We start from the raw sequence: 60,948 nt of genomic DNA on the forward strand, positions 1-60,948 counted from the left end.
TTAAATTGTTCTGCTCAATTAAGGGAATGTTAGGGAATGATGTCATGTGGCAGTTTTGCTGAGAGGGTTGAACTCACATCCAAATTTTGCGTAAATGAATAAATCTGGGGTATGCGTTCTCGAATCGATGAGAACATACCATGTCGAGAACAAAGTCGCTCAGGGTTTCCAAACCCAGCGGTTGGTCTTTGGTCTGACTCTAGAAAAAGGACGTAGAGCAACAGTGCTCATTTTTGCTCGTTTTTACGTTTCTGGAGAGCACGACTGAGACGGGCTATAATTGAATCGCTTTCCGAAGAATATTAGAAAGCAGTGGAGTTGGTTGCTAAGTAACCTCAGTACCCACATTCCTGTGTCCTTGCCTAGTGGACTTTCATGTGTGAAAAAGAAGGGAGCCTCTTTGACCAGTCCTAACACAGTTAGAGGAGCTCTGCCATCTGGAAAACTACTCTGATCCTGCCAGCCAACGTGTATTACTCTTTCAACATAGCTTTTTACATTTTATATTCTTTACATACATACATTCAAACACATGAACTCCCCTTGTATGCCTATTGATACACACACACTCACACACACACGTGTGTGTGTGTGTGCACTGTATATATATATCATATCAAATATATATATGATATATATATTATTGCCAACTCTGATACTTTACTTTCTTAACATACCTTTGGAAGACCTGTTCTAAGGTGGAGGTATGAAATGTGTATTGTAAAAATGTAATAGTTATTCCTCCTGGGTATTTGGGCCCACAGCAACGCCTGGTTCTTAGGTCACCTCACCGCATGCAGCATTGCCCTGAGACCCCTGTAAAAATAGTTGGAACACAAAGTCACTTTTACATAAGAGCTCCAAAAACAGAGACAACAGACAGTAAATGCTCTTTGCTTTTTGTCAGAACACATGGTACTTCCAGAAAACACCCTAAAATAACACAAAAACCAGATCCAGTTACAACATGCAAAAACTACAGGCCTTCCCATGGGTTCAGTTTTTTTAAAGAATTGCTGTACGTGGACTTTTGGAATTTTACAGATTTTTTAATGGAACAAATTACGTATTTTTTAATTAAATCTTTGTGTATAAAGTCTGTGAGAGACTGGTTCTGATTTCTTCCACCTGAACTTCATCAGATGGTATTTCTGTGGATGTTATTCACTTCAGGGGAATATAGTTTTGGAAGTGAAGAATCTTATTGTATGTTTAATAAATATATCCATCTTCTCTCTGAGTATCATGAAATGAAAAGGTTTCGGTGAGGTCGAAAATTGCTGACTCAACCAGACTTGTGAGCTCTTAGATGACCCCAATGATATCCTAGCAGTGTAAATGGGGTCTTTTACCACAGCTGTCCTGGTGTTGAGAGATCCTAATTAAAATTCCCAGGTGCCAGCAGTGATAAGAATGAATGAGGAGTCAGCGATGCAGTCAGTTTTAAAAAAATCACTGCAACGCACACATACTCTCTAGCTGTCACGGAACACCTGGGAACTTTGATGTCGTGGTTCCCACAGGCCCCTGGCCATCTAAGATCCTCTTTATCGCCTGCCCTTTTGGCTGTGCATTCGGTGTGATGTCACGCAGGAGGCTGTCTGAAGGTGACAGTTCAAACACGGGGAGCAGACGAGGTGCTGTGAGTAAGAGGAAGATCACAGTCTGGCCCCCACCACAGAAAGAAAACATGGCGCCCATCGGGACAACGTCAAGTTCCCCCGCTGTCAAGGTCCTCTTTGTCCGACACCGTTAATTGGCACTTTGCTCCGGAGACCTCAGCTTTTGACATGCGTTTGTCAGCCAACAAGGATTAATTTAGAAAAATCCCATATTAACGTCAGAAATAGTACTAAAGTATTATACTATGTTAATAAATAAAAATGGAATATTAAGGACAACCTATTGGTTGGAATAAGCAGCTGTGACACAGACATAAGCAGGAATTTACATAGGCAGTCTGGTGAGCAAGGGAATTCAGTGGACCAACGTGAAGGATGGCCTTGGCGCCAGGCCCACTGAGGTGCGGACCTGAATGAGGAGCCAACATAGCTTTTCTAGAGTGTGATTTCCAGTGGCTGGCCAATGGCCCCTTGTACTCCCACATCAGCTTGGCAGAGGCGCTTTCGCACTTACATGACCAAATGCCTGAGTGGTACCTTTGATCGAGGTTGCGACTCCGACCACAGACGGAACCTGGGCATCCGCACGCTAATCGTTAATCAACCTAATGAGAGGAGAAGCAGGACACTCTTGCAGGCTGGAGGAAACTGGAGCTGAGCTGGAGATCAGTAAACTTCAGCACTGTTACAGCAGGCTGCTCTAAAACAGTTCTTCAGGTTTTATCAGATTTATTGTTATTACATGTATAAATTTAGTCCTTTGCTCAAGGGTACCACAGCAATAGGTGAGATTTAAACCATACATAAACTTTGAGCTCCAAAGGCTCGACCTCTGACCGCTACACTACCCCTGTATTATTATTATTATTATTATTATTATTATTATTATTATTATTATTATGCTGACACCTCTGAGATACTTTACCCATTTTTGCAACTGGGTAATTTCAGGCAACAGCATTACCTTCCTCCAAAGCATACCATGGGTCTCTGAAACTATTTTTAGTTTTGTCTTCTACTGATAAAATAAATGCCCACACAACAATATTCCTGTTTTATGTGTCATCTGCACTCATCACTTATATAACGGCATCCTTTAAAATGCAAAACTGCTACAGCGACTTGAGAAATTATATATGCTTTTTCATAAAGCTGTTTTTTTTTTTTCTGTAAAATGGTGTTTTGCCTGTTTTGTGGTCATTTTATTTCTTCTGATGTTTTGGGAAGGAAATGCTTACATCATGTCTCAAATCTGAAATGGTTTTGTCCCTCAGTGGTGTCACTCTGGCTAACCAGTGTCTTAACATATAAAGTATCCTGGAAACAGTGAGTAGGGTAAACAAAGTCTTAATCTGGGAATCAAATAAAGTTTGTCTTGCGTCAAACAACCACTTGCACCGCTAAAGGTATAAGGTCTGTGTGCTTTGCAGAGTGAAAGGCATAGCGCTCTTCTGAATGTTAATTTTTTGTGTCATAAACATATGAGAGTCAAATGATCAAAATGCTCTAAAAATGATGGAAGTGCGAAAGGTGTTAGGTGCTGTTTTTGGACTGGGAAACAATTATTTTTCCTCCATAAGAAATAACTGTGATTGGCGGAAAGAATAATGTAAGGGTCAGGTGTGTTTTGAACCAAGCTCCTCAGCACTTCTCAGCTACCTGAGTTTAAGACAGACGAGGGTTTAACTCAGATGAGATCTGCCACAACTGAGTCCCAGTGCCGACCCTGATAAGGCAGTCTGGTCTCCAAGACAGCAGCTGAGGAGAACGAAATTATCCATCCCGATCTCCTTATCATCTCCACAGGATTCCTGCAGGGACTCGCTTCGGCCCAGTGGAGTTGCAGTAAAGACTGGAAGTTAAAACACTCTGCTCCACTTTGCTCCCATTTGGTCGTATTGTGATTAATGACCCCCCATTGCACAAAGGTGCCATTAAGTCTCCAAATTTCAATGGCTACCATCTTGCTACGGTTTATTTTCATGTCACCAGCACCGTCTCTACTCAGCTGAGCTCTGCTTAATTGCTAACATACCACTTAATGGTTAAAAAAATGGGACGAGCACCAGTGCCACTCACAACAATCACTGAGGTTTTTATATGCATGGTATGGTTTTGTGTTACTGCTTTGTGAATATTTCCTTGATATTTTAAGCTCACTCTCTGCATGACAAATGTGTGCAAAATGCAAGAGTGAATGTTACCATAATAAAATAAAAACAAATTTAGAACAATATAAAACACAAGGATGATTGAACGGGGGTTGGGGGGGGGTGACGAGACATCGCCTCCATACAGGGTAGTGGAAAGTGCGGGTTTGTGGGCGACACCTCCTCCAACCTCTCCCTTCTCCACACTCCCTCTCCAGTACATGATTTCCATGCCAAAGTCAGGTCCCAGTCCCGAATGCGGACCTGCTCATTGTGACTCAACGCTTTCAGGGAAGCGTCCCTTTAGGCACTCATGCCTTTGGAATTCTCTCTATATGTTTTGAGGAAACCATGACAACACCTCAAGCACCCCTCCTGCTCTCACCACCCCTTGACATTACGTATCTCAGTTGTGGAATCTCTGAAAAAAAGGCGTTCTGGTTTCCCCAGCTTTCTCCCAGCAGGCCGGCCACATTCCCCACTTTGCATCCGGTCTAAAGCACGATGATTTTGTTTTCATGTTTTGATGGGGTGTTGGTTCTTCTGGATTCACCATCAATTAAGCGCAATCACTTGCAACACAGAGACTCGGGACGAACATTCTTATTGTGCTCTTTGGCTTCTGAACACACATTCTTCTCTTGTCACATTATTGTCTCTGTTTGAAACTCCCGCTGGCCTTCAAATTAGTGTGGTGTGCGAATGAGTGCCTATTAGTCTCGAGGGCTCTGTTACGGTCTGAAGCCTTAAAACAGTGGCCAGATGCATCATGCGTCAAGACTCATCAGAAGAACGACAGCATATGAAGGCTGAAAGAAATACGCTTAAGGCATTAGCAAGTGAAAGAATGCCGGCGCTTCATTCTGTATGAAGCCATGAAGTTTAATTAAGATTAATTGCGGTATCCCTATTACATGACCAGATGCTGGAACACAAAGCGCTTTGCGGTGCGGCCTCATCATTCAGAGTTGCCTTTTCACCGTTGGCCTTAAAGGGAAAGAGCACTCTGCTGGTGTCGCCCACTTGGCTTCCCTCCATCCACGCGCCTGCTGCCTTGTCTTTGCAGCTGGGAACGCTCACAGGCACATGTGTCCGGTCAGAGGGTGGAGACCAGTAGGTGGTGGCTTAGACTCCTGCCGATTCACTTCCTGTTTGTGTCAGTTCACAGTTCTCAGCTCTACCAGTCTGACCTCTGACCCTTGATTCCACCACATTCGGAAACTGATGCAGAAGGTCCAGTAGCACTGAGGAGTCACCGAAGATCTACCATTCAGCTGGTAAATATGTGTGTGTGTGTTTTTCACCCACAGGGCATTGTTTTAGGAATAGACTTACTTGAAATCATTTGTTTCTTTGGCTCTTTCAAAAGAGATGCTCACCACCCTTTCCTCATTTAATTTCCATAGGAAGACAATGCCCTGACAGTAAGATCTGTCAAAGTGATTGACATTAATTCTCATATTCATCTGACATTTTTCTCCAAAGCAACTTACAATGTTTAGCTATTTACAGTTATTTATCCATTTATTCAACTGGGTAGTTTTACTGGAGCAATTGGAGAGTAAGTACTTTGCTCAAGGGTACTACAGCTGGAAGAGGGAATCAAACCTACAACCTTTAGGTCCAAAGGCAGCAGCTCTAACCACTACATGACCAGCTAATTTTGCAATAAAGCTAATGCAGCTAGAAGAGGATCTTGAATCTGCAAAGTACTGGTGCGGAGACTGACCACACCAGCATTTCTGGTTCAGGGATTCCCTTGGTTCATTGTGTGGCTGAGCCCATGCTCCATCCGTAGCACAACCTCCTCCATTCTTCAAACTATGACAGTCCCCCCCAGAGCTCTGTAGGGATTGAGACGGTGAACACCAGACCGTGAACTGCAGACAAACCAAAAAAGCTAATCTAGATGAGCATTTTATTAGACTTTATTAAAGTCATCAAGCTATTGTTTTTCAGTCTTGACCTTAAAAGCAAATAGGATCCTTTTTATATTAAAGTCAGAAATAATCGCAACAAATATGGTAAAACAGTGTCGTCCAATTTACAGAGAGCAAGCACGTTCACCCAAAAGTAGCTGTTTAGTCTTCAAGGGTCCAATTGTTATGATTTAATAATTAAAGTCTGGTAATGAAGAGTGCTTGGCTTCACTCAGCCAGTTTGATGGGGAAAGTTAATTACAAGGCAGAGGATGAAGGAAAATGAATTCACCTAAGAGAAAATAAGCACACTGCATGAGTGCTGCAAACTGCAGCTCGAGGTCTTGTATGATTGTTGTTGTTGGTTAATCATCTGATGGTTTGTGTAGTTTAGAGGCCTTTCATCTCGCCCAGGGGATCGCAGAGCTCCCAAGACCACAGAAATGAAGATGGAGCAGTGGGGGTCGAGAGGGTTGGGGTTGCTGAAAAGACATTCCCCACTGTGGGTGAATACAGACCCCAAATACCTACCGGATGCTGGATTAAAAAGAGTTGTTTTTGGGGTGGTGTCAACATTGGTCGTTCAAACTCTTTCAAATGTGCTACATATTCATGATAGCAGTTTAGGCAAATCCGAGCCAAGCTAAATGGAGGAAAGGAGGAAATGCATCCAGGCGCTGGCTGCAACCAAGGACTCGTTCAGTCCCCTTCTGTTTCTTTTTGACATGACTGTCTAAGTGTAAGATTTCGGGGGAAAATTGTGCTGACTGTGAAATATCAGCCAAGGCAGGAGGAGAATGTCATGCACCAAGGGATCAAATTGAGAGGGGTTACAGGCGGCCCACGCCTAACTCCTCCCGGGCATGATGTCATGGTGTGTGTGTGTGTGTGTGTGTGTGTGTGTGTGTGTGTGTGTGTGTGTGTGTTTATGTGTGATGGGGGAGGGGGGGGGTCACTGAGTTTCCAGACAGAAGAATGTGTGTGAGCCCCACACTGCAACGTAAGAGCAGACATTGCTCATTTGCACATAACATCATTGTTTTCTTGAGCTTTTGTTCAAGCCTTTGTTCCATTCACCGGTCCTGCCTCCTTATTTATATTCTGCATTAAAATCTCAAAAAGCACACAAACAAATAAAGAGACACTGTAAAGACTTGCCAAATCACACCAAGAATTTAATCTACATTGGAGTTAAGATTAGATGACCATGCCCTTTGGGACCCACGGACAACAATTAGGAAACCTTGGTGTAAACTTGGAAGCAAAAAAAAATGCCAAAAAAGGCTTGAGACAATATATCGCAGGATATTGACAGCCATTTTTGTTTCAGTCGTAACATGAAGTATGAAAAGATGTTCATCTGGGTGTGAGGGAGTTCCATGTGCTAATACTATCCCCACTACGGCATCCCCCACCACACAAAGATGTGAGCAAAGGCATTTATTTACGAATCATGTAATGCCCATCAGGACACGTGTTAGGACTTGATCTCGTAAAGTCGTGGAAACACGGGTTCCCTTAGAATTTGAAATTTTATTTTACAGAAAACCATTTAGCCCATAGTTGAGAGGACTGATGTGGGGAATTGATGCTGAGATCCAATGTCCTACAGCCGATGGACGCAAGTCACACAACCTAATTAAAGTAACAATTTATTTCTTGTTGTTTGTGGTTTGTTATGACAGGTGTGATGTCCTGTCCCGTTCAGGAGACTCTACAGTATGTGCTCTTTGAGTTCCTTTTATTTGTCTTCCTATTGGTCTTACTCACTCAATGGGAAAATATGATCCTGCTGGCAGTGAGCTCCTGCAGAAAGGAGCGATTCAGTGATTCACAAGGGAACGTTGTGTCGTCTTCAGGCAGTGGCTGGTAGCCACATTGGGACCAATGCTCATTTACAGGAATCTTACAGCCGGGACCGGCACCCCCTCCTCCAGTCCTGCCATGACTCAGCTGCTCTCATCCCTCTCACCCCAGTTTGAGGTTTTACCAGCTCCACGCTCCCCATTATTAACTTGCCAACCCAAAATGTCTCATTTGTTTTGCCACTGAAAACCAAAAATTCTTCCCCCTTTTTCCAAATGACATTGAGAAATTCATTGAAGTGAATTCTCTGAAAGGACGGAAGGGAGCTCTTGCTGCAAAACCACAGCATGCCAAAAGAGAACATGACTCAAGAAGATGGTGCAGTTATTTTTGTTGATTTGAAGTGCATAACAAATTAATACTTGTCTGGAATACTTTTAGTTCAAAGCTGCCATGCTTCAAAAACAAATAATACACAAATATATAGAGTCACTTCTCAGTGAATGACCACAATTAGATCCAGCAACCAGGTCACTGAGGGTATCAGTCACTTGGTTAACTATCCTGAACAGTGTAGCCTTGATTCAACAACTTTACATCTACTGACTGTACATTTAATTGTATTCTTATCAGTTTATTTTGGAGAAAAGTTATAGGGCCAAGACATGTACTGGAGAAAATGACTCCTCATGCCATCTGTCCAGTTCTTTATACCCTGATGAATACTCGTAATCCTTCAGATGCTTGTTTCCATTCTACGAGCTCTGACTGCGGCAGGGTTTTCCTGTCTGGCCCAGGGATGATGAGCTGGTTTTCAATTCATGTGACGTGTTTGCTGCAGTTTTACACTTGAGTTTTGATCTCGTAAGGGAATGGAAACAAGGTATGTATGAAACAGGGCGTTTCAACCTCACCAGGGCCCTGAGGACAGAAATACACACATGGCAAACAAGCACATACACACAGGCATGTAGCTGCGGGGCTGGTTCAATGGAGGATGGGGTTGCAGAGACCACATGAGTCAACGGCATCAAGCCCAGAGAACAGGTCCTGACTCAACAGTTATCTGGGTGGCAGATGCCTGATATCAGCAATGGTGGGATGGGGGGTGGGGAGATGTATAGTGTCTGAGTTTTAAATCTAAACTCCTACCCTACCCACAAACTACCCAAAAATAAATCATGGAAGGCTATAAAATAAATATATTCTCTGAATACTTAGTATGTCCATTCTGTCTGTAAACAGTGGCAGTGTCAAATAGTAAAAAACTGGGGTTTCTTTAAATATGTTTGTGTCCTATAAAACTCTTCTAAAAGCTACAGTATGGGGTTTTAGGTTTTAATAATATGATGTCTTCAGCATGTCTCACAAAGTTGTCCAGGGTAAACCAGGGATGTATAAACTTTTCTCCTCCAGGACGATCATTCCTATAGCAACCCAACTAGGCATACTGATGCACCAGGTCTCCCATAAAACCCATGAAAATGAACTTACCGTGCAATCAGGATTGCCAGAGATGTTTTCGCTTTCAGCTTCTTAGCGGAACGGCTTTCCCTTTCAGGCTGAGATTATAGGTCTTTGCTGAAAAGCTGTGGTTACTGGTTTCTTTCTTTCAGTATGGGAGAACACATGGTGTATTTTGTCATTTGGAACATAATTAATTTATTGACATATTTTTGTAATATAATTTAATAAAATTTGCAGCTTGAGTGTCAATTAAAAGTAGGCTTCAAAATTCTTTAAGTGGCTTCTATTTTATGTCAGATAAAGCAAATTTTCTAAAGGGATGTTAAAATTGTTCAAGAATAAATGTTTAGGTTATTGTGACCTGCTTTCTTTTGTCACCATTGTATGACACTGAATTTTTTGTCACAGTCAAGTCTCTATATGTTAATCAAGGTGTTAGAATTGCTTGCTTCAATCGGCTTGACCACGTACACATATTTGCAGCATTCTACATAAATGTGCAGGGAGTAAACTGTACCTGTGCTGTTCAGTCCTCACAGAACCAGTTTATACTATTGCAATGACAGGTATGAAGAAGGATAAATGTGACAGGTTACAGACAAAGTTAGGATCTTAATTTAATACAATAATTGAAACTGTTGAAAGGTGTTATGCCTTTACGTTTTTATTCCAACTTTTTCAGGAGAGCCACGATGTCTCAAGAGCTCATGAAAACAATCCTACAACCTGAGGCTGCCCAGCAAACAAGGAACAGCCAGAGGACGTCCCCTGGAGGGGTCTATCATGTCCCATTTTTGGGAATGTCCAGAGGACATCCATAGGACAACATTGTTCACTTGAAAAATAAAGAAATCCTACAAAGAAAGTCGTTATGACAGTTTACAGAAATAGCGCTTAGATATGATTGTTTGATTTCTATGAATTGAACCCTGAGTGACAATCAGGCCCATCTGCACACACGAACTGCAGTGAGGCTCTGTGTGTGTGTGTGTGTGTGTGTGTGTGTAGCAGCAACAAGTACACTGTGTTCTGTGGTGTGTCTCTCCAAAGCCTTTGGCAAAGGTCTGCGGCCCTGCTCCATGTTCATGAGCATGGATAATACGGTCACGATCACATGGTGACATTCATAGACTAATGTAAAGTTCATGGTATTGGTCATTATTTGGGTTGTGGCTTTACAAAAATATTAAGACAATGAAGGATAGTAATTGAAGATAAAAACAAAGTGTTGAACTCAAGGATTAAAAGGATAACAAATTCAATGTTGTTGTCAACACAAAGTGTGGGTGCAAATAAAACAGATAACAAAAAAATGTGTCTGTAGTGTAATGAAGCAAAGCGAGTGCATTTTTCCGCTTTTTTAAGTGTAATTTTTCTTCAGGAAAAATTACAACACATGCGTGATGCCGGTTAAAGACAAGTCTGTTAATATTATACAGACATTTTTGTCGAACAGTTCGTCAGCAGCGGGAAATAAAGATATTGTCACTGACTACCCATGAACCTCGCGAAAAACTTTTAATTCACTAACGGAAAAACTCCTAACTTGCACTACTGAAAGCGAAGGCTCGCGCGCGACTCCGGGAGGAAAGCGCGTGCACTGGGGCACCACGCCCCCTTCCCTCCCGCGGGGAGCGCGCGCACGGATAAAAAGTCTGGCTCGGGGGTCGCCGCTCTCACTCAATCCGACCGCGCCGGCAGGGTGTGCGGTTTGCCCCGGGGATCTAAAGGCGCGCGCGCGCAGAGAATACACGTCGCGAACACTTTTGCCCGTCTGTTCCGAGGTGGAGATGCCCCGTGGGGTGTGGTCAGCGCTCCTCTTAGCGCTTTGCGTGGGCAGCTGGGTCCACTGCATGCCCAGGACCAAGAGCCGGCGGCAGGCGCTCGAGAGGGTGAAGACAGCCCTGGAGGACGGCTCGTCCGCGTCCCAAGGTGAGTGGCGCGAGCATCGGAGTGTCCCCTGGGGGCAGGGGGTCCCGAACAATAATACGCAAGGCGTGAATTTAAACTTAAGAGTTAGATGTTCTCCATGCATGCACGGTTACGGTACAGATCAGGGATGTGCCATGTGGTGAGATATGTTAGGTGTACAGGCTGCTGTGTTATTGATTGCTCTGTGATTTATTTTAATTAACTCACTGGTCACTGCCCCCCCCCCCCCTCCCCCACACACACACACACACACACACACACACACACACACACAGATGGCTGTGTCGATAAAGATCGGTATTTCCGCGTGAACGAGCAATGGGAGCGCGCCCACCTGAGCGGCACCCTGCTGTGCACGTGCCACGGAGCCGCTGGGATCAAATGCAAATCCAAGCCTGAAGGTGAGGTTGATTTTGATTTTTGTATTAAAGTACCAACAGTACCGTGTTGCATCTCCATCTGTACCCAGTTTACTTCTCCAGTTTCCCCATGCCCTGACATGCCTTTGACATCGGTTGTCTGTTAACTTTTTTCCTTGTGATCTCCAGCCCTGTTACAGTTATTTTGTGTTATTTCTAGCTGAGACTATTTTCCAGTGTGACTTAGTGTTCATCAAGTGACTTCAGAATAATTTATCTATTTATATACTATAGCAGGGTATTCTCACAGTATCATTTGTCTCTGTCAAGAGTTCTGAAGAAGGAGGGGAATTCAAACCCAAAACTTTCAGACTGTGTGAAATGGCCTGATCCGCTGAGCCACCTACTAACCCCCCCATCCACATTTCCCTGCATTTAAGCACCCACATGCTTGCATTTCCCTTAAATCACACCCTGACACGAGTTCCAATCGATTTCAGCCGAAGAAACCTGCTACGACAAGGTGATCGCGCGCTCATACCGGGTGGGCGAGACGTACGAGCGGCCCAAGGATGGGATGATCTGGGATTGCACATGTATCGGCTCCGGCCGGGGCAAGATCAGCTGTACCATCGCCAGTGAGTGGACCCTGTTCCTTCCCACCATCCCTTAGCTTGGGTTCTGTCTCAGAGCTTTTCCAGTGGCAGTGAGAGATCGGTTGTCGCGCTGTCTCCCCAGACCGCTGTCATGAGGGCGGAAACTCCTACAAGATCGGGGACACATGGAGGCGACCCCACGACACCGGGGGCTACATGCTGGAGTGCGTCTGCTTAGGCAACGGCAAGGGGGAGTGGACCTGCAAACCGCTGGGTAAGGATGTAGCCACAGAGCAAAAAATGTTTTGATACCTGGCCCAAGTATGCAAACATGCACTGCTAATTGAACAGTGGAACTAGTTTATACACTAGTTTATGACTAGTTAATACTAAGTATGATGGGACTCTTCACTACAGCAACAGGTACTGAAACTTTAACTTTCACAGCAGCATGGGCAGATCCAGTATTAGTTGGGTTTTATTTGCAGGTGAAATGTTAACATCCTCCAACTGTGGAAGGAGAGTCTGTGTCTGAATTTAACTGTGTGATCCTGTCCCTGCTTGTAGCTGAGCGTTGCTATGACAACGCAGCAGGCGTGTCCTACGTGGTGGGTGAGACCTGGGAGAAGCCGTACCAGGGATGGATGATGGTGGACTGTACCTGCTTGGGCGAGGGCAGCGGACGCATCACCTGCACGTCAAGAAGTAAGGCTTTTCCTCCAGAGTGCCTTCCGCACCTGTGAAACGGATGTTGGCGTCTCCCCCCTCCCCCCAGCACAAATGTCTCATGCCTGCGGCCACTGCACATCTGGATCCTGTTCCTTCACATTTATTAATAACCTTCAAAGCTGAGAGCTGCTAGGATGAGGAAGGGCAGTGCTGCCTTCATGAGGGAAATACGGACTTGGCAACCCTCAGCTGCCCAAATTCCTGAATACCCCATATCTTGAAATAGAAGGAAAATGGGCGTCAAGCAGACACAAGATGGATATGCAATATTATCTGTAGTTAAATATATTTATATATATATATATTCATATTTGATGTGGTTTTTGGGCATTAGAACCATGGATAATGGTTATCCTCTGCAGCTTATATTTTTCATTATGCATAAGTATTTTAAATTTTGCCTTGATGACATCATGGCTCTGGCAGGATGCATAGGCATGAAACGTGGCTGGAGAGTCCGGATTAGCCGGTACCCATGCGTTTGACTCCTGTCTGGCCGAAGGGTTGCGTTTTACTGTTTTCGTGTGCCACCAAGTCGTCGGGTGTCTCACCACCCCATTTACAATTGAGTGATGTCATGTTCCTGATCCTGCCCCGCCACCCGCAGACCGCTGCAATGACCAGGACACACGCTCCTCCTACCGCATTGGGGACACATGGACCAAGACGGATGCCCGCGGCCACAGGCTGCAGTGTCTATGCACAGGGAACGGGCGTGGCGAGTGGAAGTGTGAGCGGCATGCATCCCTCCACACCAGCGTCCTGGGTGAGAAACACCTCCCCCTTCACTGTTTGCCTACTCTGTGTGAGACCCAGTGTGTGCAGTAACTGCCATCAAACTGGAACATCCTGAATTCCACTCCGGGTGCGATATTTTTCTGGGCTGTTTCTGTGCTGTTGCAGTCCTCCCTCGCTTCACTTTTGCATTCCCATTCCTCTGCTCTCAAACACAGGCACTGGCTCTCGGCTGACCAACGTTCAGGAGGCAGTATACAGACCCGTGCCCCACCCAGAGCCCCCTGCAGAGGGAACCTGTGTGACCGAATCTGGCATGACCTACTTCCTGGGCATGCGCTGGATCAGGACCCAGGGTAGCAAGGAAATGCTGTGCACCTGCCTGGGCAACGGGATCAGCTGCGAAGAGTGGGGTAAGTCGTCTGTTCGGTGTCCGACTTGTAGGTGGATAGCAACGTACATATGGCACCTCAGTGCACGGACACACCGTGGTCCGTTACCATGGCATCCAAGAGATCCAAATGGAGAAAGACTTGTTCATCGGATTCCGACTGCAAGCAGATGATGGTCATGATGACTGGTGTTCCCTATATCAGTGCAGTTCTGTCTCAGAAGCAGAATGGGATGTTTATTTTCTCTGTTGCAAATAGTACTTTGAGTGTGTTTCTCCATTTGCACAGAGGGCCACTCCCAGGTGTATGGAGGCAACTCGGGGGGCAAGCCCTGCGTGTTCCCCTTCGTGTTCATGGGGAAGACCTACTACTCTTGCACCTCCGATGGGCGTGCAGATGGGCAGCTGTGGTGCAGCACCTCCTCTGACTATGAGACCAACCACGAGTACTCCTTCTGTACAGAGAAGAATGGTGAGCAGAGCCGGGTCGTGGTTTCGGGTGGATTTACCCTAGTGGGGCCTAGTGTAGATGTGATTCAGTCAACCCTGCACTTTGATTTTGAATATGTTGAAAATTATTAGTGCAACACTGAAGATGTTTTTCTTCTTTTCAGTACTGGTGACCACAAGAGGAGGCAACTCCAATGGGGCTCTGTGCCACTTCCCCTTCTTGTACAGTGGACGCAACTACACAGACTGCACATCAGATGGGCGCCACGACAGCATGAAGTGGTGCGGCACTACCTACAACTATGACAGAGAACAGCGATTCGGCTTCTGCCCCATGGCTGGTGAGTGTCGGCACACCCGCTTTCATATGAGCCCCCCCAGCCGAGTCCACACCCATGCTCTCTATGCTTCTGTGATTTAAAACGAATCCTGTGAACCTCCATTTGACTCTTTGGGCTTAACTTCACAAATCCATTGCAGGGGAAACAAAACGAAATGTAAAAATGAAAGCTCAAACAAATTTAAATCTTTAAAACAATACTGCTGCAGCAAGGTAAACCAGGCAACAAAATGGCAAAAGACTTGTTGATCTGGCAGGATTCCCCCTTCAGCCTTGTACAAGAGATTGGGATCATTTGCCATGACAAGTGCAATGTTGGCATTGAGAGCTCAGCCAGGTGCTAACCTGGCACAGGAAAACATTCTCTTTGGTTATGTTACCTTGAGCAAATCATCCAGTTGTGGTATTTTTTTAGGCCTGTGTGGGTATAAAAGCCTCTGTTTTGTAATTGTGCAGATGGTTAGGAGCGGTTTAAGGGTGGAGAAAGAAAGATGCCCAAGTACGGTGTTAATTGCTGAAGACATCTGGATTTCTGCCCTAGGGGAGGGTAAAGAGTACATACCTTGTTTAGGGGAATGAGGTCAGTGGGGGTGAATGCATGTTTGTTGTTTTTTAAACCAGTAAACAAATGCTGTTTTGGCTAAATGGAAAGCTACAAAGAAATTGTAAAACTGTTAAATACCTCAGGCAGCCGGGGGACTTAATGTTCAGCCGTTAAAGCAATTAGGCAGACAGGCAAAGCACCATGGGAAGCTGCTCCGTAATGTGGCTTAAGGAGGCTGTAATGACTTGAGGCCCACGGCTGTCCTGGCTTGGCTTAACTCGCAGGGTTGCCCCTTGGCTGCAGTCCAGCAACTGGCTGGGCTCCAGGGCAGTCGTCTCGCCATTAAGATTCAGAAGCTACTCGACTGCAGCTTTTCCAGTATCCACCCCTCACTTCACACAATGCTGGAGCCCCATCTGTTCGATGTGTTTGGTGTAGGCGTGCAGTTCCAAACCCTGTGTGTCTCTCTGCAGCTCACGAAGAAGTGTGCACCACCAGTGAGGGTATAATGTACCGTGTGGGTGACCAGTGGGACAAACGACATGATGTGCTGGGCCATATGATGCGCTGCACGTGTGTGGGCAATGGCCGTGGAGAGTGGAGCTGTATCGCCTATTCCCAGCTGAAAGGTAAGATGGTAGAATTTGCTCTTGGCCAAAAGCTGGTTCACATGGGTAGGTTCTGTTGTGATACCATATTCTATACTTTCCCCCTGTTTGACTATACAGATGAGTGCATTGTGGATGGCCTTACCTACGAAGTGAACCAGACCTTTACCAAAAGGCACGACGAGGGCTACATGATGAACTGTACCTGCTTCGGAGAGGGCCGTGGACGCTGGAAATGCGACGCCATTGGTCCGTTTTAGTCCCTTTACATTTAGTCATTTAGCTAATGGTTTGTCCAAAGCACCTTACGATAATGTACATATTTAAAATTAAAGGTACTAAAGCAGGAGATCCAATACAAACCTTGGTTCTTCAGATCCAGGCAGCAGCTCTAACCACTGCATCAGCTGCCCTTCTGTCTGCTTTTGAATGAGATCATTTCAAGCTGTGTAGACATATTTAGTATTCTGTGTCATCTGGTTAAACAGCTGTCTATTCAGTCACAACCATCACTGCTGTACTTTAATTATCAGTTAAGCTATCATAAGCTTGTCAACCACATAGTAGGGAAATGTGTTGTAGGTCATTTAGTCTGAAATGTGTAGTGAGCCCACCTGCTGGTCCTGTCCATTCCACCTTAGATCAGTGTCAGGAGCCAGAGACTAGAGTCTTCTACCAAATCGGAGAGTCCTGGGACAAAATCATCCACGGAACACCCTACCGGTGCTATTGCTATGGCAATGGCATCGGCGAGCTGAACTGTGAACCCCAGCAGCCCTACTCAGGTGAGTGGTCCTGTTGCCAGCAGAGTCTGGAGGTAAAGTGGAACTGGTCCCAGTACAGAGCCTTGTTGCATACCATGTAGCATGACTATGCTTGTGTGCAAGGAAAGTAGTGTTTTAGAAGCATTACCTCCTCAAGCCTGCTGTCTTCAGCACATTACAAGGTGAGAGAAGTTGGTGTTAGTTCTCTACTTAACAGCTATGAGTGTGCTGTCCCACCGAGGTATTACCTGTGTGTGAATATGTCCTTTTGGTCCTCTCGCCTACTTGGTTTCCATATTCTCCACCTCTGATCTGATTAACTGATTGCAAATAAGTCAGGGCTTTTGCCCCTCTTCTTTTCTCTCTCCCACCATGTGTGGAACTTTCATTTATCTCACCTGCCAAACCTCAAAGCACATCGCACCTTTTGCCTTCTGTCTCGACACTTCCTACCACAGTTTTTTTTTTTTTGCTTTAGTAGAATCTAGCTTCTTTTCTCAAAGGTGTGGAAATTCTGCCATCATCGCCCCTTCTTGCGAAGGGGGGGTGTAGCTTTTGGCCTGCAGACACACGTCCTACTGAGTGTGAAATGGCCACCCAGTGTGTGCCCGTAATATGCTGAAGTTGAAATCGGTACCTTGCACTATGCTGTTTGGAGAACATTTGGTCTAATTCTGAAGCAGGTTCCTGCAGCTGTGGGATAAGGGGAAACATTTGAAGTGAAGAGTACCAATGTACAATTTGCCTCACTGTACTAAATGATGTCCAGCTGTTGGGTAAATGGCAGGGAATGTGACTGGTGGATGGGGGTGCAAGCTCGGGATGGCCAAGAGCCAAACCTGACTAAGTGGGATGTAAATGCTGCGTACAGTCTCCTGGCAAGGGTTGCTCCTGCCAGTAATGGAGAAAAATTGAGACCAGATTGTGTGGAGGCCCCGGAGCAGAACTGAGGGCTTCGCTAGTACTCTAACAACACCCACAATGCACACAAGGTTCGACTGGGGTTCCCGCTTTCTGACCGGTGCTGTTCACAGTAGTGCTGTATAATCTCAAAATTTGGGGGGGGTGGTTATGACAGTCTAACATCAATATCTTTAGTGTGAGATGACAAGTCAATCTGTTAGAGTACCTTTGCTACAGTAATGTGTTGACATTGAAAGCAGCAGTGCTTAGTTCACCTTTTTAGGCCTGGGTTCATCACTAAACTAGCTTTTTCACTTCATAAATGTACTTCCATCCTTAAACATTGTACATACCTTGTAGGCTCTTCTTGCCTTCCTGCGGCTAAAGATCTCCTTGTGATAAACAGCTCTGTACTACTTTTGTGGAACGTGTACAGAAACTGTAGCACAAATCAGCACATTTAGATAAAAACTTGAGGAAAACCGTAATCTAGTGAGGGCTGCACTCCAGCCGATGCCTGAATACTTCCTGTGTTGACGACCAGTGAGATAGATGCCTTGTCCTGCCTCCTGTGCATATGAAATGAGAACAATTAACCAACCACTTTAGAAAACTGAGAAAGATGCCTTTTTTGGTGGTGTGTTGGAATCAAGTCCATTTGGATATAGCGGTCAGGGTTTTATTTACCTCCCAGAACTGTTTAGAGAATACAGACTTAGGTCATGCTTAGTCACCATGTCTCTTGGGGTGCTGTGCCTATGACATAATCTAAAATGGATTGTGTGTGTGGCTTTTTTTTTTTTTTTTTTTTTAAATTTAACACTGCTAGTCATATTAATGGTAAAGAAAAATATTTAATTCTAGAGAAGAGTGATTTTTTCAATAGTGACTTCTATAACTTCCCTTTACACTTCTTTTATACTGCTACTGAAGTAATTTGCTGTCTTTTTCAAGGATGAAATTGCAGAGGAAAATTTTCCCTCGTGTTGTTGCCAGTTTTAGGTTTAGTTTCAGTTTTAGCCAGTTTCCTGAGTTCTATAAAGCAGACCATTGAGACTAGTGGTTCCACTGTCCTGCCCCAGGTGGCCACCGGCCCGTCCAGGTCATCATCACAGAGTCTGCAAACCAGCCCAATTCCCACCCCATCCAATGGAACGCCCCACCGTCAGCCCATGTCACCCAGTACATCCTTAAGTGGAGACAAGTAAGTGTGTTTATATTCTGTCCTCTTTTGCTCGAAAGCTGGGCACCCAGCCTTTACTTAACGCGTTTTGCTCTTACACCAGATTGATATTTGTGCATATTTCAACAATTCTCTAGTTTGAACAATATTGAAATGAAGACCTTCATTGTTGTATTGGGCCAGCTGTAGTAATTTACCTGCACATTCCCTCCCCATGGCCATTCTCAGATGGGTAAACGATTTTCCTTCTGTTGTGGAGCCAACATAATATTCCAGAAGGTGAACACAGCCATGGGTAAGGAGTGGTGGAAATGCCCAGTGCCAAGACACAACTGAGAGTAAAACTGGGTGCAGGTTCCTAGGGAGGACTCGTACATCCAGGAAAACTTGTTGCAGGTGTACGATCTTCATACTCTGGAACTGATGGATTAAAAAAAATGCTAACGACAAATGCAATGACCAGCAGTGCAAGTTTGTTCACTAGGAAGGGAAGGGTTCTTTTTAAATGTGTGGGCAGCTGGAAGCATACTGGTTAGAACTGCTCCTTTGGACCCAAAGGTTGCAGGTTTGAATCCCACCTCCAGCTGTATTACTCCTGAGCAAGGTACTTATCCTAGAAATGACTCCAGTAAAATTAGCCAGCTGTATAAATGGGTAAATAAGAGTAAGTAGCTTAACACTGTAAGTCGCTTTGAAGAAAAGCTTCAGCTAATTGAATAAATGTCGTCTTTCCTTTTGCAGAAGGACACCCGTGCTCCCTGGAAGCAGGTTACCATTCCAGGCCACCTCAACTCTTACACAATCGCTGGGTTGAAGCCAGGTATCACATATGAGGGTCAACTAATCAGCATCCTGCGATATGGACGGCGTGAGCTCACCCGCTTTGACTTCACCACAACTTATGGTTCCCGTGAGTGTTCAACCCCTCTGTTTTTTTTTTTTAGATCTCTGGGAGTTGGAAGGAATGTAGCAAAGACCATCAGGATTTCAGGTTTTAATATGTCAACCTTTGTCCTTCAGTGGCAACCACTGAGGGTGAAACCACGCCTCCACCCCCCGTGGTGGATATCTCGGAGTCTGTGACAGAGATCACCTCCAGCAGCTTTGTTGTGTCCTGGGTGTCTGCTTCGGACACGGTGTCAGGATTCCGCGTGGAATATGAGCTGAATGAGGAGGGAGCAACACCCATCGTCTTGGGTCAGTGCTGTGTGGAAAAAACCGTTCATTTACCCCCACACCCGCTATTTGTGTTAACTGTTCATTAAAACACAATTTGCATCCTTCTCATATAGACCTACCTCGCACGGCCACATCTGTTAATATTGACAAGCTGTTGCCTGGTCGCAAATACATCTTGAATGTGTATGAAGTACCAGTTGAGGGGGAGCCCACCCTCATCCTGACCACCTCTCAGACTACCGGTGAGTTTCCCTTCAGCACACCTGAGACACTCTAAGAGATGGGGCATTAAAGCTGTGTAATACTCAGTGATTACATAAGTGAATGATCAAATTGGTATGTCACCATGACCTTAAGTGTACTGATTTAAAAAAAAAAAAAAAAAAAATCGCATTTTATTGATGGAACCCTGCTGTTTCCCTTGCAGGAAGTTATTTGTGCATGTGAATATTTCAGTTGGGATTGCGATAATTTATAATTGTAACCTCTTAATAGTTTGAACAGAAACATTGGTTAAGCCATAGGATTATATTGTGGGTTTTTATTGTGAGTGTTCTCTTGTGTTCATGTTCATCTCTTCTTCCTCAGCTCCTGATGCTCCATCTGAACACGAGGTTGGCGAAGTGGAAGAGACTTCCATCATGATCAGCTGGACCAAACCCGAGGCACCAATCACAGGTCCGTACAGTCTGTACTTAATTTAAGGACCTTTGCAGGTCTCCACGGAAATTGCACGTGTTGATCTGCTGTGTCTGTGGGTGTGTTTAGGGTACCGTGTAGTCTATACACCATCTATGGAGGGTGGCAGCACTGAGCTCAACCTGCCGGACACTGCCACCTCAGTGACCCTGAGCGACCTGCGGCCCGGCCTGCTGTACAATGTCAGCATCTATGCCGTGGAGGAGAACTTGGAGAGCGAGCCAGTGTTCGTTCAGGTCACCACTGCTGGCGAGCCGCTGCCAGGTATGTCACAATGCACCTGACAAGCTCTGCCCTGAGCAAGTCTGTTATGAGAACTAATAAGCTTGTGCTTCTACACCTAACACCTTTTAAAAAATAGTTGTTTAAAATTTTGAATTTTAAGCCATAGATTACATTGAATCCTTGATGTGGTTTCTCCTGGGAAGCTTTTTTTAAACCACTAGACTTGCATAACTTGAAATGGCAGTCAAGTTCAGTCTTGTTCCACTTCATTCCCATGCTGTATGAGTTTATTAGGCTGGAAGCCCTTGAGCTCAGTAGTGCGACGGCCCTGTTTCCTGTTCAGCTCGAGTGGAATGTTCACTCGTGTGCGTGTGCGTGTGCGTGTGCGTGTGCGTGTGCGCATACACATGGTTCTTCACATCTCAAAGGCCACTGCTGAGCTCTTACGAAATGTTCTTTGTATACTTAGTAGTACACTCAGTATTTCAGTTCTCCAAAGCATCACAATCCATTGAAAGAACCTGGTATTTCCAGTGGTCCTTGAGTCTTTATTCTCCCTTAAAGCTGAAAAGGTAAACTAAAAGATGATCTGGTATGCATATTAAGTTGTCTTATTGCTTTCTGTCCACAGAGGAAGTCCCACCTCCAACAGACCTTCAGTTCTACGAAGTGTCCGACATGAAGATCATAATCATGTGGACGGCCCCAAATAGCGAGGTGCATGGGTACCGTGTGTCCGTCTCCCCCCTGGGTCCCCGCGGTGACAATGACGAGGATTTTGATCTGCCTGTTACACGGAATGCATACGCAGAAGTCACACCCCTCAAACCCGGGACTCTGTACCGCTTCTACGTGTACACAATCAACAGAGGGGTGGAGAGCGAGCCACTGGTTGGCGAACAGGCCACTAGTAAGTAAAGGCCCATGGAGGTGCTCCATTTAACTACCCTATTTTGCTGAACAACTATTATCAAGTTATGCTCATTCTAGTGGTTTGCTGCTCAGAGTATGGTTGTAAAACACTGCCATTGTGTGTTCCTCAGAGCCTGATGCTCCCACCAACCTTCAGTTCAGCAACATCACCGAGCAGAGTGTCCTGATCATATGGGGAGCACCCAGGGCTCTCATCTCAGGCTATCGCCTCTTTGTGAGCACTGAGGGCTCGAACCCCAAGCAGCAGAGGATCCCTGCTCGCCGCTCCCAGTACACTCTGCTGAACCTGCGACCCGACACCCAGTACACAGTCACACTGCACTCAGAGAAGGATAACGTGCTCAGCGAGGGCGTGAGCACCACCTTCATCACCGGTGAGTCTCTAACCCTGCAGTCAGAGAGGTGAGATTTGGCAGTGGGTGCCAATCAAGATTGTCAAAAGATTTTGAAAATTTACAGCAGGTGGTGTCATGGTTTAAGCCATTACCTTGTAGTTAAAAGTCCTGGGTTTAAGTTTGTCCTGCTGTAACACCCTTGGTCTGAGGTACTTGCCCTGAATTGGTGCAGTAAAAATGACCCAGCTATATAAATGGGGCAATTGGTGTAAGTGGCTTAGTGTACTAAAGTAATACCAAGTTAACAGCTAAATAATGAGTCACAATATTTTCGTGGGTTGGGGTTCTGTTAAAATGAATCATGAAACTAAGGGATATGTTTGCCCCTAGCTCAACCACTCGGAAATGCACCACGCTTTACCACTGACGTCTCAAGCACCTCCATCGTGATCTCTTGGACCCCTGTGCCCAAAATTGCATACAAGGTGAATTGACTGCAGCTGTTTTCCAGGCTCTTGGTGTTTATGAAATGCCTCACATAGGTGTGGGGCTGCGCATGTTCCTGCTACATGTGGGAGTCTGAGCACGTTTGTAACCTGTGACCCTCATCCACCCCCCCCAGCTGACTGTTAGGCCAAGCCAAGGTGGGGAGGCCCCCAGGGATGTGATCTCAGACAGCGGCACAGCCTACATCACAGGGCTGACTCCTGGGGTAGAGTACACCTACAGCATCCAGCCGGTCATCAACGGCCAGGAGCAGGGCACACCCATCACTCGCCGTGTGGTCATGCGTAAGGAACACCCTATTTGGGGAGGGGGGAGTCCACTTTTAACCATAAGGTTTTGGCATATTTAGGAGTGTCTTGATGCATTAATGTGACTGTAGATATACGAATACCAATAACTTATTACATCTTACTAATGGACACCCGAGTTGAGGTGAAAATTCTTGTCGCGTTCTCATCCACCCCCCGATGTTCTCTGCAGCCCTGTCTCCCCCCACCGACCTCAGTGTGACAACCAGCCCCGCCACTGGCAAGCTTACTGTACAGTGGGTCGATTCTGAGACGCCTGGTAAATATTGACCATCATCCCATGCTCTCCTTCGCCCTCGGCTAGACGCAGTATCTGCTGCACGTCTGAGTCTCAGTATCAGCAGCACAGCCCACATTGCCCTTTTCACACAAGACTGCATGTTTTAAAATGTATGAATAAAAAATATTTAAAATTGATTCAGAAAAGATCATAACGTATGCTGGTTTAAAGAGTGGCATCAGACAGACTACTTTGAGAATCACATCTCTCTCATCTGGTGAAGTGCGCTTTTGTTTTCTCTGAGCTGTAGATTCCTTCAGAGTGTCCACTAATGAATAGATGAAATCTAGTACAATTAGAAGTCTAGCATGTTTTATCTAGTCATTAGCATAATTTTTTTTTAATTAAATGCCTTACCAAGCTCGGTGTTGATGTCCATCTTTTCTTGTTCGTTCCTCCCCCATCTCACTTTCCCTCTCAGACATCACTGGGTACCGTGTGACCTATGCCCCAACCAGCGGCCAACAGGGCGACTCTCTGGAGGAGTTTGTGTCGCCGGACCAGACCTACTACTCTCTGGAGAACCTGCGCCCAGGCATCGAGTACAATATCAGTGTCTACACAGTCAAGGATGGCACGGAGAGCGTGCCTGTGTCCACCACTGTTACCCCAGGTACGACCACAGTAATGAGCTCACCTCACCTGGGGCTGAAAGTCTTGGATCCTCCGTGGGGAATCTCCCACATGAGGAAATCTCTGTAGTTTTTCCCATTCACTGTGTTCCCCAATCTGGGCAAGATGTTTAAAGAAGGGAATCTCTCACCAGTGCTTTTATAATGAAAGCATTAATGCTGTTAAGTTTATGCCTTTTTCAGTCCACTAGCTGCTTCAACACTGAGCTTCACTTGTCCAGCAACCCCAGATAGAGCTACTGATTGTTTCTTTAATATGTAGTAGGGGTTGTGCAGACTAATCGATTTGTCGACTTTACTGCTCTGCGATGACTCATTAAGCTTGACGTCGACTAGTTGCTGATCACGTGATTATGACACTAACAATATGGACGCCTCGGAGAAGAGAACAGGTGAGGAGCGTGGTAGGTCATTGCAGCAGACCAGCAGTGGTCATCAAGTGTGTGGAAATACTTCACTAAAGATGGAGCCTGTGCTACGGTCACTTGCAAAATATGCAAGTCCGTCCTGAAGTACAACGAAAGTACAAGTACAAGTGCAATGCACACTCATCTGAAGAGGCATCCGCTAACACTAGCAGAGGAACGATCAAATCGGTCCATTTATGTTGTGTTCATTTGTTTTTCGATTCAAAATTGAAAAACAGAATGTGAATTACGATGCCTGCATTTGTTTTTTGTTTTAAGAATGACAGACAAATCATGAATAAACTAGCAGAAAGATGAGAAACTGCATTTTATTGTTTCTGAGCGCACACACAAAAAAGGACTCGTTTATTAATTTTCTCTTTGTTTAGTCATACAAAGTGTAGAAATTAAAATCTCACAGTACCAAATATGATGAATGCCCTAAAATAAGCAATATTTCCAATCTAATTGCACGGTGGCACAGCGAGTAACACTATGGTCTCACAACGCCTGGGTGATGCAAGAGGATGTGGGTTTGATCTGTTATGATCCATACATTGCATGGACTTTGCATGTTCTCCCCGCGTCTGTGTGGGTTTCTTCTAGGTGCTCTGGTTTCCTCCCACAGTCCAAAGACATTCTGTTCAGATTCACCCATAGTGTGTGAGTGAACGAGAGAGTGTGTATGTTCCACTAATGTATGGATGAGTGACCCAGTGTAAGTAGTGTATCTAGCAGTGTAAGTCACTGCAGTAATAAGGTGTGTGGGCTGATAACACTGCATAGAGCTTCCTTGGAAGCTGCTGTGGAGAAAAGCATTTGCTAAAAAATAAATGTAAACGTCTAACAACAAGTAGCCTAACCTGGACGTAAAAGTGAGCTTCACTGGCGGTCTTTCCTTCTGAAAAAATGTCCACTCTGGAGCCATTTATGCAAATGATAAATAATGATACAAACTAGAGCAAAATATTCAGAGATTGCAGACAATCTAGTACAACGTGGTGTTGTGCGGGGTTCTTCTACAATGAGTTTTCGAGGATTTTGTGCGCGGCACAACATTGTAAGAAGAGGACACTCTCTTGCTGCTTTTGAAAAGCATCTAGGGATCCATATGAACTTATGAATAACTCAGAGTGAAGCCAGCATGTTCGATGAAGCCACTGATGGATTATGCGCGGTTTCAGTTCATTTACATGCGGGTTGTTGAAGAATACCGCAAAATGAAATGACTCAAAGTCAAAAAAATAAGATGGCAAGAAACTATAAATGAGGCGTATTTTAAATATTTTACATTTTGAGCAAAAAAGGTTTTTAAACATTTAATTCATAATTTGTTTTTCATTTTTGAAACTTTTTTTTTTTTTAACCTGGCTATGATGTCCATCTGTCAGCATATGCATTCAGTTTGAGAATACAGATTGTTGGTTGCTGCAAAGCATTCCCTTCTCCTGTGTTTTTATTCATGACATCAGTGACTCGTCAACTCATCACAGAACTGTCGACTTTATAAAAAAAAAAAAAAAAAAAAAAAAAAATCTGAAGTTGTGCAACCCCTAATATCTATTACTGCTTTAATAATCCAAGTTTGATTGATGCATTTTTATTAACATGCTACTGCCACTGCTGCTCTAACCCACTAGATGTGCCCCAGATTACTGACGTGGACTTTGTGGAAGTCACTGGCACATCAATTGGCCTGCGCTGGAACCCACTGAACTACACAGCCATCACAGGCTACCGCATCACTGTGGTGGCTGCTGGGGAAAGTGTGCCCATCTTCGAAGAGATGGTTGGGCCTGCAACAGGATACTACACCGTGCATGGACTGGAACCCAGTGTCAACTATGAAATCAGTGTCACCACAGTCACCGAGAGTGGAGAGAGCGAGCCCACCACAAACACACAGCAGACTGGTAACAGTTCCTAAATGTTGTGTTATTATCATGGATATAGATTTCCCTTTGGCTGAATGTATTGAAGAGCAGTACAGTGGTCCAACGGGTGGCACTGGTTCATAATTTCTCCTGGACTGTGCATTTGCCATGGGTTTTAATCCCTCTCCATCTCTATGGACTTAGCATGTTCTCCCCAAATTCACAATCCAAAGACGTGTTTCAGATGAAATGGTAATTTCAAATGGTCCTTAGTGTCTGAATGCTTGAGTGAATGAGTGTATTTATAGTGTCCCTCTGAAGTGAAATACTTTACAGGGTTTATTCTCCCTTACACGCTATCCTTGTGGGATAGGCTCATATAAGTAGCAGTATATTTGCTCCCCCCCTTTTCTGTTCAGCCTTTGAGTGCTCTTGGTCTACACAAGTCATTGGAACACTTGGATCAGCTCCTGGTCTATGGGCTATAGCACAGCAGATGTTGTAAAATTAAAGACATCTTCGAGATGCTCATCTCAAGTTGTGCATGAAGCTGTGGGATGTGGTTGCCCAGCATTGATCTGTATGTCTCCTATCTTCAAGCCCTCTGGTTCTGTTTAGTGAAGATTTAATCTGCTCTGGTTCTGCACTGTTCCTTAATTGTCTTGTACTCCCCCTTGGGTAATTAATACCCTAACACTCCAATGCTTTTCTTCAAAGCTCTGTCAAGTCAGAAGATGGATCTTATTAACATAACCCAGCATTGCTAGTTTTTCTGTTTAACATCTTCCCAACTTGTTTCCCTCAGCTGTCCCTGCCCCAACCAACCTGCAGTTTGGAGAGGTGGGCCCTGACTCCATGGAGGTGAGCTGGACTGCCCCGGTAGTGCCCAAACCCAGAGATATCAGCCGCTTTGTTGTCCGCTACCACCCCAGCAACAATGACGACAACATCATGGAGCGCAACGTCGGGGGAAACACCAAAAGCATCCTTCTGCAGGGTGAGAGGTTTCACTACAGCAGACATGTTCCTATGCATTGACCTCCCTTGTACTTCTAACTCCTACTCATTTTTCTCACTCTTAACTCCTGAAATATGACTGTGGTCCTTCCGTCTTCCAGACCTACTGCCAAACACAGAGTACCTGGTGAGCGTGGTGTGTGTGTATGAGGAGCGTGAGAGCATTCCTGTCTCTGGCACTCAAAAGACAGGTGAGTCTGGGAAAGATATTGCTTCATATACAGCATGTAGGCTTAAGTGGGAGGGATGCTGCATGAGTCATCCTTGACACCACTGCACATCTCCCCTTAGCCGTGGACTCTCCCACCGGCCTGGACTTCTCAGACGTATCCACCAACTCCTTCACCGTCCACTGGCTCGCCCCCCGGGCCTTCCTCACCGGGTACCGCATCCGCTACCAGATGGCCAGCGGAGGACGCACCAAGGATGAGCGGTTGCCACCATCCCGGAATCACTTCACTCTGACTGGCTTGGCTTCTGAGACAGAGTACATCATCCACATCTACGCTGTCAGTGGATCTGAGGAGAGCCTGCCCCTGATTGGCCGCCAGGCAACTAGTATGATCTTTGAAATTCTTCAAACATTGAAACACTTTGATGTTAAAATTGTTACTTATTCATGTACACTTATCCAAAGCTGTTTTGTTTTTTTACCTATTGCCACATCATTGGAATAATATTAACTCTTCCTTGAGAGTACAACAGCAGGATTCTTACTTGATACAAAATGGTCTTTCACTACTTCTCCAAATCCTCATCCATTACAATGCAGCCATTTTTCTATAAAACCTTACTTCAGAGCTGACGTGTCTGCACCATCTTACCACCTTATTCTTAATCCTACAGTCTCTGATGCTCCAACTGATCTGGAGGTAGTCTCATCCACACCCACCAGCATCTCCATTCACTGGAACGCCCCCCCAGCCACCGTGCGGTACTATAGGATCACTTACGGCGAGACAGGTTAGATGACAAGCCTTGCCATTCTGCTTTACTGGTGTGAGTTATACTGTGGTTAACAAAATGCTACATTGTCATTCTGATGTCTGCTGCTTCCTTCCTTGTGCACCAGGAGGCGAAAGCACTCCCAAAGAGTTCACCATCCCTGGAACCCAGTCTACTGCAACGATCCAGAACCTACGCCCTGGTACTGCATACACGGTCACCGTTTATGCAGTGACCGGACGAGGAGATAGCCCGGCCTCTAGCACTCCCATCCATATCACTTACAGGACAGGTACACTTTTGGGTCATTCATGGTCATCCAGTCTCAGTGGTCATGTTTATTTTTCAAGGACTTTTATTTATTGCCTCACCAGCTATTTTGGTAAATGTAACTGTCTCGTCTTAGATATCGAGTCTCCCTCTGAGATGGAGGTAACAAATGTGGAGGATAATTCGATTACAGTCCGTTGGACCCCCGCTGAAGGCCCTGTTACTGGCTACAGGATCACTGGTACCCCTAAAAATGGCCAAGGACCCTCCTTCTCAGAGGTGGTTGCTCCTGGTGAGAATGCAGCTATGTTGACTATTAAGGAGAATGACTTCTTCCACTTGGCTGAGAGAAATTGTGGTTTACCCGTACTCTGCTGGTACAATCTCTACATTCAACAAGTTATCGTTCATCAATCAATCTTTTATTTTCTTCAAAATGCTACTTATGCTCAGGACTGTCCTGATGCTTGTTTATATGTGTTATAGACCAGACAGAGATCACCTTCTCAGGCCTGATGCCCACATCTGAATATGAACTGAGTGTGTATTCTCTGGGTCAGGATGTAGAGAGCACACCTCTGGTGGAGACCGCAGTCACCAGTGAGTGAACACACAGAAGCCTGGATAAGCATACTATGAGCATCTTAAAGTGATGTTGAATGATCAGACATAGTCAAATGGTATCTGTTCTGACCTGCCCCTCCCTCTCTTGTAGCTGTGGACCGCCCTAAAGGCCTGACTTTCTCTCATGTGGAGACCACATCTCTAAGGATCTCCTGGGAGAGCCCCGATGGGGTGGTGACATCATACAGAGTGTTGTATTCCAGCCCAGAGGAAGAAGAGCATGAGCTGCACCCTGCACCCCATGGGGAGGATGAGACTGCTGAGCTTCATGGCCTTCATCCTGGGACCGAATACACAGTCAAGGTCATCGCCATTCATGATCGCACCCCAAGTCTACCTCTGATTGGAACACAGGCCACAGGTAGTGTTAAATTTCATTACTAACTTCAAAATAAGTGTTTTCCAAACCTGCCTGGAAATGAGCAGTTAATGTCCTCTTAAGTCCTTTGTACTTGCGTTTCTGAAATTGCTGTTCTTCCATCTAGCCATTCCTGCTCCCACTGACCTGGAGTTCTCCCAGGTGGGCCCCACCACCTTCACCATCACCTGGAAGGCCCCCACTGCACAACTTTCTGGGTATCGTGTGGTCATCAACCCTAAGAGCAGGACTGGCCCCCCTAAAGAACTCAACCTGGCCCCTGACACAACCCAAGTTGTGGTGCCAGGACTTATGGTATGTGTTGCATTCAATGATGTCTGCTCATTTTTGAAAAAAAAAAGTTGTGATGCATTATATCAGTCCTGTGTTTCATCCATTGCTCAAGGCTCCTTTTTGCTCTGATTCATTCTTTAGGAGTATTCTTCTAATGGGTAGTCCTCAGAATTTTGCTGATAGTCCCCATTAATCTTTTGCAGGTTGCTACAGCATACGAGGTACAGGTCTACGCTCTGAAGAACTCTATCACTAGCCGACCTCTCCATGGAGAGGTCACCACCTTACAGCGTAAGTTTTTCTGGCTACCAAAAAAGCCAGTTGTCTGATGGCATCATCTAATTTCAGTTGCTCTTTATGAAGAAGTTTCTTTGAACCCCCCTCACTTGCATATTAAAATGTCTTCTACCTGGGTGCAGACATCAGCCCCCCTCGTCGGGTGCGCATCATTGACACAAATGACTCCACCATCACCCTGACTTGGCGTTCCAAGACGGAAACCATCACAGGTTTCCTCATTCAAGCTAAGCCCATGAATGGTGGCCATGCGCCCATCCAGAAGACCATCCCACCCAGCGAACCCTCCTACACCATTACCGGTATTCCTTTTCCTGAGTTCTAGTTTTCAGTCATGGTCTTAAGCTGCTGCTTTAGAGGTTTCCCTCTTTTGGTTGTAACTCACTTTTGGATTGTTGGTTCTCCAGGTTTGCTGCCAGACACCCCCTATACAATCCACATCTACACACTTAATGGAAATGCTCGCAGCGCCCCCTTCACCCTGACAGTCACCACAGGTAGATGTTTCTGTACTATAAACACCAAGATTAGTGAACCTTTTACAGTTGTAATATTTATTGGCTCCATGGATTGATAACCTGAAAAACAGAGCACTTGACTAACTGGGAGTTTTATTTATTTTTTTTTTTCTTTTTTTGCAGGCAAACCAGCTGTGGAACCTCCTACAAACATCCACTTCACCTCTTTGACCCCCAACTCCATCACCTTCTCTTGGGAACCTCCACGCACTCGCATCACTGGCTACTACATCACCTACGAGGAGTCTAATGGAACCCCCAGGGAACTCATTCCTCGCCTTCATGCTGGCATGAGCCACGCCACCATCTCTGGTACGTCACCAATGTGGTGTTATAAGTAATCTGAACAGGCCCAGGGTTTAAAATGTGTATGTAGGGAGGATAGGAGGTGGCATAGTGCTTATACGCTCCGTTTTGTTCTTGAAGGGATCAGTCCTGTTCCTGCTGTAGTACCCTTGATTAGTACCCTGCCCTAAATTGCTCCAATAAAAATTACCCTGCTTATTTTTACCTGTAAATGGGTAAATATTGTGATACTGGAAGTTGCTGTTGAGATCTAGCGAACTAAATGAGTAAATAACACACGATTGCCTTGTTTCCTGCTGTTTAGGTCTGAAGCCAGGCACAGAATACATTATTAAGATCATTGCCTTGCAGAATGCCCGGAGGAGTACTCCTCTGGTGGGAAGGGCTAGAACTCGTAAGTATACGTGCTCTCGGTCTTTCACACTGTCACTCACACTCTCACACACACTGGAACTGTCACATATGTGCAGTACTTCTGTTCCTGAATCATCATGGCAAGATGATCATGGTGAACAGTGCAGGTTCCTGAATTGTGTGTAAGTATTGACCCACTGAAAGCATTGCGTTGCTTTAAAACTGCAGCTTTGTAGTAACAGTCCTATGTCCAGATGTGTTGTGCATGCCCAGGTAAGGTTCATGCCCAGCCCAGCCACTGCTGGCTTTAAAGATGCTTCTGGATAATGCTAAAGCCTTTAAAATGCTTTCAAATAATGCTCTGACTTTTGAATGAAATTCAAAAGAAAATATGCCATGCTTTTGCGGCAGTTGCTTGGTGAATCCAACAGGAATTGGTTCCTGCTGGGTTTTTGCCTCCTGCCGGTAGTGACCTAACTAGCACAGGCCTCTCTAACCTGCTTGCTCCTAACCAATCTCTCCGTTAGAAGAGGATGTGCAGCTGCTGGTGCCTCAGCTCCCTATCCCACATCACCGTGGCCCTGATGTCCTGGATGTGCCTCAGGTCCTGCCTGCTTTCGAGGACAACAGCGTGCAGCTCATGGGCACCAGCGGGCAGAACACGCTAGACCAGCAGGGCCAATACGTCTACACAGAGTACCAGAGCCTGGGCAACAATGGGCAGGGCGAGCCCCTTGGGGGCCACACCAGCATCCCGCTGGTATACGTCCCACAGGCGGGCCCCGATGGGGTGCGCGTTCCTGTGGTGCGTGTCAATGAGGAGCCCTCGTTGGGCTTTCCTTTCGGTTTTCCAGAGAACGACACGGGGCTGCCCCAGGAGGCCCTGACCCAGACCACAATCTCCTGGGAGCCACTGCAGCACAGCTCTGCATACGAGGTGTTCTGCCACCCCATCACCAACAGCAACGAGAAGATGTTCCAGGTGAGCGTGGGAGTCACGCACTCGGACACAAGTCCACACACATGCATTGTTCTCCAAATCTTGCACTTTTGGTCAAGGCCTTTGCAGCACAAAGAAGTTGTGTTGCCATTAAATCATTCAGAAGGAAAAAGTGAGAACAATATAAAATCTGGCTCCGTGTGGCAGACTGACTCAACACTGATCATCTTCCAGAATGACTCCACAGAAGGAGGAGTTGTTCTAAATCCAGTCTCTAGCTGCATTCAGAGAATGTGGATCTGTGATCCATTCGTCATAAATGCTGTGGTTGAAAAGCTGAGTTCCCAAGCCCTCGGCTGCTTAACTTGGAACAGCACTACTCAAAGTGCAAACACTCCTCCTGACCTTGGCTTTAAATAAGGGGAGGGAAAGGGCACTGTAATTTACATCCCAGCACTGTAAAAAATGTTTTGATCACCACAGCAACCGTGGCATATCAAAACTACGGACATGGTCTAAAAATACCCATCTACTAAACAACATCATGAAGGTAAAGAGCACAGACTGTACTCTTAGTCAGTACTGGAAAGGCTTTTGCTATTTTGATTAGAAGGTTCTTCACAGTGACTGTAAGCACATTGCAAAGGATGTATTCCCCATGTGACCGCTGCACTGAACCCCCTCCTCATTCCCTCAGATGCGTCTGCCAGGTACCTCCACTAGCGCCACGCTCATTGGCCTGACCTCCGGGGCCTCTTATAACGTCATTGTAGAAGCGTTGAAGGGGAACCTAAGACACAGGGTTCTGGAGGAGATCATTACTGCAGGAAGTACAGGTAAAGAGATGAGTCTTGCGGTGTACCAAAAAGTATCAACCAGGCCTGTTGGGGGAAATTGTCATCTTATCAGAAATCATCAAAATTTTGACAAACTGCCTGCTTGGGGTTCGAGTCCCGCTTGGGGTGCCTTGCGGCGGACTGGCGTCCCGTCCTGGGTGTGTCCCCTCCCCTTCTGGCCATACACCCTGTGTTACCGGGTAGGCTCTGGTTCCCCGCGACCCCGTATGGGACAAGCGGTTCGAAAATGTGCGTGTGCGTGTGTGCGCTTTTTCTGTCTTTAAATGAATACCAGTGAATGAAGGACTAAGGTACTGTGGTTGACTAGACCTTAACTATTTGTACTGTATCTGCTTTGTGTGTCCAACCCCTAGTTCCAGGTGGCCTACCCTCCAACAGAGATATGTGCTACGACACGTTCACAGCCACGTACCACGAGGTGGGAGCCGAGTGGGAGCGCATGTCCGAAATGGGCTTCAAGCTCTGGTGCAAGTGTCTCGGCTTGGGCAGCGGACACTTCAGATGCGATTCCTCCAGTGAGTGGCTTATCCTTCCCAGTATCTGCCATCTTGCCTGCTGTGCTTGTCTAACATGGGTGGGCACTCTGTGTGAGACATACTTGTTAACCCACACTTAAACTGTATTACCTTAGCGCCTTATTGTTATTACGAGTCTTGGCCAAATGTTTCTCAAACGCAACATTCCCAATGAGAGATTGTGGCTCTGTTCTTCTTCTGGTGTTGTGGACAAATTGATGCTTCTTCAGGACTGGTACAGTTTTCATGTTGAGGGTTTCAGACCTCTAAAATGACACTGAACTGTCTTTACATACTCGTGCCATCCTCACCTCTTCTACAGGGTGGTGTCACGACAATGGTAACAACTATCACATTGGTGAGAAATGGGAACGGCAATCTGAGAATGGTCACACAATGAGCTGCACCTGCCTCGGCAACGGGAAGGGAGAGTTCAAGTGTGAGCCACGTAAGTGACCAACTTTCACAGTTATTAGTTGAGTCTTTGCCTTAAAAGGCAATTTTATGATGATGACGGTGACATCTATTTTGCAGATGAGTCCACCTGCTACGATGACGGGAAGATGTACCGTGTGGGTGACCAGTGGCAGAAGGAATACCTCGGATCCATCTGCACTTGTACCTGCTTTGGTGGACAGCAGGTAAGGTTTCCACATCCCGCTTGCGGTCGTCACGGTTGTATGTGTTCAAACAGATGTACATGTGCCCCAGTGGCGCTTCTGCTTTGGACAGTCGGCTAATGTCTACTGCCCCGTCCCCAGGGCTGGCGCTGTGAGAACTGCCAGCGGCCTGGCGCAAACATTGACACATCGCTGTCCCAGCCACTAAGCCCTGACATATTGGATCGGTACCGAGTCAACACCCTGCGCAAGGTGATGAGTTCTCCCTGTGGCCCGATGTGGCTCCCAGAACCCTCTCATTTCTCTGGAAGTACAGATTCTGACAGATCCTGGTTTTCTCTCCTGCAGAACATCCAGTGTCCCATCGAGTGCCTCACACGAGACCTCCTCGCAGATGCACAGAACCCCCAGGAGTAAAGGAAGGTCCTGCACAGCTCCGTCCACCCCCTCCTCCTAGTGATGCCAAGGAGACCCACCTAAGACTGTAGCTTCACCTTTGTGCCTTAGCCTTTTCTAACCACCCTTCCAGCTGCTTCTCTACCTCCAGACCACCTGCAGCGCCACATCCAAAGAGTCCTGCCAAGCAGCTCTTGCCTTTTGTTTGTTTTGTCTGTGTGTGTATTTTTATTTTATTTTAATTTTTTCTGCCTTTTTTGAGTCACTTTAATAGGAAAAGAACATTCCATGTAGTGTTTTCTGGTAAGCTGTCCACCATTTCTCTAAGACCATGGGGGGTTAAGACCCTTAGTCAGAACAGGAATATCCATCCCTGTCCAGCTGTATGATAAGAGCTACCCCCATGGTCAGCTTAGACTGGTTGTTAGGTCTAGTTCAACCTTATCTCCCTCCTACTGTGACATTTGAACTGAGCAGAGGCCAAGGGCCTGAACTGTCTTCTGACATGTAAGTGATTTTACTTTTCAAGGCTACCTGTCCAGTATTATTGCCCCTGCCGTTTCCTGCGCTCAAACTAAGCACTGTTCTAGGAAATGCAAGTTGGAGTTGTGCATGAATGCAAACTTGCGTACCGTGCGTCTTCTCCCATGGCACCTGCTCTTCACAGCACGGTGCAGCACTGTTTGACATTTTACTGATTTTTAACTTTTTACAAGTGCCTTTTTCAGCTCACTTTATTTATCCCTTTTCATGCAAGCATTTTGTGATTCTACAAATTGAGGTGTAAACTTTTTTTTTTTATTTTATTTTTATACTATAGGTGCCATTGTCTTTACTACTGTGGACAGAAATTCCCTTTTTAATAAAGTTTCACCACAACCCAGACTGGCTCTGAATTCTTTATTCACTCACACTTTCCCTTTACTGGGTGGTAATTTGACCTAAATGTGTCCTTTGTGGACTTGATAAGTGAAGTGATGGAAGAAATGAACGTGAGTTCCATAGCAGATTATTGCCATTTGGCCTCAGAGTTGTCAGATGGGTCTTTAAATTTACTGGGGAAAAAGTTCCAAGTTGGAAAAAAATCCCCCCCAGGATTGAAATGTGACAAGATACAGTAGCAGTCAGGGATATGAGAGACCAAACTGCTGCTGGGATGCAGTGGATTGCTTTAATGTCCACTTAGTCTTCATCCAGTGGTGTATTTCAGTGCTACCCTTGGAAAAAGGCAGTGTTCCAACATAGGAGCATGTTTTACACTTCATTTAGCTGATACTTTCTTCCAAAGCAACTTAATGTTAGTTATTTACCCTTTTATACAGCTGAGTAATTTTTACTGGAGCAATTCAGGGTAAGTACCTTGTTCAAGGGTACTACACCTGGAGGTGAGGCTCAAACCTGCAACCTCTGGTCTAAAGTCAGTCACTCTAACCAGTATGCTTCCAGCTGTCCCTGGATGTTTTAATATTACATTTAAAAGGCAATGAAAAATAATAGAAAATACAACACTCTTAGATTTTAACTTGTGACAATATACTGTAGGTAAAATCTGAGACCTAACTTTGTTAATGGAGGATGTGGCATGTTAAAAGTAATAAATGCAACAACCAGTTAAAATAACTAAACTGGAAATGTTGCTGCTTCACATACTTAACAGTATGACAAAATTTTGAACCTCACTGAGCAACATTTGGCTCCACTCCATGTCACCCTCATCTATCATATTCAACACTTTCATTGGCCAGTAACTGAACATTTGAGGCAACTCCACCATTTGTCAGATGTTTAATAGTTTTTAGTAATTTAATAATCGAATGCCTAAATGCAGCTACTTGTGTGATGTGCACTGCTTCATATGGTGGAATGTGACAAATTGACACCAAAGAATGACGTGTCTGCGCCCGAATCTCTCCATTGTACTTTTGTACTGTTCTTTGACATGTATGTCACTTTGGAGAAAAATGTCTATTAAATGAATTAATGTAAATATAATCAATACTTTCATTGGCCATTAATGGAACATTTGGGGCAATTCCACCACTCGTTGAATTTTAGTGCACAAGTCTATCAGCAGTTCATTGGCATGGAAAGCTTTTGCGTGCACTTTATTCAGCTATGAGAGGCAAAGTATTAAAACATGTACATTAACTTTTAATTTCCATGTTTATTTTTACATAGATTTAGATTGATTTCCAATCCGTTCTAAATGCAAAACTCTTTTTTGTATTCTGTTAGATTGTTTCATCTGTTTAAGTTTTGCACTTTCAGTTTAATTATTGACTAATGGATTACTCTTTTGCTCTCTACATAGCAATCCTCATCTTCCCTGGACAACCCCACGCCTACCAGTGGAGATGACCCAACCTACAGTGTTAATCCTGCTGTTCTGGGCTGGACGGAGGCATAGAGGGGACAGGTTGGGGGCCCAGACTGGGGCTGGTCCTGCTTGGACCATTGGCCTCCTTCGTTCTGTCCGTCTCTGCTATGAGCTGCGAGGACCTCTGGGAAGCGCGGCTGGGAGATCTCCTGAGCAAAAGTAATATCACACCGATTTAAAAATATAATATACAGCATACCATGTACTTATAGTACATTTACTCACTTGGCTGACACTTTTCTCCAAAGCTATTTACATTAATTTACCCATTTACACAGCTGGGCAATTTCAGTGGAGCAATTCTAAGGTATGTATGTTGCTCAAGGGGGGTGCAGTGGCGTAGTGGGTTGGTCCACAGTCCTGCTTTCTGGTGGGTCTGGGGTTCGAGTCCCGCTTGGGGTGCCTTGTGATGGACTGGTGTCCCATCCTGGGTGGGTCCCCTCCCTCTCTGGCCTTACGCCCTGTGTTACCGGGTTGGCTCCGGTTCCCCGCGACCCCATATGGGACAAGCGGTTCTGAAAATGTGTGTGTGTGTGTGTGTGTGTGTGTGTGTGTGTGTGTGTGTGTGTGTGTTGCTCAAGGGCACTGTAGCTGCAAGTGGGAGTCAAACCTGTGACCTTTCGGTCCAAAGCAGGCAACTCGAACCACTACATTACCAGCTGTCTCTTGTGTTTAAGGTGCAACAGGTAGCTCTGTGATTAGATTTGTTGCCTTGCAATCAATGGCTTGAGCCTCTGCTCTATCTGTACCAACCTTGAGCAAGGTACTTACCTAAACTGCTGCAGTAAAAATTACCCTTCCATATAATTGGGTAAATGAATGTATGTAGCTTAACATACAAACGGGATACTGGGTTGCCTTGGACAAAGGTGTCAGTTCTTGAATAAACATAAATATGCTTTAGCAGATTTTGAATCACAATTTTTCTTGCCTAATTTAGAAACCTAATTAAATTTAAATTTAACCTAATTTAAATCAAAATTTAAATTTTGATTTAAATTGAATTAAAATATCTGCCTGCTAAAGTGTTTAAATATCTACCTGCTAAAACTGCTATTCTTGAGACCTGAACCTGGTTCAAAAATTCTCGATACAGAGGTAATCTCCCTACACCACAATGTCTGCGTGTCAGTTTTCACCGTACTGGTGTAGGAACACAGCCGACTGCAGAGGGGCATCCGAACGAACCTGGAGTGAGGAGGCGGTTGAGCAATGACACGAGGCTTTGTGGTGAGGACCAGCTCCCCGTGAAAGGCCTCCATCATCAGGTTCTGTAATGTGTTGAGCAGCACATCCTCCAGCAGATCACAGAATTCCGGAAGCCTTGGGGAGGAACACACGTTCTGCATGATTCATTGTTATATTGCCAGTCATAAGGAACAACACACGTGATGTGAACATCGGTGATGAAGCCCAGATTTAACGGCACCCTCTCACCTGCTGATGGCCTCCCTCATCACCAGCTCTTGCTCCTGCTGCCAAGCATCTTGGAGTTCTGATAAGTGTTGACCAGACTCGGGCGCGGATTTGTTCGGCTCTTCGCCACGGCGGTGCCCCGGGCCGGCAGCAGCACGTCTCACTTGGACGCTGGAAGAGCTAGACCTCGCCCCAGGACCAGGGCTCTCCACGCAGCCCGGGGAGTGTGAGTATGAGCGTGAGTCTGAGTGCTGGGGCTCTGCGCTGCGCAACTGGATAAAATAGGGCACAGGAAAAGCGCAGCTTTCCACCAGAGACTGATGGAAAAGAGGGTCGTCGAGGACACCGCTGTTAACATAAAAGTAGAGTAAAGACGATTCAGTGAAGGAAAGATTGTGTCCAGTTTGGACAAGATGGAGAGGACCGTGACTGACCGTGCCGAATACAGAGGACAGGTATCTTATTAAAGGTAAAAGTAAATCATCAGTCTCCTTCAGGGTATTAACTGTGTGTCTTTATCTCAGGTTTTGTCTGTGCAATGCAGATTTCATACTCTGGGAGAGAAGCATCTGCTAAAGGAATAAATGCAAATGTAATGAAGACTGTGTGAGAAACTGCAGTCGGCGTAATCAGCCCAGGCGTCCCTCATTTGTCCCGGGGCTTGGTCCATTACAGCTGGCTGCTTACTTCGAAAACCCTCATTGTTTTCCAAGGTTCCAGCAAAGTGGTCCACGTGCTGAGTTAATAACCTGGGAAAGTGTCACTTCTTTCTATGGAGGACAAGGAGTGCCTGGGGGAGTGAGGGTTGGGGTGCAAATGTTGGTCCATAACAAGTGAGGTTCCACATTTTTCGGTTAAAGACCAGTGAAAGCATTGCTTACGTCCGCTGCTTGCAGAAGTAGAAATACATAATCATTTAAAAATGTGACAAAACAATAATTCAAGAAGTAAAGTAAAAGCACAGGTATAAAATAAAAAAAAAAATGCAGATGTAAAGAATTAATATATACATTAACTTTCTTTGCACATTGATTTCTGTATTTTACTGTTACGTTCATGAAATGTTTGATATTGTTTCCAGTTTTTTCTGTTGGTCACCAGTTATCCTAAGGGAGGGTCAAGGCAGTATGGAGCCTATCCATGTGCACGACAGAGAGTACGTGCTGGATGGGGCGTGTTTCTCCAGTTAGTTTTATATTTTCAAATTGTTAATGATATGAATTACTCATTTATTCATAACGTGCTACTCCTCATCCTCCATAGTTCATGGTCCGTTTTGAGTACTTTTAATTAATTTGTCACTCCTCACTCACTATTTCTAACCACATGTCCAATTCAGGGTTGTGGCAGGCCAGAGTCTATCCCAGAAACATAAGACCCTGGGTCAAGCAGGGTACACCATAGATAGGATGCCAATCCATTTCAGGGCATTATATAATTTTAGATTTCATTATTTTTACAAATGTACATTGACACATTTATTCACTTAGCAAACACATTTCTGGAAAAATAAGGTTGATGTAATATGTTTAATATTTAAATATTAAAATGTAATATTTAAATTCAATTCTTTAACTATTAAAATTATTTCAAATTATTAATGTTTTTTTAATTAATTGATATGAATAATTATTCATTTATTTAAAGATTTAATATCAGAACATTTATGTTTATACTTTGTACTGTGTGTTACAGTAGTGGGGTGAAGATGAGTATGTCCTTCACTGGAGGTGACAGGACAATGGTGAGAGGGTCACATCCCAAGCTGCTGCCTTAGGATGGAGATGAAAGTACGGTGCAGGAGGTGTCGACCTGATTATGGCGGAGAGGGCATGAGTGACAATTTCTCTCTCCGGACCATGGCTGAGAAGCAGGGTTTTAGCCGAGTGTGACAGCCTTTCACGGGCTTCAGGGAGAGGAGCCCTGGGCTGCAGGTTCCTAGAAAGGATACAACAATGCATTACTGCGCGCGCACACACACACACACACACGCACGCACACGCACGCACTGTCTGAAACCGCTTGTCCCAAGCAGGGTCACGGCAAGCCGAGGCCTAATCTGGCAACACAGGGCGCAAAGCTGGAGGGGGAGGGGACACACCCAGGACAGGACACCAGTCCGTCGCAAGGCACCCCAAGCAGGACTCAAACCCCAGACCCACCGGTGAGCAGGACGCAGCCCAACCTGCTGCACCACCATGCCTCCCCATTGCATTACTAGTACACACACACACACACACACACACACACACACACACACACACACACACACACACACACACACACATTTTCAGAACCGCTTGTCCCATACAGGGTCACGGGGAACCGGAGCCTACCCGGTAACACAGGGCGTAAGGCCGAAAGGGGAGGGGACACACCCAGGACGGGACGCCAGTCCGTCGCAAGGCACCCCAAGCAGGACTCGAACCCCAGACCCACCGGAGAGCAGGACCCGGTCCAACCCACTGCGCCACCACGCCACCCTGCATTACTAGTACTACCTATTTATTTTACCGTTCCCTAGAGCAACTTACATTTATTTTATAGCATTACATTTATATTATAAGCTACTTACAACTATTTTCTCATTTATACAGCAGGGTAGTCATTACTGGAACAAGACAGGATTAAACTATCTTAACCATCGTCAAGGGTATTTCAACAGGACCAGGGATTGAAACCCAGGCTCTTCTGAGTTCAAAGCCATTGCTTTAACCACTAGGCAACTGCTCTAGCTGCTGCCCCATCTCCTGTCAAATAGTATAACACAAGGCAAAAAAAACTATAAATCCTGTTAAGACGGCAGGTTGGTGGTGCTACCTCTGGATGTAGTGGGCATGGAAGCAGGTGGGGTAGTAGCTTTGGAACTCCAGCAGGGAGTGGGAGCGGGCGGTCACCCCCAGGTGCAGCAGGGCGGGCCGAGGTGACTCCGGCCTCCTCCATACGCGGAACGCCTCCCTTAGGGCCCTGCGCTCGGCCCGGGTGGGGCTCAGACAAGGACCTCCCTCGAGGCTACTGCTCATGCTGTGGATGGGGGGCAGCGTCTGGGAGAGGGAGACAGGAGAGACAAAGAAAGAAGGATGGAGAGACAGCAAGGAGGCAAGCAAGAGTGTTGAGGGTAGGGGCACAAGTAAATCTGGCAGAAATCTACTTTCTCCTAGAAGCCAAAACCACACACACACACATTTTCAGAACCGCTCATCCTATACGGGGTCACGGGGAACCGGAGCCTACCCGGTAACACAGGGCGTAAGGCTGGAGGGGGAGGGGACACACCAAGGACGGGACGCCAGTCCATCACAAGGCACCCCAAGCGGGACTCGAACCCCAGACCCACCGGAGAGCAGGACTGTGGTCCAACCCACTGCGCCACCGCACCCCCCAAGCCAAAACCATTCAAGAGAATTACCAGAATATTTGTAAGCCACTGAGTACCAATGGGCACTGGGGTTATTTTAACCCAGCAGTACTCCCAGGGTAAGGGCAGATTCAAATACAGGAGGACCAAGCTAAAGTCTGAAATCTCAGGTAAATTTTGTCCCATTCTCAGTTACCTTATACGTTCTTAACGCGATGCTTGTTTTCTGTGCTAAAGTCGCGCACTCCTAAAGGCCAAGAGAGAAAAAAACAGTAAAAATGGTTAGTGAGAGTAAGACAAAACATCATTAACAGAAGGGGTGGTTGGTGGTCGGTGGCCACACTGGGTTCGGACCTGAGTCCCGTTCCGCAGCAGGGTGTCGTCATGCTGCTGCGGTGGACTGGGCAGCTGGGAATTTTGTTCCGTGATGGTGAACTCGTCCTTTTGTCTCTGTTTCTCCTGCTCCCACTGCTGCAGCTCCTGTTCATACTGTGTCACACTGCCTGCTGGTGTCACCTGTCAACAGGGCCAGGTAGCCTTCAGCAACATCACAGCTCTATCTGACAAGTTCAAGGAAGACCAGGCAGACAGTGTCAACGGCTTTCTATTTAGGAACTGCAGGTAGGGCTTGGGATCACGCCTTTGACTCCTCCAGGTGCGGGCTCTAGCAGTACCATGCGTGAGTGTCAGTTAGGGTCTCACCTGGCAGATGAGGTTGAGCAGGTAGAAGGTGGGGTTTCCAGAAGCCTGTAACGTCAGGATGAGGGTGGTGCTCTGACCAGCCTCCAACTCTCCACTCTCAGGATGGATCCGTACCGCCTGTCAAGAGTCAGCTTCAGCATGTGAAAGACACACAACGCATGCGCTAACAAACACACGCACACTAACACATATACCTCCTGGTGGTCCTGCTCTTCCAGGTTCCAGGTGTACACCACTGTGTCTGTGCTGGAGATGTTGGTCAGGAAGAGGATGCGTGTGGTACGGGAGCAGACGGGGATGTCCCCAAGAGAGATGTACTCCTCCGACAGGGTGACCAGCTACAGAGAGGTGGATCACCCAGGAGGCCGTGGAGGATAAAGGGTTGGTTTGGCTGTGTGGGCAACTCAGGTGTGTGTCAGGTATGGGTGTCAGAGGAGCTAGAGCACACCTCATAATTTTAATGCCACAACTCGGTGTGAGCAAACACTCTTGAAATAATCAATAAATACTTATGAAAAGCCCCCTGTCGGCACCCTCCCTCACCTGCCCAGGGAGCGCCTCCCTCTGTGGACTGGGTATAGCTGGATGGTCTCTATGGAGGTGCAGAGGAGCTGACTCTCCCAGCGCTCGGCTGTCGAACCCACAACCTTCAAAAGTCATTAGCACAGAGTCTCCCTCCAGCACATGGATGGGAACATCCACCTGGACACACAATACCAGGGAAAAGCGTGAGTCCACCAGGATAGTGGCAACCGGGATAATATGGTAGAGGGAGGAACTGGACATAAGAGCGGAAGCAATGCAAGCTGCATGTGTCTTACATCAACTCAAAATTGTCAACCGGATGTCTCACAGACAAAAAGTAGACAGGCTAAAGGGGTACAGATAGCAGCCTGGGTCGGTGGTTCTCACACTGTAGGTCTTGGCCTCCAAGGGGGAGAAGATCCACTCAATGAGTGCCATGCAGCCTGGTTGCACCTCTCCGGTGGGGTTCAGGCACTGCAGGATGGGGTGTCCAAAGTTATCTGCGGTGAGCTGGTCCAGCAGGGCCGTGTCAATCCGGTACAACACTGGGACAGCACCCCCGTTGTACATTTCATAGGTCTGCAGGAACACCCGTTCAGCAGCATGTAAGATTCTCCTGCTCCACCTACGTCTTGAGGCCACAGAGAGAAGACGGGACGGCTAGGAAGGACAAGCAGGGCTGGGAACAAGAAGAGAAAGTGGAAGGAAGTGAAACCTACTGACCTGCCTGGGGGGGCTATACCCTCCAATGGCCACGGGGGCGAAGATGTGCTTGTTGGACGTGAAGTGAATGTAGCGCGTGTCCTTCTCAACTGTCACTCCAGTGAAGTTCAACTAGGAACACCAGAGAACATAAAATATATCAAGAGTACATTGTCCAGATTCAGCGTTTGATTCAATCACCAAGGCTACCTACATCTAGTTCAAAAACACGAGATGGAGACTGAGAAACTCACCAGGATCTCGCGCCCGTAGGATAGTTTCAGCACCACCGGCAGGCGGTAAGTACCGGTAAACTCGTGCCTAGGGGTTTGAACAGAACGCATGTTTCACTGCTTCGTTAATTTCAGGTGAAAGTTTCTCACCTTTACAACTAACAGTATTTTTGATCCTCATTGTCAAGATAAGAGGAACCTGTAAGCGAGCTCCAGCGCTCTCTGCTGGCCAGGCTCCAGCTTTCCAGAACGAGGCATGATGGAGATGAGCCTGCCATCTTGGACGCGCATGTGGTGGAGTTCAGTGGGGCTCAGTTCACCGCTCTCTGCCCAGTACTCCAGCTCGATGTGCTGGTCCTCTGGGAACAGGAATCGCCTGAGTTGGGGTGTGGGTGTATGAGCAGAGAGTCAGGGCACTGTTTCAAATGGGTACGCGCAGACAAACATACACACACGGAACTGTCAAAACCCACCACTCCACCGGAATGCTCCCCGTGTTCTCCAAAACTAGCATCACGCTAGAGGGGTCTGATCCCAGTGGAGCCGCGTTAAAGTTGAAGTCCAGCATCACCGGGGTGAAGATGGACGGGTGGCGCCGCAGGCTGGGGGGATGCAAACACACTCAAACTCTGAGTGGTGCCGACACACATAGCTCTTCTGTAAAAGCAATCAAGAAGCGGCAGAAGAAGGCACTGGATGTGTTGGGCACCTGTGTCGCGTGGGCGTCCTGTAGAGAAGCTCGGGCGGAGTGGGGTCCCGGCTCAGATGCGCATTGAGGGCACTCAGAGAGAGCAGCCTCCATATGTGCCGTTTGTTCAGCCCGGCCGTGCTGCCCTGGCCGTGAGCATCTGTCACCCTTAGCTCCGGGTACACGCCTCGGCACTGCACCTGGCACAGCGCGTGAGGGCCTGTCAATGCAGAGCCTAGAGGGGGTGCCCCAAGATGGCGCAAAGAAGGGGATGGGTGGGTAGAAGGAGAACGTCAGACATAAAAAACACAACTAAAGAGCAAATTGCCAATATGCAGTAAGGGTCACTATGTATTGAGATGGGGTTCAGCCCGCTCACGTACCACGGTGGTTGAGGGTGTGGTAGCTGATGGACCAGGTGTACCTCACCCTGCGAGCAGGCCTTACTCTGCAGCGGATCAGCATCCTGGACCGGGCAGGAATTGTGCCTGTGAGGGAGTCCAGTTCCAGGGCTGGACAACAGGAGAGCAAGGAGAAGAGTCCAGCTTGCAACCAGAGTCCCCCAGCAGATACCTTATTCATTCATCAGCAGGTACTGATGGAGAAGCAAGGCCAGGACACCTCGTACATGTGGGTCTACCCTTACCCAAAGGGTCTTTCCACTCATCTTGTGGAAGATCTGGATCCTGGATGCTCTGCTGCACTTCCAGGGAGAAGGTGAGGTCACAGGAGCCGTTGTTGAGCAAAGGTAGGTGACACGGCTGGGAGCTGGCTACCAAAATGTCCCCCAAGTCAAGCACAAAGCACTCTGCCTGTGGATTGGGTAGGTCAGAAGACATCGCACCGTCAAGGCTGGAGCTGGCACCGCAGCTTCAAAGACATGTAATTAGAAGAAGACAGAAGGTAATACAGATTGGCAGAAACCTGCATGGAACCCTGGGAAGCTGACCCCACCACACTGATGCAGAGGCGGGACCTCCTGTTCTCAGGGCTTTCAGCTGGCCAGAATGTTAGACTGGGTTTTAGAGTGTACAGCATCTCAGCCAGAGGAGTGAAGGACCACATCTGAGCCTGGAGCAGAGTCAACCACAGCATTTTACTCGGGAGAAAAAACAAAGCACAAGCTGTGAAAATGAGTAATTAATGTGAGAAGGACAGCAAACTGGGCAAAATGAAACCTCATCATTGAATGATCATTATCCAGGCATGAGGTTCCTCACCTTGGTCTCATTGGGCTGCAGGATCCCGCCCTCCGGATGGACGGAGAGCACGCGTCTGTCCGAGCTCAAGATGCGCCATTTGAACTGCAGAGGCGTGCGGCTCATGTTCTTCACCCAGCAGGACCGGCTCGAGCAGGAGCCCACCGCTGTGGGCTTCAAGAACAGACTGCCGTCCCCCTCGATGGATATACGTGGCTTTTCCACAATACTGACCACTGTCAGCTCCTGTGGGCGGAAGGGGACACGCATGGTGACTGCACTGAGACCGGCTCCTGCGTGCACAAGGAGGGGGAGGAGCGCACCCAGTACCTTAGTGTATTTGCTGGTGGCATTGAGCTGTAAGGACAGGAGCAGTTTGCCTGGACCATACTCTGCCGGCGTGCTCCTGAGCATGAGGATCTGATGATCTCCTGGTCCAATGAGGCTGCTAGTGGGTCGCACCTGTGGGATTCGAGTGTGTGTTGTGGTGAATCCTGGTACTTTGAACACGCAACGAGGAGACTTGGATGGAGAAGGTATTTTATTGCATAGCCCTTCTTCCCAGATGTTACTCTTCTACTCTAAATCAATAAGTCATACGGCATCTTTCCCACACCATTCTTTTAAAGCCCCTTGTTGCAGCGGGTTTAGTCTACCTTAAACACATATCCTGCACCCTCATTTTAATGCCCTGCATCTAATCTTCAGGAGTTTGCCCCTCATGACCCCCGATTTCTAGAACATCTTGTAGATTAATAATAATAATAAAAATAATAATAATAATAATAATAATAAGAAGAAGAAGAAGAAGAAGAAGAAGAAGAATAATAACCAAGTAGTGATGTATATTATTATTATTATTATTAGTATCCAATAAAACAATAGAAAACAATAACAACAACAACAATAATAATAATATAAAATAATGCATTAGAATGGGGGGTGTGGTGGCACAGTGGGTTGTACCGGGTCCTGCTCTCTGGTGGGTCTGGGGTTTGAGTCCTGCTTGGGGTGCCTTGCAACAGAGTGGCATCCCGTCCTAGGTGTGTCCCTTCCCCCTCCAGCCTTACGCCCTGTGTTGCCTGGGTTAGGCTCCGGCTCCCCGCGACCCCATATGGGACAAGTGTTTCAGACAGTGTGTGTGTGTGTGTACATTAGAATGGTATAAAATAAAACACAAAGTAACAAAATAAAAGTAACAAAAAGGCAAAATAATGATCAATGGCCACTGGGCCAGCCTTAGGCCAATTGAATTTATTTGACCCAATGGGTCCTCTTGAGGGTTTTCGGGGTGCAAAGGCTGGATATTGTTTGGTTTATATAAATATTTAAACATGTAGATATTGTTCCGATTTTAATACAATGCAATAGCACGTATATGCTATACCATATCTGGAACAAGCCTAGGAGGCTCCAGCGAAATGGTCGATATGGGGCTACACAATTGCTACGGCCGGAGCTGCGTGGCCAAACAAGGAGAAGTTAAAGAATTAGTTAAACATTTTTAGGGAAGTAAATTGTTAGTAAAGTCTCTAGTGAGGTTATTAGTCAAAATATTCTCCTACAGACCGTTACGCTGGGACACTCCTCAGGGTCCAGGCTGAAGGTGATGGGCAAATCTCCTACGTTCTGCAGGAGAACCGTCCGGTGGGACGTCTGACTAAGAGGAGGGAACACCTATGGGGGAGGAGGAGCATGATGAGATAGAACATAACTCATCCATTCATGCATTACTGATAACCGCTTGCTCTGATGGAGGATTGGAGCGTCCAACAGATGGAACGTGGTCAGTGACGCAAACACCCAGCACTGCTGCTCACCACTAGGGGGCGATGTATTGAGAGGCTTGGGGAGAAATGCTCGCAGCCACGCTGGAAGGAGTGACCGCAGACATTGACGGTGATGCACCACGGCGGACAGACTGTGCGACTGTCCACTTGATAATGGTCCTGGAGAACCTGTGGGGTGGTCAGAACGCAGGTCGGAAACACACGCTTCAAACACACCAGTTCAGTGTCCGACCTTTCTTTTCCTATACCCTTTTTATGACACGCTACGGTGCCTTGTCCTGCTCAGCACACCGCACCTTGTAGGAGGCAAAACACTCAAGCTGGGCTCCATGGAGTGTGTTATCTTGCAGGGGCTTGTAGATGACTCTGAAGGAGGTGCTCTTGAGCGGGGCGAGTTCACAGGACGCCGGGGAGATGGTGAACGGCGACCCGAGCGCTGATGTCCACTGGAGGCTGAGCTTGCCCTTCGTATGGTTTGTGACGGAGACGGGCCGGGAGCGCGACCCCCCGTAGAAGAGCAGATCTGGGGGGTCGACCGAGACGTGAGGGCCAGAGAACGTGCCAGAGAGCTCCCGATGGACGCGCAGGCCGGCGCTGACACCCACACTCTCCTCAAAGTACTCCTCCATGGGCTTCCTCTCCAACTCAGCGCTCTCCAACATCGGCGTGTTCGTGGTTGTATTCTGGAAATGCATTGCGGTGTTACAGACGGTCACCATGACCGCTACTTCCTCTTACACCGACTCTCCAGAATCCATTCTTAGGTCTTACCTCTGACAGGCACAGCGCCCCCTCCTGGTCGAGCTGCAACTTGTTCTCTGTCAGCATGGTGCTCAGGATGTCCGGAGGGTAGCATGTAAGGCCGCGGGCCCGATGAATGTGATACCTGCGCAGGTGCTTCGCACTCAGCACCGCCGGCCTCAGGTGCTCCGTGTGACAGGTGCCAATCAAGTCGAGGAAGAGAGGTTCCTTTAGAGGAGGCAAAAAATAATAACAACCAAAAATAAGGAATAAGAAGCAATAAATCACCAAAATAATAAGGTTAATGGTTAAAACAAGGTGGATGGAATGGCCGTTATAAGCATGGGTCATCGCAAGTCACATGTGCTGCAAGTCGAGGACCACCTGTGGGAATGTTTAAGAGAAACCTAAATATTATCTGCGGTTTTCGGAACACACAATGGGTACACACACACACACTGTCTGAACCACTTGTCCCATATGGGGTCGCGGGGAGCCGGAGCCTAACCCGGCAACTCAGGGCGTAAGGCTGGAGGGGGGAGAGGGCACACCCAGGACGGGACGCCAGTCCATCACAAGGCACCCCAAGCGAGACTCAAACCCCAGACCTACCAGAGAGCAGGACCCAGTCCAACCCACTGCACCACCGCACCCCCCTACACAATGGGTAGTTCAGCAAATCCTTCGAGCTGTGAGACCCACCCTGTGCAGCAGCAGGCACGCCACCCTCCTGTAGTGGGTGATGGGCTGTCGCGGGCGGAAGTGAACGAGCACGGTGAAGCAGGCGTAACTCTGCAGGATGCCACAGGGGGGCTCCAGGGTGAACACGCTGTGGCCGCTGGCGTCCACGTCGAATTGAAAATACGCCTCCGCGGCGGCCGAGTTGGCCAGCTCCACTGTCCGCATGGCCTCCTCTCCCAGCGCCAGACAGCCAAAGTCCAGCACGGCCGCTCCCAGGGACACCCGCGGGCCTGGGGGGCGAGGGCACGGCAGAGAAGCAGAGGGTAAAGACGATCAGGGTTCGATCATCGTGCCAGGGTTGCGTGTGCACAGCTACCAACACAACAGACAGCCTGTAGCCTAGAGGTTAAGGGCACAGACTAGGAGTCTGAGGGTTAAAAGTTAGATCACTTTGTGCATTAAAACTGTAAGATGTCGCATGAAAATATAAGCTAAGCAACGAGGACCGTTCACAGTGGAGCTTGGCATTCCAGAAGTTTCCACAGCAGACGAGGAAAAGGAATGTGTATAAGAAAAGTAGAATGGAGTAAAAAGTAACAAAAAAAAAGAAATGAATACCATATAATAATGTAAGAGTGAGTTAATTAAAATAAATTATGAGGATATACACACACACACACACACACACACACACTTTCAGAACCGCTTGTCCCATATGGGGTCACGGGGAACCGGAGCCTACCCGGTAACACAGGGCGTGAGGCCGGAGGGGACACACCCAGGACGGGACGCCAGTCCACCCCAAGGCACCCCAAGCGGGACTCGAACCCCAAACCCACTGGAGAGCAGGACGCGGTCCAACCCACTGTGCTACTGTGCTACTGCACCCCCATATGAGGATATAATGAGGAGTAAATTATTATGTTTCACATAGTGGCTCAGTGCTCCTGAACCACAGTGGCTCTGAATAGTGAGTCCACTCACTGAAAGTTTTTTTATTTACAACACATTTAGTTAAGTTTGATGAGGACATGAGCCGACATCCCAGCTCTTCTGCAGCGATTCTCAGAGATACAAGTATTACTACGCAGGACGCCCAGGTTAAGTTACCCTGTTTACTGGTACTTTAACTGCCGCAACATAAGGCCTTGACTGGCATTTCAACCCAGACGACCTTCTCTGTGCCCGAAACTCCCTTCTCACCTTCACAGGTGCCCGTGACTTTGAGCATGGCTCTGCTGAGTGCCCCAGGGTAGGATAGGGAGAAGTATTCCACACTGGTGCAGTCCACCACTTGAGGCGAGAAAGTGACGGGTACCCTGACTGACGAACCCGGGGCCACTCTGCCCTCGCGCACCTCACACTGGAACACGGCCTCCAGCAGATCCGGCTGCTGCACCCTGCTCAGCCTGAAGGAGGTGCTCACCTGCAGAGAAAAAGGCACAGTAACACCTATTAAATATTTTGCACAAGAGTGTGTCATGCAGTGTGAGTCAAAAGTTTGAGTACATGTGGGCAAAGTGGACAATACTTGTATGGGACACACTGGGCAGGAAAATGACCCCAAAGCAAGTGGACTCAAAATTTTGTTGGGTACCATGTATGATGGGACAGTGTTACACAAATTTTATTCTTGGTTGTTCATGACTTGAGCCTGCTGTACTGTACAGAGGAGGGGGTGTCACCTGGGAAGGATTGAAGATGTCAAAGTGTTTTTCCAGAGTCTGTCCCACTGGCACACTGCCAAACTCCAGCACAGAGCGTCCATCCTCTCTCTCCAAGGGACAAATTTGCAGATGAGGGTATTTGGCTGAAAGGTGCATAAACAGCACAATTTCACCTCAGAAGCTTTTTACATATCCATCCTCTTCTTATAGCTGCAGAATATGGGTAGTCACAGTCATTCAGGACATGAGGCTGCTGGGACAATTAGGGTGCATATGGCATCTGTCTCACTCAATGAAACAAGAAGTCCGTCCATCCGTCCGTCCGTCCGTCCATCCATCCATCCATCCATCCATTTTCAGTAACCACTTTTCCTGAGTAGGGATGTGGTGATCCGGAGCCTATCCTGGAAGAACTGGGCACAAGGCTGGGCAGGATAGACCCCAGACAGGATGCCAGTCCATCACAGGGTAGTCAAACACATACACACACACTCACAGGGACAAGAAATATATATGTATGAAAATAATGAGACATTATGTCATTGTTGGGAAGTCCAAAAAGGTATGATGACACTTGTGTTTTGGGACAGAAGCCCTTGGTGAAGGTATGGATCTGACATCATACACAAGCAACACTGTAAAGTGATGCAATGATGTCAGTGACACCTGCGGGCAGCAGAACCATGGAGATCCAGGACCACATCAGACCCGACCAGCAGACTCACACAGGCCTTGGAGCAGCACAGAGCAGCGGCTTTCTCCCTCCTCCCCAAAGGCACAGCTGGCCTCTTCTTGGTACACCAGCGCCGCCTGTGGTTTGAACACCACCGTCACACTGCACTCCTCCCCAGGATTCAGCATTCCGGCCTCCGGGCTCAGCTGGAAGGGCAGGCCCACCTCCCACAGGAAGTTTGTCCGCAGCTTGCTGAGATGGACACAGGTGTTATATGCATGGACACGTGTGTGTTTACCGTGTGTGTGTTTTTTCTCACAGCAGCAGCAGCAAGATCACAAGGTGTAGACCTGTATCTAAAACCTGGAGATGCTCAGATTCACAGGCACTTTAAATACACATGTTTACTGCATGTGCAGTTAAACTTTGCACATATAAACATAAAAAATTAAGTGCTGTGTAAGTTTATAGGGAGAGGGATCATTCATCTTCAGTTATATAAAGGAATACACTAATAAATGGTATTGGACGTTTATTTCCACTCAGACCCCTCAACAAATGCTTACCTGGTGTTGCGGAACACGAAGGTGGTCTGGGAGGTGTCACACACGGCGCAAAGGGGCACACTGATGACTTCCGGCACCTCCAGGGCATGGCATGGGATGGTGGCGCGCAGGGACACCTGGAACACCCCGGCCTTGCTCCGGAACTCAATGCTGTCTGAGTACTCGTGCTGTTGGATGTGGGGGAGTGTCACGACACAGAGGAGGGGTATCACGGCATCATGATCTTCCCATGAAACATAAAATCAACCTTAATGCTCCCTTCTTTGTTTCGATTGATTCATTAGATTGATTCATAAGTACAAACAAAGGGCAATTTAGAGTCACCTATTCATCTGAACCATCTTTGGACTGTGAGAGGAAACCAGAGCAGCTGGAGGAAAACCATACCAACACTGAGAGAACATGCACACTCCATAAACATGAAGCCAGGACAGAACTCATGTCGGGAGCCCCAGCCAAAGAGCTGTGAGGCACCTGCATTACCTGCTGTGCCATCCTTAATAAATCTCAGACTGCTCATTTCACTGCCATTATTTCGCCATTCTGCTCGCACTTTTATCCAAAACAATCTTGTCCATTTAGCAAAGAAGATACTACAAGACCTAGGGTAGGTGCACTGCCGAGGGTACCACAGCGTCAAACCTAGGACTCGAACTTGCTATGACACCCACAGCACTTACTGATTAAGAAGACCAGGTCATTTTAGTCTCCTGAAAAACATGGTTGAGGAGATCCATCTATCTCAAATAAATCTTAAACGTTCAGACTGACTCCCACCTTCTGAAGAGGACGGAAGGTGACAGGTAGAGAGAAGGACGTCCCAGGGCTCAGAAGGATGGTCTGAGGTAATATTGTGCTGAAGACAGTGGAGACGGGAGGCCTGCGTCAGACAACAACGAGGGTGAGACACTCCTCGCACCCTGCCACCGCAACAGCAGAGGAACCTCCTCACCAAACCGCCTCTCCGATCCATGACACGTCCAGACTCACCTGAAGCTGAGCTTTTGCAGCTCGCTGTGCACGTTCTTCAGCGTCAACGTCTTGGTGAACTCGCGGCCCAGCTCCCAGGTCTCCCACACCAGCTCCTCACGAGTCTCCACGCCCAGGAAGCAGCAGCGGTGAGAGACGCCCGTCCTGCGGAGCTCCGCAGCCTGCCAGCGGACAGAGCCCTCGCATCCGGGGAGTGACGAGGGCAGCCGGCAAGCAGAACAACGCAGGGTCTGCATAAGAAACACTAGGGGTTATTATCCTAAACAGAGAACGCAACCGGTCCATAAAAAGCAGGGCGCAGCATAACCGTGTAGTCGGACTGACTCCCAGTGCTCTCCTACAGCAAGCGGACTCACATCTTTCACTACTATTGTATTCATTTTGTGATCGAACAAGAAAGAAGGACTTGGTTTAAAGACAGAGCTCAATGTGCCATGATCACTGGTCACTTGATGACTCAGCACACTCCGTATGTACCACCTGGGCATGTTGGGTCCCGTGGGTTTTCCAGGGGGGCTCAGATTTCAGTGGGTTTACTGGAGTCTCAGTCAACATTGCAGGTCATTGCTGGTGGGAACAAAGAGATGAGAGAAAGACAAAGGTGTTGAGTGGTTCCCATTTAAATAATCTAATTCAGATGTATTACTGTCAACATAGATGTGTGAATTGTTACAAGACAGACTTGCAAGGTTATGCCATGTGCTGTATATTTTAGCTGTCTACTTCATGTTTGTTCAGGTCCATATTTACATTTAGCAACTTACAGTGTTAATCTACCTACAGTTACCATTTATGCAGCTGGGCAATTTTTTACTGGAGCACTTTAGGGTAAGTCCTTGCTCAAAGGTTCTAGAGCCAGAGGTGGGATTCAAACCTGCAGTTCTAACTACTACACTCCCAGCAGTCCCTGGCATAATACAATTAATAATTTCTCTAGAAGGTCAGAGAGCCTCACAGAAGCTTCTGATGTCACACTAAAGTATTAAGTGAACGTATAGCTAAATGCCAATTGTATTATTTGAACATTTCTGAATTTACTGAGTTCAGTCTCTAATCTACAGATTTTGTCAAGCAATGGATATATCAGGGCAGAGGGAGTTAAACAGCAATAAAGGTGATTTCTTGAAATCGATGAGTCATCTTTCCAAGATGAGTTAGAAGTTCCACTGGTGGATTCAGCTTCGTGTTTTTAACGTCTAATGTTTTTAATCACACACTCATTAACGTAATCATGCAAAGCACTGTAATGTACCAGTTTTTGTTGGAAGAAAATACAAGACATAACATGTGGATGAAAATGGCAAAGTCCAGATTTTTGACCATTTTCTCTAGACCTCAGAGCTTGATTTTTCTAAACTATAGCCAATAATTGTTATTCTCACTTGCCCTTATAATAAAACTGAACATGTATAGAACATTGGTGACAGAAAACCATGCATTTACAGTTGGATCTTTGTTTTTTCTAGTTTTATTTTGAGATTTGACAGGAGGTGAAACAAGGTTACTCATACAGAGGGAGAATACAAGATATATGTTTTTTACTAGGCAAATCACTACCTTCCCACACACTGTCTCATTTCATGATTCATATTTTACTAATCAGCTCTAACAGCAGTACTGCACCAGTATCAATCACTTCTCTGCATGGTCAGAAACTAAATGCCTCAGTGAAGTTTTTCTTCGGTCTGGAACTGAGTTTTATTTTCAGTTTCTATAGCAGCATACAGTACATATATTTTATGTTGGGAGGACCTGCTTTAAGAACACATTTTCACACAGTGAGGAGGATTGGATCATGAAAGTTCAACTACAACAAGGTACACAGCTCTTCATCGGTTTGTTCAGTTCTTAAACATCACCATGAATAAATAATTATATACATTATAACACATCAGAGGAACTTCACAGCCACCCAAGCTATGGGTGTGAAAATACAAATTGTTTATAGCCTTACCTTGTTTAAATTAAAAAGGAATTTAGTTAGGGTGTCTCCATGTTCTGGTTACTAGGAATGCCTCAAACTGTTGCTGTGTTGCTAGGAGATTCACCACGGCAACCACGGTAGCTGTGTTAGGACACACTGTGTGGGAGAACCTCTCATTGCCTTCATCCTGATTGTTATTATTTACTAAATACAGTGTATGTTTATTTAATTTTTACTGATTCTTTACACAGCGTGTTAACATTGACAGTCTGATAAGGGAGTGTGAGTACCAAAAGAGTTCTTTATTAATTCACAAATCAAGAGGCAACACTTTTTCAACTCATGCAAACGTGCAGGTTTTTGAAGGTGTTGAGCAACTCTCACACTTTTCATACGTTTCACTGGGGTGGTTCAATACTATATTGTAAACAGCATCACATGTCTGCAGGAATGAGACACTTAATGCATAACAAATGTAATGAACAGGTATTTCAATATGAACATACACAGGAAAACCGTTAACGCTATGTTTTGCTTTATTCACCCAATTTCTTACAAGCTCCCATATTCCCAAAGATTTGAGTTCATAATTTTATTTTTAATGCAACAGCCAACTACAGATAACAAATGTACTTTACAGCACAAATAAAGTATACATAATTCAGAACAGTTAAATAACAAAACATAATAAGAAAAAATAGGACATGGCTACAATAAATTGTGTAGGGGTAAATTTCCTTTAATTTTGTATATAGTTCCTTCTCAGATTATTAGTAATATAACTAATAATAATTTTACTAGTAAAGATGGAATGAACCCATCTGTTCGTAGTCTGAAAAAGTTTTTCTTTCTTCTGAGGGTTGCCATACGGAATTGCATTTTATTGTATACAGTGACAAAGTATATTTTATCTGCATTTCTATGTTTGAATAGTGTGGTGTTTTGTGATGACTTTCAGTCAGCACACTCCTGATGGATCTGGCAGCAACAGAAATAGTGAAGGCGCAAGTGTCGGTCAGACTGGAAATTTAAAGCAGGGTAAAAAAAAAAATATTGTATCTGTCAAAAATACTTGCTTAATTAAATTCACTTTCATATATAGTCCCACTCTCAGAAGGTCAAATAAAAGAATATTACCTGCTGAATTTTGGAGTGAATTCAGGAAACAAATCAGGGAACTCCATTCATTCCAGTGAGAATCAGGTTGCCCAATAAGGACAGCAACTGGACAAATTACCATCATGCTTACATGGTCCTTTAACTTCCTGTAGACCTTTTCGGTATGCTGAAATCTTAAAATAACATTCTGACATCAAGGAGAGCAGGAAACTGCCCTTGTTCCATTGCATTGCTTTTTTTTTTACATGCATGAACGATAAAGTGAAGTTATGAAGTATTCGACTTCCACATACAAAATGTGAAATAAATCTCAAAGATGTTATTGTCACAGGTGGGGACTGTCTCACTTAGAGTCCTCTGAATCTGGTAATGACCCACATCAGTTCAGATACAAACCGCATCTTGTGTATGTCTCTTGATGATGTTACTGTGCCCCAAATGCATCAGACGACCTATAATGCATAACATGATTCTTTGTGTGTTTTCCTAAAGTGTGTTCCCCCAGATCCAGGTGGGATCCTTGGGGGAACATAGTCTCCTTGTTTCTTTAGGGTCTCCTCTCTCGTGATCATAACATAGAGCACAGCTCAGCTGTCATGTGGGCCACAGGGAGTCCAAGATAGCTGGGTCAACCTCCAACCCAACCTCCAGCCCACAAAAACAGCAAACTGCTACTGCACCACTTCCTCCAGCTCTGCATCCAGCTCATTGTCATTCTCAGTGTCTGCTTGGGTATCCCTCGCCTTGTTCTTTCCCTGGACCTTGTGTGGGCTTTCCACCCCTTGTGGACCATCCTGCCCCTTCACCTTACGGCTGCGTTTCCACTTCATCCGCCGATTTTGGAACCAGATCTTCACCTGCACACAGATGACCCCGACCATGAAGCAATGATGGTTTCAGTGAGGTAAACTGCACTGAGACTTACTGTTATGGACAAAACATGGACACATCTTCACATGTGTGAGGATGCCTGCCAGTTCAGATGCCACCATCCTCTCTTACCTGCGTTTCAGTCAGCATCAGCGACGTGGCCACCTCGAAGCGCTTTGGTCGAGAGAGGTACTTGTTGAGCCTGAACTGGTTTTCTAGCTCCAGGAGCTGCCGGCTGGTGAATGCTGTTCGGGGTCTGCGGCACTTGCCCATCAGAAGTGAGGGGAGGGCAGCTGAGGGGTAGAGTCAGCCAATACAGACAAAAGCACTGTATCAGTGAAGACCATACCAGGGACATCAGTACACATCATATCAGTTTATACCAAATCAGACACATTGTCTGAAACCACTTGTCTCATGCAGGGTCAGGGGGAGCCAGAGCCTAACCCGGCAACACAGGGCGTAAGGCTGGAGGGGGAGGGGACACACCCAGGATGGGACACCAGTCTGTCGCAAGGCACCCCAAGCGGGACCTGAATCTCAGACACACCGGAGAGCAGGACCCGGTCCAACCCACTGCACCCCCTTTAGACCAAATCAACATACGCAATATATACAACACAATATCAGTACATGCATGTTAAGACAAATCTAAGAAAAGAGTATCTGGCCAATTGCCTTAAGAAGATCCTTTATATAGAGAAGAAAGTGCATCACTTAAACTTTTCCATAAGCTGTATAGAATAACGAATTTCTGCGCAACACCAATATTCAGTTTTCATATATATATAAATCTGAGGAACTGACAACTTCTCCTGTAACAGGAGTGACAGCAAGAGTTGCTATTTTTTTGACGGAGTACGCATGTGAGTGTCTGTCTGTGAAGATGTTGAAAGCTGCAGTGATGGGAATATTCTACATTACACTTATATTTATTCAGTAGATGCTTTTCTCCAAAGCAACTTCCCATGAACTCTACGTAGTGTTATCAGCTCACACATCTTATTTACCAAGGTGACTTACACTAGGTCACTCATCCATACATCAGCAGAACACACTCTCTCTGTCACTCACACACTATGGGTGAACCTGAGCAGTGTGTCTTTGGACTGTAGGAGGAAACCAGAGCACCCAGAGGAAACCCACACAGACAACATACAAACTCCACACAGACTGAGCAGGCAGGGATCGAACCCAAGTCCTCTCTGACCACCCGGGTGCTGTGAGACAGCAGTGCTACTCGCTGTGCCACCGAATATTTTACAGAAGTTACTGATTATTTCTGTAAGCACATCATTGCCAGTATTAGGGTGTCCTTCACTAACTTATTAATTTAAATGCCCTACATGGTACAGAATACTCATTTTGACTCATAGAGCCCACCAGCAGATAAGTCAAAAGGATGGTAAAAACACATTTGAAAAAAATCAGTCACAACTGTTATGATTATTCATTCATTAAGGCGCCAAAACACCCGACTACACATTCCTGTTAAAGATACCATTTAAAGAGCACATTCAAAAAGATGAAATAAATAAATGAACTTTTTTTTGTTGATCTGAACCTTAGTTAACTATGCCCTGCACTACATGTGTGTGCTGTGGTGGACCTTATCCGTGTCGACAGTCCTTACAGCTGCAGTCCTGCAGGTGCGGGGCCATGATCCCAGCCCGAATCCAGGGCTCCAGGATCAGCGATCCGACCACCGTGCCTCCCGCTTTCAGGTGGTCCCGATGCGGCGGGGTGAGCAGTGCGAAGCCGGGGTGGTTAAGGGCCGACATGGGGCACATGTGCGCCGGGAAAATGCCGGGGGTTGAACTGGGGGGCACAGAGATGATTCCTGGGGCTGGACGAGGAGGGTCCTGCAACTGCGACTTAGCTCTCTGGACGCCCCCTGGGGCCCCGTGGGGGGCGGGGCTGCGCCGGTTCTTTCCCTGGAGAGAATCGTCGGCCAGCAGCGCGTCGATTCGAAAGCTTTTTGATTTCTCCGCAGCCATGGCACCACCTACAGATCCATAAAACTACGAAAGGACAAATACTTTAGTTTACAGTAAAGGTACCCTACCTAGTTTAAAACAGGCGGTAATTAATACATACTTTTGTAACGTGTCCAGTCCCATTTGTCAAGATCAGCCGCACGAGTCCACGAATTACAGCCAAGGGGTGATCCAGATCATGTTTCGCTGTTTATTTTTATTTTACTTCCCAAAATTCTATATTCCTAAACCGTCTGCTCAAAGCCACAAAGTTGCAGTGCTCCTCCGAAGTGTTTTCCAGCTTCGATCCTCCGCGCTCCTGTCGCCTTCATCTAAACTTCCTCTGAAGTCACTTGTTCATGTGTTACATCGTATTTCCAAACCTGTTCTCTGTCTCTCCGCCCTTTTCGTTTCGTCCCGCCCTCTGATGCAGTGGCTCCGCCCAATTGGTATCGCTTCTCTGCAAGTGGGCGTGGTCTGAGCGATAAATGGGAGGAGCCAGAAGTTCGATCAACTTACACTTATTTCCTCTGCGATATGATTGGCTCACAGAAAGAAAGGCCACGCCCAACGAGCATGGTTCCGGTAACAAATTAGCGGAATTACCTCTTCTAAGAAAGAACTTCAGAATAAATAATACGCGTTAATTTTAAAACACTGGTGCTCTGTGTACTTATATATCAGTTCTTAGGTCTCTTATGTCTGTCTGTGTCGTTAAAGAATTTTTAAAATGATTTTAAATTAACTGAGAGGTGTTTGGTGGACACATAAAACATATTGCAAAAGAAAAGTGGACATGACACGTTTTTACGCAGAAAACGTACTTATTTCCAATTGTTGTGTAACTTGTACTTCTCACATGATTCATCTTACGACTTTGTATGTGCTACACTTTGTTAATTACTGTAATATAGTCAGAGTTTTTGGTCCCTTTCAGCACTCTATCTCTATGACGTATATACATTTTTTTTATTAAATTGTTCAATTTTCGTGTTTAACTTTCAGTTGCAATGAAGCTGTTAAATACTGTTCATTGTACTATTATGCTAACAGTGACAATATTCACATTCAAAGGTTATTTTAAAATCTGCAGTTTATATGACAGATTATAATTCTTACATTGATCTGACTATACATTCTATGAAATATCAGATTTTTCTGACACAAATGCAATATTTCTGTGCTGCATTTTTTGAAAGATGCCCTTTTTTGTAGTGCTAATTACCTATGTTTCATTAAATATTATGTGTTATATATACACAAAGCAGCAAGTTCCCAACACACACACACACACACACACACACACACTTTCAGAACCGCTTGTCCCATACGGGGTCACGGAGCCTACCCGGCAACACAGGGTGTAAGGCCGGAAGGGGAAGGGGACACACCCAGGACGGGACGCCAGTCCGCCGCAAGGCACCCCAAGCGGGATTCGAACCCCAGACCCACTGGAGAGCAGGACTGTGGGCCAACCCACTGCACCACTGCGCCACTGCGCCACCGCACCCCCTTTCCCAACAACACAAAAATTTTATTAAACATACAGAGCTTAACTTGTTAAGAGATGTCTGCGCCTATATTGACTCATTTTTATTGTAACAGATTCTTCTATGTTTTTCGTTTTGTACACCTGCGAGTTGGAAACACAATGAGGCCTTTCCAGCACTGACGGACAGCCTTTAGGAGCTCAGTGCGTGACAAACCACCTGTATTCACACACCTGTATTCACACACCTGTCCACATTCCTCAGGCTTTCTCATTTCACACCACGGATCTGCCAAAGTGCACTAAGAGCCCCACTGATCCGAGCGCTGCTGTTTGCACCGGTAAACAAAGAATCAAAGAATCCCCTCATGCATTGTTCAAGAAGACCTAGGTGGTCTTAGGGTGCTCTAAGGGTCGACTAGTGACTTGCAGATTAAAGTGCCAAAATTTGATGCCATTTCAGAAGACGTGATGGGAAGATGTAAGAAGGAAAAGCAGTATGTAGTCCTCCAAAGTCAGACAAGCTCTATCAAACTGACATGAGTACTCATCATACCCTATTGCCCCCCATCATTTTAGCCTTTAAAATGTGAGAGTGACAGAAAATAGAAAAACACTGAGATTGTCCTATTTCTGGGGTAATGGTTTTCTTTAAGTCCTCAGAACAAGAACACTGGTCTTCAAGAATGGTTCTAAAATATATAAGTCAAAGAGTATGCGCGATATATTGTGTAAAAAAATGAAAACATTATTGCGGATACTTTTTGACTCACCCCAGTATTACAGTGTAGTCATCCTTGGAAAAGAGTTGGTAAGTTGGAATGGTTTTGAGATAGGATTTCAGCACATTTAGTACAACCACACATTGTGAGAGACAGAGATGAGGGACATGGGTTCAGGATGTTAATCATATTAATCTGTGTGAAAAATAACAAATCTGCATTCCTGTCCTGTGTGCTTGCTAAGGGTGAGTGAGAAACAGGTTTGTTCGCCGTGCTCCCAGGAGCAGGCAGGTGACCAACATACTGCAGGATTCCCACGCCAAAGCTCAACCCCTCAGCGTTTTTTATCACA

General features: G+C 46.3%; 3 protein-coding genes across 4 annotated transcripts; 1 reads left to right on the forward strand and 2 right to left on the reverse strand.

Moving 5' to 3' along the window:
- The first annotated feature begins 10,651 nt into the window (after positions 1–10,651).
- Positions 10,652–35,071, forward strand: LOC108918444 (fibronectin-like). 2 transcript variants are annotated; one of them, XM_018725680.2, is made up of 46 exons: positions 10,652–10,896; positions 11,172–11,297; positions 11,756–11,893; positions 11,994–12,125; positions 12,419–12,556; positions 13,188–13,346; positions 13,534–13,728; positions 13,996–14,178; positions 14,321–14,497; positions 15,514–15,669; positions 15,769–15,897; positions 16,290–16,433; positions 18,398–18,519; positions 19,240–19,408; positions 19,519–19,695; positions 19,791–19,919; positions 20,266–20,355; positions 20,446–20,640; positions 21,233–21,511; positions 21,645–21,908; positions 22,260–22,354; positions 22,492–22,660; positions 22,857–22,943; positions 23,386–23,577; positions 25,644–25,916; positions 26,683–26,874; positions 26,996–27,085; positions 27,186–27,452; positions 27,741–27,857; positions 27,967–28,131; positions 28,246–28,401; positions 28,596–28,709; positions 28,825–29,094; positions 29,219–29,406; positions 29,589–29,676; positions 29,805–29,984; positions 30,090–30,179; positions 30,324–30,512; positions 30,811–30,900; positions 31,388–31,842; positions 32,498–32,636; positions 33,011–33,172; positions 33,495–33,620; positions 33,707–33,813; positions 33,934–34,044; positions 34,141–35,071. In XM_018725680.2, the coding sequence occupies exons 1-46, from the start codon at positions 10,755–10,757 to the stop codon at positions 34,207–34,209; spliced, it is 7,425 nt and encodes a 2,474-aa protein (XP_018581196.2). In that variant the 5' UTR covers positions 10,652–10,754; the 3' UTR covers positions 34,210–35,071. The 2 variants fall into 2 exon arrangements, with proteins under 2 accessions (XP_018581196.2, XP_018581206.2); XM_018725690.2 differs by having other exon boundaries at positions 31,715–31,842.
- A 705-nt stretch (positions 35,072–35,776) lies between these two features.
- On the reverse strand, positions 35,777–54,520 carry cfap65 (cilia and flagella associated protein 65). The gene is made up of 34 exons (XM_029257751.1): positions 54,451–54,520; positions 52,977–53,063; positions 52,497–52,726; positions 52,284–52,386; positions 51,507–51,673; positions 50,993–51,192; positions 50,286–50,410; positions 49,804–50,026; positions 48,622–48,890; positions 47,950–48,147; positions 47,475–47,861; positions 47,209–47,346; positions 46,958–47,065; positions 45,719–45,850; positions 45,410–45,634; positions 45,114–45,260; positions 44,836–45,001; positions 44,573–44,701; positions 44,211–44,424; positions 43,975–44,103; positions 43,701–43,877; positions 43,523–43,589; positions 43,290–43,400; positions 42,954–43,145; positions 42,585–42,743; positions 42,236–42,379; positions 42,042–42,158; positions 41,694–41,855; positions 41,536–41,586; positions 40,802–41,025; positions 39,794–39,919; positions 38,003–38,329; positions 37,754–37,888; positions 35,777–36,714 (listed from the first exon to the last, which is right to left on the reverse strand). Exons 2-34 carry the CDS (start codon positions 53,049–53,051, stop codon positions 36,561–36,563), a joined length of 5,511 nt encoding a protein of 1,836 aa, XP_029113584.1. The 5' UTR covers positions 53,052–53,063; positions 54,451–54,520; the 3' UTR covers positions 35,777–36,560.
- Positions 54,521–55,130: 610 nt separating this feature from the next.
- LOC108942631 (motor neuron and pancreas homeobox protein 1-like) lies at positions 55,131–58,758 on the reverse strand. Its single transcript, XM_018766094.2, has 4 exons — positions 58,507–58,758; positions 58,043–58,430; positions 56,542–56,702; positions 55,131–56,396 (listed from the first exon to the last, which is right to left on the reverse strand). Exons 2-4 carry the CDS (start codon positions 58,404–58,406, stop codon positions 56,211–56,213), a joined length of 711 nt encoding a protein of 236 aa, XP_018621610.1. The 5' UTR covers positions 58,407–58,430; positions 58,507–58,758; the 3' UTR covers positions 55,131–56,210.
- Positions 58,759–60,948: the final 2,190 nt, after the last annotated feature.

Source organism: Scleropages formosus, chromosome 14 (assembly GCF_900964775.1).
Source record: "Scleropages formosus chromosome 14, fSclFor1.1, whole genome shotgun sequence".
In the NCBI taxonomy this organism is placed as follows: domain Eukaryota; kingdom Metazoa; phylum Chordata; class Actinopteri; order Osteoglossiformes; family Osteoglossidae; genus Scleropages; species Scleropages formosus.

Excerpts from the sequence above, each read along its gene's own strand:
- cfap65 (XM_029257751.1), bottom strand. The coding sequence starts at position 53,051 with ATGTTGACTGAGACTCCAGTAAACCCACTGAAATCTGAGCCCCCCTGG. Across the intron at positions 50,027-50,285 it reads ACATCTTCAATCCTTCCCAG|GTGAGCACCTCCTTCAGGCT; the intron begins GTGACACCCCCT and ends TTTTCTCTGCAG. Across the intron at positions 36,715-37,753 it reads CAACCGCCTCCTCACTCCAG|GAGATCTCCCAGCCGCGCTT; the intron begins GTTCGTTCGGAT and ends ACTTTTGCTCAG.
- LOC108942631 (XM_018766094.2), bottom strand. The coding sequence starts at position 58,406 with ATGGCTGCGGAGAAATCAAAAAGCTTTCGAATCGACGCGCTGCTGGCC. Across the intron at positions 56,703-58,042 it reads GCACCTGCAGGACTGCAGCT|CTGCCCTCCCCTCACTTCTG; the intron begins GTAAGGACTGTC and ends TCTACCCCTCAG. Across the intron at positions 56,397-56,541 it reads TGATGCTGACTGAAACGCAG|GTGAAGATCTGGTTCCAAAA; the intron begins GTAAGAGAGGAT and ends ATCTGTGTGCAG.
- LOC108918444 (XM_018725680.2), top strand. The coding sequence starts at position 10,755 with ATGCCCCGTGGGGTGTGGTCAGCGCTCCTCTTAGCGCTTTGCGTGGGC. Across the intron at positions 16,434-18,397 it reads ACCCCAGCAGCCCTACTCAG|GTGGCCACCGGCCCGTCCAG; the intron begins GTGAGTGGTCCT and ends GTCCTGCCCCAG. Across the intron at positions 33,173-33,494 it reads CTTCAGATGCGATTCCTCCA|GGTGGTGTCACGACAATGGT; the intron begins GTGAGTGGCTTA and ends CCTCTTCTACAG.